The sequence below is a fragment of the Lontra canadensis genome, unplaced genomic scaffold (assembly GCF_010015895.1).
Source record: "Lontra canadensis isolate GAN:19392208 unplaced genomic scaffold, GSC_riverotter_1.0 scaffold107, whole genome shotgun sequence".
Classification (NCBI taxonomy): Eukaryota; Metazoa; Chordata; class Mammalia; order Carnivora; family Mustelidae; genus Lontra; species Lontra canadensis.
The window spans coordinates 5,964,887-6,036,975 of NW_022631101.1; the positions used below are offsets into that span (position 1 = coordinate 5,964,887).

At 42.1% G+C, this 72,089-nt stretch overlaps 2 protein-coding genes across 2 annotated transcripts in view; both read left to right on the forward strand.

Moving 5' to 3' along the window:
- The first annotated feature begins 1,175 nt into the window (after positions 1-1,175).
- Positions 1,176-42,057, forward strand: LOC116855960. Its single transcript, XM_032839050.1, has 12 exons — positions 1,176-1,330; positions 2,950-3,133; positions 7,655-7,781; positions 8,953-9,048; positions 13,278-14,995; positions 18,710-18,830; positions 21,548-21,695; positions 21,820-22,055; positions 30,999-31,102; positions 39,299-39,425; positions 39,693-39,788; positions 40,104-42,057. The coding sequence occupies exons 2-12, from the start codon at positions 3,119-3,121 to the stop codon at positions 41,624-41,626; spliced, it is 4,311 nt and encodes a 1,436-aa protein (XP_032694941.1). The 5' UTR covers positions 1,176-1,330; positions 2,950-3,118; the 3' UTR covers positions 41,627-42,057.
- Positions 42,058-50,690: 8,633 nt separating this feature from the next.
- The window catches only part of LOC116855961, a 31,540-nt gene continuing 10,141 nt past the window's right edge, over positions 50,691-72,089 (forward strand). Inside the window, exons 1-7 of the mRNA XM_032839051.1 lie at positions 50,691-50,949; positions 53,775-53,901; positions 54,164-54,256; positions 58,250-60,200; positions 67,634-67,688; positions 69,146-69,361; positions 69,695-69,961. Of these exons, the coding sequence (XP_032694942.1) occupies positions 50,896-50,949; positions 53,775-53,901; positions 54,164-54,256; positions 58,250-60,200; positions 67,634-67,688; positions 69,146-69,361; positions 69,695-69,961 (2,763 nt within the window). The 5' untranslated portion in view covers positions 50,691-50,895. The remainder of the gene's footprint in view (positions 50,950-53,774; positions 53,902-54,163; positions 54,257-58,249; positions 60,201-67,633; positions 67,689-69,145; positions 69,362-69,694; positions 69,962-72,089) is intronic.

Here is a 72,089-nt window from a genome sequence, read left to right on the forward strand (position 1 = left end):
TGAAAACGAGATGGTACAGACTTAGTATCAGGTAGGAGACTAGGCCTGCATAGTAATGATGAAGAACTGACTTCATGCTTTGACCTGTGGTTACATGACTTTATCAGGTGGATTCTGAACATGATGATGGCCTATGGGGTTGAACATAGTGGGAGCAAATAGGTTAACCTGGCGTCTATGCCACAACCTGTGTTCTCGAGATCTCTGGTTCCTCAGGGGAGTGGGGCGAATATGAGCTGGAGCAGGGCTAGAAAGGCCTGCAAATGGCTGGCAAAGGCGGCTTGGTGCTGCAGACGCACAATACTGTGCTAAATCAGTTCTCTGTGGTCATTTTATTTTCTACACATGAAGATTTCCAGTTGCAATATCCAAAACACGGGAAACAGTTATGCTGTGCGAAAGAAGCGGGGGTGGGGTGGGGTGGGGAGAAGTACACCCACGGCTCATTTCACGAATACGTCGCAGACTAATCTTTAAGGACAAACGGCTGCCTAGGGTTGATAAGGGGCATGGTTGGGATGAGGCTGGCAACAGGCTCAACGACCGTGGCTTCAGCCTTCTTTGCGACCGCCGCACACCCCATATCATCTCACTTTTCCAAACCGTGCTCTCTTGAAGCACACTCGCCCAGCTCCCAGGCAGCTAGTGCTCCGCCGCCCGGACACCTAACTCCGCTCCGGGCGCAACCCTCCCCGGCCACAGCGCACTGCCTGCTTTCTTGTCACCCTGCTTAAATTCTGACTCGGCTTCTGAGCCTCTTCTCAATGAGAATCGAGACTGCGGGGCCCGGAGGTTATTTTAATTTCCCACCTTGCTGAGACGTCCGGCCGTAGGAGCCACGCCCCTTAGACGGGGTAGGGCTCCCGGCTTTTGAATACTTGGCGCCGTTCCCCGTCCCTTACCACGAGAAGCCCTGCCCCTTCAAAGATGATCCCCATGTAATGTCTGCCTTGAGTGAACTCGAGCCTCTAAACATCTCCCCATTTTCCCGTAAGAGCTGAGGGGCCAGGAAGCACGAGGGATTTGGCACGCTCACCATCCTGTCACCGCGAAAACGCGGCCGCCGAGCCTCCAGTACGTCAGGTGTGCCAAGATGGCGGCCCCCAGGGCGTCCAGGCGACGGGCACACGGCTGTATGACCTCATAAGGAAGCGCCGGAAACCCGTAATCCGTTTTCCATAGAAACGCGCCAGAAACGCCGCTGACCCCAGTCAGGTGTTCCCGGGAAAAGAGACTGGGTGAGGGGACTAGAGCGAAGGAAGTTTAGGGAAGTAAGTTGGGCCCTGAAGAGGTCGCTGCAGGCTCAGGAGAGACTCCTGCCCGCGTGTAGGTCAGTCTGTGGAGAAGGGTTGGGGAGGAGAGGGGCGGCCTAACGGCCTCTGGGTCAGTTGTTGGTCCCTTAAGTTCGTGAAGGTAGCGAGGGGCGGGTGTGTTTTTGGAGGTGAGCACGGAGGAGTCTGTACTGTATGTAATCGAGATGTCTTTGGGTCAATCGTCGGGGGCTGTGGTGGTCAGTGATGGAATGTCTGAACAGATCAACTACCGAGAATCCTGAAGTCAGGGTTTAGAGTCGTCGAGAGTCCTGAAGTCAGGGTTCAGAGTCGTCGCGGGTCACTCTCCTTGTAGGTGATTGACAGCTGGCGGGGTGATGTTTGTCAGTGAAGGCGGCGTTTGGCGCGGATCTGGAATAATTTGGAGCTCAGTGATCGGGGAACCATTAAGGGAGGTTAATGCATGTGTGTAGCTGGTCTGGGTTTGGTATTGTCTGTCTTCTGTGCAGGGTTGTGTGACAACAGGCGTGCATGTTCAGGAACACCGGCTGGTTGGTGCTTTGGGCTCATATTCGCTCCTGGAACAGAGTTGTTGAATGTTAGCATTCCTCAAAAGCTTCAAGCCCAAATCTGTCCTCCATATAATCTCTTAATTTCTTTTGGCTCCCCCACATGAGCCCATCCCTTTGAACCTGCAGAAATGAAATATTTGGGAGAGAGGAACGATTCAGATTTTAAATTAATTAGCCTTTTTTTCACCAGATTTTATTTATTTATTAGAGAGAGAGAGTACAAGCACAGCGAGCAGCAGAGGGAGAGGGAGAAGCAGGCTCCCCGCTGGGCAAATAGCCTGACGCCAGCTTGATTTATAGGACCGCAAGATTATGACCTGAGCCCAAGGCAGCCACTTAATCGACTAACGCAACCAGGCATCCCTAATTAGCCTTTTATTTAAGATTCTGTATTTATCCTTCTGTAATTTTTGTGTATTCTTTTGGATATTTCCTCTCAGGTTACCTATGTATGTAAAGACTGCTGTTTTCCCAGTATTTATATTTTTGAGGTGTTTCTTTTTTTTTTTTCTTTTTTTTTTTTTAGATTTTATTTATTTATTTGACAGATAGAGATCACAAGTAGGCAGAGAGGCAGGCAGAGAGAGAGAGAGAGAGGAGGAAGCAGGCTCCCCGCCAAGCAGAGAGCCCGATATGGGGCTCGATCCCAGGACCCCGGGATCATGACCTGAGCATGAGGCAGAGGCTTTAACCCACTGAGCCACCCAGGCGCCCCTTGAGGTGTTTCTTAAAATTTGTTCCTTCCCCCTTTTTTTGGTGTGCTCATTGTTCCTCACATTGAAGTGTATGTAGATAGGGTATGTAAAGACTTTTAAAAGAGGTAGGAGAGCAACATAGTTTAAAGGAAAAATTCGCTGTTCCTCACTGTCCATATGGCCTCATTTCTGAAATTGATCTGAAAATTACCTGCCAGGGAGGCATAGTTCTGTTGATTCTCCTTTGCCACTTTCCCCATCCTTGTTATCTCTACAGTTCAGAGTCTTATGCCTAAGGCATGAATTCTGGGGAATGAATAAAGAGACAGAAATACTGGGACCATGTGTTAAGGTGAGTGCATAGCAAGAGAGAATGCAACGCTGAAAGTAATTTTGTTCTTTGGCCCACAGATCCTGACAAGAAGTGAATGAAGAAAAAGGAGGTCCCAGGACCTAAATTGTGTCATCTCTGGGCCACTTTTGACTGGTGACTAGATTTCTAACTAGAAATTTAGAGCATATCCAGAAGACACAAAGACAGAATATTTTAGTTGCTGGCCATTTCTCAAAACAGAAGAAAATGATCAATGCCCAGGTGATTTTTGTCTTGTTTTATTCTCTCCCTTGTTCCCTAATGGATGTGTAGAGGCTTGTAAAAATCGGTTCAGTATCTACAGAGAATTAAAGTTTGACTCTAACTCCAACATTGTCACAAAGCAGAAGGAAGAATATAGGGCTCAGGGGCGCCTGGGTGGTGCCGTTGGTGAACTGTCCGGCTCTTGATCTCAGCTCAGGTCTTGATCTGAGGTCATGAGTTCAAGGCCTGGACTGGGTTCCACGCACATGGAGCCTACTTAAGAAAAAAATAAAAAAGAACATAGTGTTCATATGATTCCTAGTAAATGACGAATGTTGTAACACCACGTGTAACTGAAGGATCCTCTGGCTTACATTAGCTGTCACACTGCATCTCTTGTGTGCAAAACCAACACGAGAGAATCATGTTATGTGATATGCAGTGACCATGAGGAGAAAGCAGAATGGTTCCTCTAGCACTGAGGACTCAAGGAAAATGTTATAATCTTAGAGGTGACGGAGTGGACAGTGTTGTGAGCAGTAGCCTTCCAATAAAGGAAGCAGCAGACTTCCTACTGCTATTACAGAGTTCCTCAGAGCCTCCTGTGGGAATAGGCCAAGGAAACTCAGTGACCACGATTTTTGCAGGGGACCAATGCAAGTCTTTATGAACGGATGGCTGAACTGGCATTAAATTACAGATTCGGCGTTAGATAGTTGCAGGAAGTTTTGTCTGGTAAGAGCTTGAGTTATAAGGTTCTGGAGTGTTTGCTGTATAACTTCATGTTATCCCAGAAAATGTGTTATCCTTTTCCATTTTAAGATCTAATTTTTACATACTCTTCCTTTATTGCTTTTGTTTCTTATATTTGTACAAATGACTCATGAGTATCATTTTTTCAAAAAGATTTGTTTATTTATTTATTTATTTACTTATTTATTTTAGAGAGAGAAAACACACAAGTGGGGAGCGGGGCAGAGGGAGAGGGAGAATCCCAGCCTCCGAGAGGGTAGCCTGGAGTCTATGCAGGGTTCGATCCCACCACTCTGAGGTCACAGCCTGAGCTGAAATCAAGAGCTGGACGCCCAAGCGATGGAGCCACCCAGAAGCCCCCCATGAATACCTTTTATTATTTTTTTCTCATGAGGACCTTTTAAAGGAAAAAAATCCTCATGATGGAGTATACATGGGCAAAAAAATAAATTCCCTCTTTCTGTCCCCTTTCCTCATTGCTTCGTACCACTTCAGCAGAAACTTGGTGTGTTCTTGCTGTCACTGAACCTGTGTGTGCATCTGTATACACGTGCCCATTTAGAAATGTATTTAGGTTTATGTATATTTGTGTTTGTAAACACAACTATCACGACATTTTGTGTATCAGTGGAATCATACTCCAAAGGACATAATCTGTTGGTTTAAGATGCTATAATTCAAGCATCTGAAGGAATAATAAGCGCAACTGATTGGTGACTATTAACTACAAAATTCATTTGCCTGTAATCATACTCAGCAAAAGGAGTTAAACGATGTGAAGCATTTAATGAGTGCCTCCTAAATGGTATGTGCTTGATCCATGCCTGAGATCTTTCGGTGCTAATAGGACAGGATCAAATTGCTAAGTTTTCTCTCTTTTTTAAAGATTTTATTTATTTATTTGAGAGCGGGAGTGCACAGAGGGAGAGTGAGAGGGAGAAGCAGACTCCCCACTGAGCAGAGAGCCCAACGTGGGACTTGATCCCAGGACCGAGATCATGACCTGAGCTGAAGGCGGACACTTGACTGAGCCACCCAGGTGCCCCGAGATTGCATAATTTTCAACAATTGGATTGGTCCAATATTCTTTTGCCTTCTTTTGAGATTGGAATCCTTATTTACTTGTCGGCCGGTTGGATTTTTTCTCTTGCGAAATGCCTTTTACATTTAGAAAAACATTTTTTTCTTACCAGTTAATGAGAATTAACCACTGTGTATTGGTCCTTTATTTTGTTTATAAAAAAACATCTCCCAGCTTGTCACTTTTCTTTTCACTCTGTTCATGATATCTTTTTCAACACAGATGTTTTAATTCTTTCCTTTCACAAAATTTATTATTTTTCTATGGATTTTGGATTGTAACATGAACATCATAGGTTCCTTTGTTTTATGGTTAACTTGAAACAGGGAAAAGGTATTTTCAAGTGTGATATTAGGTAGGAACCTAAATTTTCGTTTTTCCAAATGGGTCTCCATGTCACGTAAAATAATCAGAATGTGATAATATCAGCAGTGTTAAGAATATGCAGGCTCTACCAACTCTGTTCTCTTCTCTCTGTAATCTCTCAATGATGTGGGGATAGATTTCCATCAGTTTTTCCCTGATGTGGCAGGTCCATTGACAAGCAGGTCTCAGTTCATTCCCTGGTAGCATTCAGGCATAAGCTTTATGACCACAGGGCAGGACATTGAAGACATTCCACACTCTTGATCTGTTTTTTTATTCACAGAAGTTCTGACACAAAATGTGTCTATTTTACTCAGACCTACTAATTCTACAACTCTGTTGGGTGTCCTACCCACCCAGCTGAGTGTCCTACAATTCAACTTAATTCTGACACTCACTACCTGGGGTTCACATCAGATCCCACAGGCCAAGGGCTTGGTTTTGTGAGACTGCCCCCACTCTAGGTGCCAGCCCAAAGTCCCAGATTGTTACCTATATTTGTGGTGACCAGCTGTAAATTTGACGGTTCCCACAACCCCCCTTTCAGGGTTGGTAATACGCTAGAACAATTCACAGAACTCAGGAAAGCACTTTACAAACATTTACTGATTTACTGTAAAGGCTACAACTCAGGAATAGCCAAATGGAAGAGATCCACAGGGCCAGGTAAGGGAGAAGGGGTGAGGAGGTCCTCCCTCAGGGAACCACCCTGTCCCTACCTCAGTGTGTTCACCATCCTGGAAGCTCCCCACGTCTGTTGTGTAGGGGGTTTTATGATGGTTTTCTTATACAGGCACAGTTGATTAAATTGCTGGTCGTCCAGTCCGTCTTTCCTCCCTGGCTGCTGGGGGTCTTTCAGGTCCCTTATCCTGAAGCTCTGCAGCGGCCCCCCAGCCATTAGTCATCATGTCAGGATGCAGAAGACACTTAGGACTCCAGAGAGTCCAACAGTTTTAAGAAACTGTGCTGGGAACCAGGGGAAGACCAAATACAGATTTATTACGACATTTTCCCTGCTTCTATTGTTTTTATTTCACTAAATTTTATCTCTCTTTAGTTGGTAATGAGTCTTTTCTTTCTGGTTGTTTTCATAGTTTGACTTTTGCAGCTGGTGTTCTATGTGGTCAGACTGATGAGTCTAGACTCGGATTTCCTGCCGGGTTTTGCTTGCTGACTAAGTCTGTGTTGCAGGATGTTTTGTCAGTTCTGAAGTTTTCTCAGTCCTGAGATCTTCGCATTGCTTCTCCGATTCTCTGTAATTGCTCCCAAAAACTATGTATAGGCCTCACTCTATCTTCAGTCTTTATTAACTCTCCTTTATATTTTCTATCTTTTTGTGTGTCTGCTTCATTTTTTGGTTATTTTTTTAATGAATATTCCAGTTCACCGATTATCTCATAAGTGTATCTATGATGCTAACCTTTTATGAAAGAATAAAAAACATACACTCATCTCTGCCCCTAGTTCTGACACAAGGCTCCTAAAATCCTTGTAATTCCCTAAGTGAAAAGAGTACCAGAGGCATCTTTTGTTCAAATATTTGGTCTTTGACCTCATCTGTGACAGAGTTCCTAAATCCCTTGGAATTTCCTGGGTGATAGAAGCATCTCTTGTTCTAATGGCATGACTCTGGGTGGATTCCTGTGTGTGGGGAGTGTCATCAGAAAGACCAACCCATGATTAGAAGTGTGGGATTTTCAGTGATACCCCCCATCATCCAGAGAGGGGAGAGGGGCTTGAAATTGAGTTCATGACGAGCCATGCCTGTATGATGGAGCCTCCATAAAATTCCAAAGGTGTGTGAGTTGGAGCGCTCCCCATTTGGTGGACATGGGTGCTGGGACATGGGTGCTGGGTGACGCACCCCTCCCCTCATGCCTTGCCCTGTGGGCCCCTTTGATCTGGATGAAATCTGCGTCCTTTATAATATTCTCTTACAATAAACTAGTATGCAGTCAGTAAACTGAGTTCTCTGAGCCGCCCAAGCAAATTCAACCCAAGAAGGGAGTCATTGGGACCTCCAGTTTATAGCCGGTTAGTCTGAAGCACAGGTGACAACATGAACTTGGATTGGTGGTGTCTGAAGTGGGGGCAGAGGTGGCCTTGTGGAACTGACCCCATGAAATGTGACACTATCACCAGGTAGCTCATGTTAGAACTGAGTTGAATTTTAGGCTACCCAGCTGGTGTCAGGGAATTTCTTTAAAAATGTGCAGACCACAAATTATACATCAGACTTGGCCTCAGCTTTGTAGTTACTATTAGCAGAACAACTTCCTCTGTACTTATGAATCAATGAAAGAGAAACACTCATACGAAACGGGAACATGTTGTTATAGGAACCGCTGACACTGGAGGACGTGGCCGTGGACTTCACCTGGGAGGAGTGGCAGCTGCTGGCCCCCGCCCAGAAGGGCCTGTACTGGGACGTGATGTTGGAGAACTACAGCAACCTGGTGTCAGTAGGTGAGGACAGCTCCCCTGTGTCACTCAGAGAGTGCCCAGTTAGTGGCCTTTCTGTTCTCAGCTGCTTACACTCCAGAGCCACCGCTTTGCTCCATTTGGCAGATTCTCAGTGCCTCCTTGGGCACATGATACAAGGGTCTGATGTACTACGACCTGCTCTCACTACCACCACAAACGGTGCCAAACCTGTGGGGTTTTTCCACACCAAAAACCAGTTCTCCAACTCTCCAGGGACCAGCTAGGTGTCCTGCCATTCATTTCAGTTCTGCCACTACCCAGAGTTAGCCTCGGACTCCACAGGCTTAAGGACTCAGTTCCACAGGACTGCCCTCACTTCAGATGCCAGTGGCCACTGCTGGGTGCCCACTACCCAGGTTACCCATGCTTCAGTCCAGCAATAAATTGGGCATTCCTGCAACCCCCTTCAGGCCTGGCAATTTGCTAGAACAGCTCACGGAGCTGGAAGGCACTTACTTAAGATTACCATTTTTTTATAAAGGATAAAACTTGGGAACAGCCAAAAGGAAGAGTTGTATAAGGCGTGGTATGGAGAGGGAGGGGTGTGGACCTTCCATGACCACTCTAGGTCTTCCCACCCTCCCAGCCCTTCAGGTGTGTTCACCAGCCTGGAAACTCCCAACTTGGTGGTTTAGGGCTTTTTATGGAGGTTTCATTCTGTAGGCATGATTGCTTAAATCATAATTAACTCAGTCTACCAGTGGCAGGGGCAGGGGATTGGAGCTGAAGGTTCCAACCTTCTCATCCCGCCAGTGTCTTTGTGGCAACCAGCCACCACACTCAAGCTCTACAGGGGTCCCTGCCATTAGTCATTAGTTCACAGAAAGACACTCATCACTCTAGAGATTCTAGGGGTGTTAGAAGTTCTTGTGTCGGGACCCGGAATTTAGACCAAGTGCTCTAACAGAAGATGCTCCTGTCATGGCTGTCACTTAGGAAATTACAAGGGCCTTAGGAGCTCTGTGCCAGGAACCGGGTACAGAGACCAAATCCACATCATTATCTCACAGAATCACACGTGCCCTCTCCTGAGAGATAAGCTTCTGCTTTGCAGATGTGAAAACTGTCTCAGGCCCTCAAATGTAGCATTCCCCCATCTCGACACACCCCAGCCCGATTCAGTGAGTCTAAGTGTTCTCTTTCCCACGAGCAGGGTATGAAGCCAGCAAGCCAGATGCTCTCTCCAGGCGGGAACGAGGGGAGGAACCGTGGGCGAAACAGGAGGAAGTCCACGGTGGAACTCGGCCGGGTGAGTGAGAACCGGGACCCGGGTAACTGGAAGTTGCCCTCGTCATCATCATCGAGAGAAGGCTGGCAGCGGTGCTCCTTGTATCTCTCTCCCATAGCAGAACTTTCCCTTTAGGTCTTTAGAGGGAAGTTGAACTCTTTTTTTCTCTTCTGATATCTGATCCTTGCTTTTTTTCATTTTACATCTTGATTTTTGTTGGTTTGCCTAGTTTTCTTCCATGGAGTCTGTGGCTTACCCTTTCTTTGTACCCTGTCAGAGTGTGTGTCCCTATTCCTTCCGCCACCCTGGCTGTGAAATCCGCAGCCCCCAGTCCCCAGGCCTTACTCCAAAGAGAGCCGTGTGAATTCACACCGTTTCTGACTATAGGTACCTTCCTGCCCAGCTCTTGGGAAATGCGAGTTGCCCTCCCTACGGCCAGCTCCAGCCTGTGTTGTACCATCACAGTAACCTGGTCTCTTACGGGGCATCAGTCCTTTCTAGCTTTCCCCTCCACTCGAGATTCTTCCAACTCTTTTCCATTTTCTCTGCTGAATTCCTGATACTTGAGGCTTTCCTTCTGGCTCATGAATTAAGCTCTTTCTGTTGTCTGGAAGAGACTCCAAATTGGTGTCTCCTACATACTGTGTAGCATTGTGGGTATTTTACCTGCCCAAGATTTCTGAGTCCCTGCATGAGGAGAAGTAATCCCCTTCCCTCCACCAACAATCCCCTTCCATCTCGTCTGAGCGTCAGATTTGCCTTTTGTACTGTGCACCTTACCCCGTCCACACTGCTCTCAGCTATAGCATTCTTGTCTTTAAGGTCTCTGCTCTTTCTGTTCAGTGTTTCACTAGAAAAGATGGTTTTACATCCTACATCACTTCTACCCAAAATCAGCTTATGCCTGCCTTGATGGCTTCCTTCGTATGGTTAATATTTCCGATATTCCCTTGGTTTGTCCAAGGTCTTCCCATTTCTCTAAATCATTTGTTTTCCCCATTTTTAAAAGCAGCTTTGAAATAATTTGCATAACCTATAATTTGCCAACTTAGCACATACAATTCAGTGCATTGTAGTACATTGACAGGGTTATGTAACCATCCCCTTAGCAATTTTGGAAGATTTTCGTCACTTTGAAAAGAATCATTTCCAGGGCGCCTGGCTGACTCACTCAGTAGAGCATGTGACTCTTGATCTGGGGGTTGTAGAAATTACTTAAAAATAAAATAAAAAAAAAATAAAGTAAAAATTAAAAAGAAACTTTTCTTTCCAGGCCCCAAGCTCTGGGCAGCCACTGATCGACTTTCTGCCTCTAGAGACGTGACTGTTTTGGATATTTTATATAATCATAAAATATTTGGTCTTTTGTGTCTGGCTTCTTGCATTTAGCCTAAATTTTCTAAAGTTCTTTCATGCTTTAACATGTGTTAGTACTTCATTCCTTTTTATTGCCAAATACTATCCCCACAATTTATTTACTCATTCATCTGTTGATGGACATTGGGTTTTTCCAATTTTTGGCTTTTAGAATTATGCTATGAACATTCATTTTCTTAGGTATACACCCAGCAGTGGAATTCTAGAAGCACATAGTGCTTCTAGACTCGTGGCCAGCATTACCTCCTCCCAGCCACGGTGTGTGAGAATATGCAAAGAGTACTGCCAACCAGGGGAGCTCACTTGAACCTTTGGCGTCCAGTGGTTTTACTGGGGCTCACTCACACATTGCCTACATGGCTGAACTTTAGTTTTTAGCCCCACCAGAAATCACACTAATTCTCCAGTTCCTCTGAGGGTCCAGAGGTTGAAACTGATATGGCATGGCCCAAAGTCTCCTTCATAAACCACACTGTTAGAGTATCCAGTGTCCAAAAGCCCCAGGCAAACAAAGGCACTCCTATCAGGTAGGACATTGTGAGGCCCTAGAGATCACTTCCCTGGAGCCAATGGCAAGGGCCAGACCTCTCTTTGGTTGAAATTAAATCTTAACTGAAGGTAACTATGAAAAAAAACAATAAAGGGACTAATTTAGAAATAAAAAGGAAATAGAGTTTATGGTTGTATCGTCAGAATCAAACGACAGCATGATATATACAAAGGATAGCTACATTTTGAATTAGGAAGATGCCACTGGGAATTAGGAATGAAGGCATGAAATAGGAAACTGCAAGGCATGGTATTAACTACTCAGAATGGCTTGAAGTTGGCTGGATGAAAGCAGCATTAGAAGGTGTCGACGGGAGAATCAGTGGAGTGGACACATGGATAAATGGGAGTATTCACGAGGGTGTGCACTTTTATCTCCAGAATGACTGGATTTGATATGTGAGTACTTGAGGTAGCATGGTGGGGGGCTGTGGTTGGTTTTGCATTTTTTAAAAGATTTTATTTATTTATTTGACAGACAGAGATCACAAGTAGGCAGAGAGGCAGGCAGAGAGAGAGAGAGGATGAAACAGGCTGCTTGCGGAGCAGAGAGCCCGATGCGGGGCTCGATCCCAGGACCCCGGGATCATGACCTGAGCCGAAGGCAGAGGCTTTAACCCACTGAGCCACCCAGGTGCCCCGGTTTTGTATTTTTTGTAGCTCTAGGTTCTATGACCTTTCACCTGGACAGTGGTAGTGGAGTAACAATAAGGAACAGCTAGATGTTCTAAGAAAAACTGAAGCTAAAGCTGAACTTTTAGAGGAGGAAGTTGCTCCTCTCGTACAACCTGTTGCCAGCCAAGACACAAACGTAGAGCTACTGAACTAGATGCTGCTGCCGGCAAGTGCGGGAACAGCATATCGGGGACTCTGAAATGGGAAAAGCTTGGGTACGATTTCCGTATTGATGCAGAATGTCATCAGCTTGACAGTTTCTATATCCTGTGCAGGAGCATGTCAGCTTCTGAAAATGGCTACCCGGTACACTGTCCGGCTGCCAGATTTCCTACCGTCATGGTCCGCCTATTCAGTGTAGATGGAACGTAGGATAACATGAGAGCCAGGCTAAGGGTGCAGTTCACTAAATCTGACTGATGTCTGTGGAAAGTTAGTCTGGTGGTGGTCTACAGAAAGGCCAGTTGAGGAACAGGATTACTATGCAAGAGTCTGTCTCAGGTCACTTTCAATTCTGAAGACCTTACTTGATCACTTGCTAGGTAACAAATGCATTTATTCATACACCTCCATTTGCATGGTTCCCCAGTGTCCCTAGTCAGATTTTGGGTTCTCTAGGTGAACTTAAAGAATCCCCAGCCTAAGTGTTGAAATGTCTAAAACCTTCTGTGCCTTCAACCATCTTTCATTACCTGTATTCTTACAACTTTTCACCCAGTCTTCTTTCCTTAATGACAGGTATGTTATCATTTCAACACTGCTATCTCCGTCTACACCTCCAACCAGACCTCGATGTCTGTACTACATTGTCCACTAATCCTCACAAAGTTTACGTTCTACAACACAGATTTTTTCCTATACGTTCTGAATTTCAGCAATATTCCTCATCTCCATTTGACATGCCTTCACCTACCGAGTGGTAGGTACCCAAGCCGTATGGTTAGCAGGGAAATCCTAGATTCCTCACTGTCATTAACCACTCTCCCCTGAACTCATCATTCAACTGTCTTGTCTTTATGAGGTATATCCTGATTCCCTCCACTTTCCAGTCTCCATTGCTCCTTCAATCACATTTCACAATATCCAACTCCCCTTCGTTTTTCTTTTCTTCATCATTTGGTTTTCCCTAACTTGATGTATGATCAGTGAAAGTGAGGCATATTTTATATATTCCAAACACCAGCATAGTGCCTTGTACACAGGAGCCATTCAGGAAACAGTTTGGAGTGGACAAATGCAACCCTCACAGTTCTGGATAGTGGTCTCTTCTCCCTTTGTGATCTGGTGTTTTTCCAAGTTCTGTGGAATGGTGTTCCTCCAACCCTGTCGTTTGCTGCCAACAATGACTTGCTTCTGTTTTTACTATTTCTGCATGTTTTGTGAGATCCTAGTTAGAAAGCAGCAAATCTACATACATTGTCAGATGCATAACCTTATTTATACTTACTGCTTTTCCCTTTGGGTTTGTTTGTATTACTGTGTTTTTACCAATGTATAAGAGATAAGGAACATTTATATATGGCATTTCTTTTATACCGTTATCATAGGGTTGTCAGTAACATGCCATTTTTTAAGAAACATGAAAGAATTTTTTGAAGTTATATGCAAAACAAGATTATGAAAGGATTCATTGTTCTCTTCTCTTCTAGAACCTAGCAAAGTTCATAACCACATGCAAGGTCACTGGGAAAGTCCAAGAATGCTGAAAGGTATGGAACAAAACCACAAAAGTGATGCATTTGGAAGTACTGTTCCTCAAAGCAAAAATCATTTTCCTTCCAGGCAAAATCACATGCTTGAGTTCTATATAAAAACTTTGAAATCAAATTTAAGTTTAGTCAACCAGAGCAAAAGCTATGAAATTAAAAACTCTACTAAATTCAGTGGAGATGTGAGGTTATTTCTGCATGATAAGCATGAAGATTTTCATTCAGCTGTTAAACTCCCTATAAGTGCAAAACCTATTAGCAGTAAGTCCCAAGTCATTAAGCATCAGAGAACTCATGAAATAGAAAAACCCCATATATGCAGTGAATGTGGAAAAGCCTTCATTAAGAAGTCTCAGCTCACAGATCATCACAGAGTTCATACAGGAGAGAAACCTTATGGATGCAATATTTGTGCAAAAGTGTTCTCCAGAAAGTCCAGGCTCAATGAACATCAGAGAATTCATAAAAGAGAGAAATCCTTTCTATGCAATGATTGTGGAAAAGTCTTCACCATGAAGAGTCGTCTAATTGAACACCAGCGAACTCACACTGGAGAGAAACCCTATGTATGCAGTGAATGTGGAAAAGGTTTCCCAGGGAAGCGGAATCTCATTGTGCATCAGCGAAATCATACTGGAGAGAAATGCTACGTGTGCAGCGAATGTGGAAAAGGCTTCACCGGGAAGAGCATGCTTATCATACACCAGCGAACTCATACTGGAGAGAAGCCCTACATCTGCAGTGAATGTGGGAAAGGCTTCACCACGAAGCACTATGTCATCGTACATCAACGAAATCACACAGGAGAGAAACCCTATATATGCAACGAATGTGGGAAAGCTTTCACGATGAAGAGTAGACTAATTGAACATCAGCGAACCCACACAGGTGAGAAACCCTATGTATGCGATGAATGTGGCAAAGGCTTTCCCAGGAAGAGTAATCTCATCGTGCATCAGAGAAATCATACAGTAGAGAAATCCTATGTATGCAGTGAATGTGGAAAAGGTTTCACCGTGAAGAGCATGCTTATCATACACCAGCGAACTCATACTGGAGAGAAACCCTACATCTGCGGTGAATGTGGGAAAGGCTTCCCCCTGAAGAGTCGGCTGGTCGTCCATCAGCGAACACATACTGGCGAGAAACCTTACAGATGCAGTGAATGTGGGAAAGGTTTCATTGTGAATAGTGGACTGATGTTACATCAGCGAACTCACACTGGAGAGAAACCCTATATATGCAATAAATGTGGAAAAGGTTTTGCATTTAAGAGCAATCTTGTGGTACATCAGCGAACTCATACTGGAGAGAAACCCTTCACGTGCAGTGAATGTGGAAAAGGCTTCACCATGAAACGCTATCTCATTGTACATCAACAAATCCATACAGGAGAGAAATCCTACATATGCAGCGAATGTGGGAAAGGCTTTGCTACGGAAACTGAGCTCATTTTACATCAGCAAATTCATACTGGAGAGAAACCTTATGCATGCAATGAATGTGGTAAAGGCTTCACTGTGAAAAGCCGACTAATCGTTCATCAGCGAACTCATACAGGAGAGAAACCCTTTATATGTAGTGACTGTGGAAAAGGCTTCTCCTCAAAGAGAAATCTTATGGTACATCAGAGAACTCATAATGGAAACAAACCCCAGTGACACAGTGAATATGGTCACACCCTCAGGAGGAAAATACGCCTCGTGCAACATCAGAGATTTCACGCAGAATTAACTTCCTTTATGTGTACTGACTGTGGTAATCCCATTCCCAGGGAATTTATGCAGCAAACTATGTAGACTGTTAATGGGAGAAAGCCTTCAATACCAAGTCAGCAGCCATCGTACATCAAAGAATTCATAGAAAGACTCTTTGGATTTCACAACACCTTTCATTTGTTAAGCCTTGTCAATACACACAAGAAATGTGTAAGTCAAGGTACATAAGCCTTTGCAGAGAATCTGAAGTCCTTACCTACAAGTGAACTCTCGCAGGGGGTAAACCGTGATAGTTCAGTGACCTCATTAAACATCAGTGTGCTCCCAGCATACCTGAATATAGTCAGTATAGATCAATTAGCCTGTTGCTAGATTTTCACCCTTGGGAAATACTGAATTTGCACAGGAGTGAAGTTCAATGAATGCAGACAATGTGCTAGTGCCTTCAGTGATCAATTACCTCAGATCCTATGTCACAACAGGAAAAAACCTGATACTTCAATGCAGAAAAGTCCTGAGGAAACATTTCTAGGTAATTACATGTCTGAAAAGTATATATTAAGATAAAGCTTATGAATGGCGAGCATAGGAAAGCCTCCTATGGGAATAAAGACCCTGTCTCATCAGTGATCATAATAGATCCTACCAGCGAGCTTACACACCGTAGCAATGATATGATTGTGCAAAAGCCTTTGCCTAGAATTAAAACCTCAATAATTGTGTGAAATTCATGTTGAAGGAAAATGGCAGTGAATATGAATTTTAGCACTACATTCTGCCTCATTTCTGATAAATTCATTACAGACAGAAAACTCATGAACACAATAAATGTGGAGTAGCTAGCAGAGAAATTTTGAAGGAAAGAAGCCTCACGAAAACGATGCATACCTGAGTTTTCCATCAGTAAGTCTAATCTTCTACATCTGATGTCCATTTTGGGGCAGGAAACCTTGAACCATATTCTCAGTGAGGCCATCATTTTAAAGTAGGCTATCCTCAACACTGATTAAATTTTAATGTACACAATGCAGGGGTGTTCTGTGCCCTATTTGCATCATTGTATCATTAGCTCTTAGATTTTTTAGGTTCTAAAGTCCTCTCTTTCAGGCAAAAGAAAAAGGAATATATTTATAAATGTAATTTAACAAATTAGGGTGTATTTATTCAAGTTTGAAAGTAGTTTACAAAAATAACCTTATATATGATTTTTCTAAGTTTTTGGAAATAATTTTAGACTCACATAAAATTATAACGTGTACAAAGTTCCTGAGTACTTGTACTTGGGTTCTTCAGTGACAGTATCTTACATAACCATAACACGTAATCAAAACCAATAGAATGACATGGGTACAATGCACTAAGTAAACTATAGGCCTTATTTGGTTTTCACTAGTGTTTGCATGCATTAATTGATGGGAAGTTTTGTTTTTTAGTGTAGCGTTATAAGAAACCTGATCACATATATAGATAGACTCCTGTAAATCTCACCACAGTCAGGATGCAGAATTGTTGTGCCTACGCAAAGAAACATCCATGTGCTGCCCCTTTATAGTGACACTCTCCCCACAACCCTGATCCATGGAGGCCACTGACCAGTACTCCATCACTCTGATCTTGTCATTTCAAGGATGCTGTTAAAATGGAATGACACAGTGTGACCTTTGGGATAGGCTCTATTTCACGCAGCAAATTGCCCTTAAGATTCATCCAATTTGTTGGGCATATAGTTTTACTTTTTGTTACTGAGTAGTATTCTTTTGCTATGAATGCACCATAGTTTACTTGTTCAATATTGGTGGACTTTGGGTTGTTTCTAGTGTTTCATTATTATGAATAAAGATACTATGAGTCCAGTTTTGTATGAACATAAGTTTTCATTTCTTTGGGGTAAATACCCATGTTAAGTTTGTGTTTTTAACTTTATAAGAAACTGACAAACTTTTCCATAGTAGCCATACTAATTTACATTCCCACCTTCAGTGTATCAATGCCCCAGTTGTATCTTGTCCTGCACTTGGCACAGTCATATTTGATCCTAGACTTCCTGTCAGGCGTGTGTAGCATATAATGGTGGTCTTTTTTTTTTTTTAAGATTTTTATTTATTTGACAGAGAGATCACAAGGAGGCAGAGAGGTAGGCAGAGGGAGAGGGGAAAGCAGGCTCCCCGCTGAGCAGAGAGCCCCATGCGGGGCTCGATCCCAGGACCCTGAGATCATGGACTGAGCCGAAGGCAGAAGCCCAACCCACTGAGCCACCCAGGCGCCCCTATAATAGTGGTCTTAACTGATCTTTCCCAAACCTGCTCATACACTGAGCAGGTAAAGTTGTCATTTTTGCTTTCAATCGTCAAACATAATTTTAAAAACTCAAAGGGGAATAGCCTATTACGTCTGATGATATATTTACCTTTTTTATTTCATTTTCTTCATTCCTGGTGTTTCATGTTTCCTTCTGTCATTCCCTTTTTGTTAGAACTTCCTTTATCAATTCTTTTTGAGCAGGTCTGCTGGTAAAAAATCTTAGTTTTCCTAGCAAAAAGCCTCTTGCTCTCCCCTTTTTTTCCTTGTTCTTCTTTATCCAGTTATTTCCTTGATATATGAACATGTGGGATGCCTGGGTGGTTCAGTCATTTAAGCCTCCGACTCTTGGTTTTGGCTCGGTCATGATCTTAGGGTTGTGGGATCAAGCCCCACATCAGGCTCTGTGCTCGGCGCGGAGTCTGCTCCAGATTCTCTCCCTCCCCCTTCCCTCCACTCACATGTGTGTATGCATACGCTCTCTCTCTCTCAAATAAATTTTTTTTAAAAAAGGATATGCAATCCAGTTTATAAATCCTACTTGTGGCACCCCCCCCCCACAGTTTGCCATACCACAGTGTTATGGCAGTGTTGAGTAACTCATTCCTTTGGAAATTTATTTTTATTTTTTAGCATTTACACTGTGCCAGGCACCATTGTCACTGAGGACATGTTAATGAACAAAACAGGCAAAGTCATGGCCTTTATGGAGCATATGGTTTAGTGAAGGTGACTGAGTAAAATAAGTACATAATAGAAGGTCAGTTAAGTGCTATGGAGAAATAAGAAGGCAAGTACATAGCTTGTAATGGAGGAGCTATTTTGTTTTTCAATTATTTACTTATTTGACAGAGAGAGAGAGCACAAGCAGGGCAGCAGCAGGCAGAGGGAGAAGCAGGCTCCAGGCTGAGCAGGAAGCCAGACAAGGGCCTCAGTCCCAGAACCCTGGGATCACGATCTGAGCCAAAGGCAGATGCTTAACTCACTGAGCCATCCAGGCACCGCTGGAGGGGCTATTTTAGTATGGGTTTTTAAGGACAGCTGTTCTGAGCAGATGTAATTTGGACTAAGACCCAAGTATACTGAGGGTAACCAGCAAGCATAATACTTGTAAGCCGGGAACACTCCAGACCTGTTTCTAAGTATTTTCTCTGGGCTTCTTGCCTCAATATTCTCTGAGAAGTTAGTAAAACATGCAAATTGTTAAGTCAAACCCCAGACCTCCTAAACCAGAACCTCTAGTCTTGGGCCCAAGACCCTATATTTGTAAAATGATCTTTGTGATCTATACTTAAATTTTAACATCTTTGCCCTAAATCCCGGATTAGTGCACCTGTTACCACCACACTGTAACAGGATGGATTCCGGGTGGACACTCTCTACAGTAAAGAATCAGATATGAGTGTTCTACCAACCAGGCCCTCGGTCCCCTCCACTTCTTACCCTTTTGCGGAGCTACACATACTGCCATGGCAAGGTGAGATCAGCTCATTCCTGAAATCGATCAGGCAGGGTCCCAGAATGGGCTGCCCAGGCTACCCTGAGCTCTCTGGACCAGAGGCCGAACTCACTTTTCGGAGCTTGACATCCCAGGTGAATGGGGTGACCCATTTAATCCCTGAAGAGAATAAAATACTCTTACAATTAAGAAATTATACAGACAATATGGGGCGCCTGGGTGGCTCAGTGGGTTAAGCCGCTGCCTTCGGCTCAGGTCATGATCTCAGAGTCCTGGGATTGAGTCCTGCATCGGGCTCTCTGCTCAGCAGGGAGCCTGCTTCCCTCTCTCTCTCTCTGCCTGCCTCTCCATCTACTTGTGATCTCTGTCAAATAAATAAATAAATAATCTTAAAAAAAAAGAAATTATACAGACAATAAATTCTTAATATATGGAAATTAGAAAACATGGGGTGCTTGGCTGGCTCAATTGGTAAAGCATACCACTCTTGATCTCAGGGTCATGAAATGGGCATGTTGGGCATGGAGCCTACTTAAAATTTTATTTTATTTTTAAATTTTTTAAAAACATTTTATTTATGACACAGAGAGATAGCAAGAGAGGGAACACAAGCACGGGGGAGCTGGAGAGGGAGAAGCAGGCTCCCCGCTGAGCAGGGAGCCAGATATGGGGCTGGATCCCAGGACACTCAGCAGAAGGCAGGCACTTAATGACTGAGCCACGCAGGTGCCCCATACTTAAAATTTTAAAGAAGTTTTTAAAAGATTTTATTTATTTATTTGACAGAGATCACAAGTAGGCAGAGAGGTAGGCAGAGAGAGGAAGGGAAGCAGGCTTCCCACTGAGCAGAGAGTCTGATGCGGTGCTTGATCCCAGAACCCTGGGATCATGACCTGAGTCGAAGGCAGAGGCTTTAACCCACTGAGCCACCCAGGCGCCCCTAAAATTTTAAAGAAGTTTTTTAAAAAATTAGAAAACATGTATAAACCATTGAAGAAATTTTAAATCACCCATAATTATACCTGAGTCTAGCATTGTTTACAACATATTCTCCCCAAATTTTCAGACATATGTAAGTATATTTCTTTCATGAAAGAAAACTGAGGCTAGTTTTTTAATATTTATAATGTTATGAGCATCTACATCAATAAATACTCTAAAACTTCTAAAATTGACATTTTTATAATAAAGTACGGAATTATGACACAAAGATATGTAAACAATGGAGAATTGCAAAAATTGGGAATGTGAAAACTTCTGACATACACTTAAGTACAAAGCCAGAAGTAATCCAAACTAAATGTTTACTTAACCACAAATAAACAGGCAAATGCTTACAATTTGTTCCTGTAATGGGGGTCATAAGATTTATATTATTCTGAAGATGTGTTTTTTTCTTCTTGAGAATACAGTTATCTTTCCTTATTTATACTGACAGTTTTAGTATATTCTTTCCAGTTGCTATGTACTGTTTGGCTCAGGGCAGTTCCATAATTTACCAAAGTAATTGTCTATCATCGTACATTTAGATTTTTTCCTTTTTTTTTTTTTTTTAAGATTTTATTTATTTGACAGAGAGAGAGGTCACAAGTAGCAGAGAGGCAGGCAGAGAGAGAGGAGGGGAAGCAGGCTCCCTGCCAAGCAGAGAGCCCGATGCAGGGCTGGATCCCAGGACTCTGGGATCATGACCTGAGCGGAAAGCAGAGGCTTAACCCACTGAGCCACCCAGGTGCCCTAGATTTTTTTCCTTTTTAATTGCAAAAGCCAACGTCGTTAATATTAAGAAAATGGGGGGGGGGGCACCTGCGTCGCGTCGGGTAAGTGTCTGCCTGCCGCTCCTGGTCATGATCCCAGCATCTTGGGATCCAGGACCCCAGTCAGGCTCCCTGCTCAGTGGAGATCCTGCTTCTCCCTCTCCCTCTGCCTGCCGCTCTGCCTGCCGCTTTGCCTGCTTCTGCTCGTCAAATGAATGAATGAATGAATGAATGAATGAATGAATGAATAAGAATCCTTAGGGGTGCCTGGGTGGTTCAGTGGGTTAAGTCTCTGCCTTCGGCTCAGGTCATGATCTAAGAGTCCTTTGGATTGAGCCGCTCTCTGCTCAGCGGGGAGCCTGCTTCCCCTTCTCTCTGCCTACTTGTGATCTCTCTGTCAAATAAATAAATACAATCTTAAAAAAAAAAAAAACTTAAAAAAAATTTTTTTACTAAGTAAACTGTTGCAATTAATATTTCTAGGTCAGAGAATGAAAAATGTAAATTGATTCAGGTTGCCTTCTAAAAAGGGAGTAACTAAATCCCCTACGATTAAACCTCCCACGCCTAAATAATAATAAAAAGCTTAAAGCGCGTGCTCTTAAAAATCTGGGCACTATGCAAAGTATAATAATTACATTATTTCGTAATTTCATATTCACCAATACCCCGGCGTCATCTTCATTTATTTTTGTAAGGCAAACAAACATTTGCACCTTCACTTCATCCCTTTCCTTACTGGAGGTAGTAGCTGTGTATCCACTCCCACGGGGGATTAGCATTTCTTTAGGAAGCCCACCCGCTTAGCTTCGCCGGTCAAAAGCGGTCTTCCTTCTAAACGACTAGGGCCTTACCCACCCAGTCTATACACAACCGCCCTCTCCCTAAACCTAAGACGTTAAGCGACCACTGGTTTTATCAACTCCATGACCGATGCCTCTTCAGCGACGTTGCAGCTTCTTCAAACTTTATTTCCCCAAGTCGGCCTCGGTCTGAGCCCATCCCAGCCGTACGGACACCTGCCTTCCTCTAAGATGGCCGCGTCCACGGTGCTCCCGCCTAACGACTGCGCTCGGCAGTGCGCAGAGGGCGCCGCCATCTTTCTTCCCTCGGCGGATAAACGTGCCTGGTGGCTTTGGGTAGACACCGACCTCTGAGTCTTACCCGGTTAGCACAACTCTGTTGACCATCCCTCCCAACGAGGAGGTAAAAACACTGAGGTGGCCCGTAATGATTTCGATCTCCCCGCACAGCCGCTATGCCCCCTCCCATCAGACGCGCCGGGGTGGGCGTGGCCGTTACATCATAGAGCCGGGCCAGTCCTTGGAGGTCCGAAGTCCCGTAGCGCTCCCAGGTCCTCGCGGGAGTCGCCGGCCGGGGAGGACCCGAGTCCCTAGGTACCGCGAGGAAGGGCACACGGAGAGGGGTGGCTTTGGAAGTGAGTGGCCTTTCGTCGCTGCCAGCAGCGTCTGTAGCGGTTCGGGTTCAGGTGAGTCGGGTTCTGGGCTTAGCTCTCGGCCTGTGGGGTCCGTGAAACGGGAGCGTGTGTGAAGAACCGCGGCTGGGATTTTACTGGGATTCAGTCCCTGAGGAATGAGGGGAGTGATGGGGCCTTTGGGAAGTCGGTGCGTAAGAGTCTGAAGATGTCTCGGCGGAAGCGGCCGACTGTGTTAGGGTTTGAGGTCCACGTGGATCTCTCTGTCTGTGGGACTCGGTGGTTGAGAAGTGGGGTGCGGAGTATGTCCGTGAACGCTTGTCTCGTCCGGCTTCCGCGTCGGAGAAGCCTGGGTTGGAGATGTCCCTATTGGCTCCTTGGGCTTGCTTGTGGGTTAGTAGGGCCTTTGATACAGGACCCCCTCCTGGAGACGCCCGGTGGGGCTGTCAGTGTTTGAGGAGGCCCAGGGCCCCCAGAGAATCGGAAGGTTCAGGATCAAACCATCAATGCCGGAGACAGACCTGAAACGTGCATTTTCTCCAGTTAATCCGAACCCAGCTCGCTACTTCAGTCCGTCCTCGTGGACCTTACTGAAAAGTTCGTCTCCCAACATCACCGCTCTTCTCACTTTCCCACAAGATTAAATGGGTTCGGAGTGAGCTCGTGATATATTGACTATTCAAGATGTAGCTTTTGTTTTTCTTGCCTTCAAGTTCACGGCACTTTTGGATATTTCCTTTTAGAGTCATTCTAAGTAAAAGCGTCTCTTTTACCCTCTCTTCTGTTCCGTAGTGAAAACCTTATTTTTCCCTCCTACATTTAGGATCATCTGTATAAACACAAAGAAAAATTAATTGTATCATGTAATTGCTCATCCTCAACATATTTGCATAGGAGATGATATTTATACATTCTTAAATCACTGCAGTGAGTATCAACAGGGTTGGTGAGCCAATGCCATGGTGTCTGAGTGAAACATTAATATAATAACTATATTCAAAAGTATTCAATTATAATTTTAGTAGTTTTACTGAGGTTTAATTTACATACCATAAAATTCACCAGGCGTAAGTATTTACATTTTGGTGATTTTTTTTTTTTTGAGGATTTTATTTATTTATTTGTCAGTACAATCAGGGGTAGCTGCAGGCACAGGGAGAAGCAGGCTCCCCTCTGAGCAGGGAGCCCTATGTGGGACTCAATCCCAGGACCCCAGCATCAAGACCTGAGCCAAAGGCAGACGCTTAATCCACTGAGCCACCCAGGCACCCCTACATTTCAGTGATTTTAACTGAGTTTCTAGAGTTGTGCAACCATGAGTACAATCCAGTTTCAAGACAATCCAACTTTAAAACATTTCTGTCACCCAAAAAAGTTTTCTTAGTCCTCTATACACTCCGTCTCCACTCCTACCCTCAGCCACACACCACCGATTACCTTCTAGAGTCTATTAATTTGCAGTTTCTAGGCATTTCATAGAAACAATCATATATGTAGTCTTTTGTTGTTGCCTTTTTTTCATTAGCATTATATTTTGGTCTACATTATAATTATCACTGGCTTTTCCCCTTTTTCAAAGTGATTTGTTGAGGTAAAATTGACATACAATAAGCTACAGGTCAGTAATTGGTAAATTTGACATATATACTCATGAAAGTGTCGCCACCATGAAAATCATGAACATACCCCTCACCACCGAATTTTCTTTGTGCCCCCCCCCTTTTAAAAGATTTTATTTATTTGACAGACAGAGATCACAAGTAGGCAGAGAGGCAGGCAGAGAGAGGAGGAAGCAGGCTCTGCTGAGCAGAGAGCCTGATAACGGGGCTCGATCCCAGGACACTGGGATCATGACCTGAGCTGAAGGCAGAGGCTTTAACCCACTGAGCCACCCAGGCCCCCCTTTGTGCCCCTTTTTAATCCATCCCTCTCATCTTTCCCCAAGCAACCACTGATCTATTTCTCATCACTACAGGCTAGTTTATATTTTCTTAAGTTTCATTGAAATGGACTCCTACAGGATGTACTCATTTTTTTTTTTTTTTCCTAGCAAAGTATTTTATTTTAATTTTATTTATTTATTTATTTGACAGAGGGAGAGATAGTGAGAGAGGGAATACAAGCAGGGGGAGTGGGAGAGGGAGAAGCAGGCTTCCCTCTGAGCCGGGAGCACAGATGCCAGGCTCAATCCCATGACTTGAGCCAAGGGCAGCTACTTAACGACTGAGCCATCCAGGTACCCCACAAATTTTTTTTTTTTTTTTTATAAACATATATTTATTTTTTCCCCAGGGGTACAGGTCTGTGAATCTCCAGGTTTACACACTTCACAGCACCCACCATAGCACATACCTTCCCCAATGTCCATAACCCCACCCCCCCTCTCCCAACCCCCCTCCCCCCAGCAACCCTCAGTTTGTTTTGTGAGATTAAGAGTCACTTATGGTTTGTCTCCCTCCCAATCCCAACTTGTTTCATTTACTCTTCTCCTACCCCATTAACCCCCCATGTTGCATCTCCTCTCCCTCATATCAGGGAGATCATATGATAGTTGTCTTTCTCTGATTGACTTATTTCGCTAAGCATGATACCCTCTAGTTCCATCCACGTCGTCGCAAATGGCAAGATTTCATTTCTTTTGATGGCTGCATAGTATTCCATTGTGTATATATACCACATCTTCTTTATCCATTCGTCTGTTGATGGACATCTAGGTTCTTTCCATAGTTTGGCTATTGTAGACATTGCTGCTATAAACATTCGGGTGCATGTGCCCCTTCGGATCACTACATTTGTATCTTTAGGGTAAATACCCAGCAGTGCAATTGCTGGGTCATAGGGTAGTTCTATTTTCAACATTTTGAGGAACCTCCATGCTGTTTTCCAGAGTGGTTGCACCAGCTTGCATTCCCACCAACAGTGTAGGAGGGTTCCCTTTTCTCCGCATCCTCGCCAGCATCTGTCATTTCCGGACTTGTTAATTTTAGCCATTCTGACTGGTGTGAGGTGGTATCTCATTGTGGTTTTGATTTGTATTTCCCTGATGCCGAGTGATATGGAGCACTTTTTCATGTGTCTGTTGGCCATCTGGATGTCTTCTTTGCAGAAATGTCTATTCATGTCTTCTGCCCATTTCTTGATTGGATTATTTGTTCTTTGGGTGTTGAGTTTGCTAAGTTCTTTATAGATTCTGGACACCAACCCTTTATCTGATATGTCATTTGCAAATATCTTCTCCCATTCTGTCAGTTGTCTTTTGGTTTTGTTAACTGTTTCCTTTGCTGTGCAAAAGCTTTTGATCTTGATAAAATCCCAATAGTTCATTTTTGCCCTTGCTTCCCTTGCCTTTGGCGATGTTCCTACGAAGATGTTGCTGCGGCTGAGGTCAAAGAGGTTGCTGCCTGTGTTCTCCTCAAGGATTTTGATGGATTCCTTTCTCACATTGAGGTCCTTCATCCATTTTGAGTCTATTTTCGTATGTGGTGTAAGGAAATGATCCAATTTCATTTTTCTGCATGTGGCTATCCAATTTTCCCAACACCATTTATTGAAGAGGCTGTCTTTTTTCCATTGGACATTCTTTCCTGCTTTGTCGAAGATTAGTTGACCATAGAGTTGAGGGTCTATTTCTGGGCTCTCTATTCTGTTCCATTGGTCTATGTGTCTGTTTTTGTGCCAGTACCATGCTGTCTTGATGATGACAGCTTTGTAATAGAGCTTGAAGTCCGGAATTGTGATGCCACCAACTTTGGCTTTCTTTTTCAATATTCCTTTGGCTATTCGCGGTCTTTTCTGGTTCCATATAAATTTTAGGATTATTTGTTCCATTTCTTTGAAAAAAATGGATGGTACTTTGATAGGAATTGCATTAAATGTGTAGATTGCTTTAGGTAGCATAGACATTTTCACAATATTTATTCTTCCAATCCAGGAGCATGGAACATTTTTCCATTTCTTTGTGTCTTCCTCAATTTCTTTCATGAGTACTTTATAGTTTTCTGTGTATAGATTCTTAGTCTCTTTGGTTAGGTTTATTCCCAGGTATCTTATAGTTTTGGGTGCAATTGTAAATGGGATGGACTCCTTAATTTCTCTTTCTTCTGTCTTGTTGTTGGTGTAGAGAAATGCGACTGATTTCTGTGCATTGATTTTATATCCTGAAACTTTACTGAATTCCTGTACAAGTTCTAGCAGTTTTGGAGTGGAGTCTTTTGGGTTTTCCACATAGAGTATCATATCATCTGCGAAGAGTGATAGTTTGACTTCTTCTTTGCCGATTTGGATGCCTTTAATTTCCTTTTGTTGTCTGATTGCTGAGGCTAGGACTTCTAGTACTATGTTGAATAGCAGTGGTGATAACGGACATCCCTGCCGTGTTCCTGACCTTAGCGGAAAAGCTTTCAGTTTTTCTCCATTGAGAATGATATTTGCGGTGGGTTTTTCATAGATGGCTTTGATAATATTGAGGTATGTGCCCTCTATCCCTACACTTTGAAGAGTTTTGATCAGGAAGGGATGCTGTACTTTGTCAAATGCTTTTTCAGCATCTATTGAGAGTATCATATGGTTCCTGTTCTTTCTTTTATTAATGTGTTTTATCACATTGATTGATTTGCGGATGTTGAACCAACCTTGCAGCCCTGGAATAAATCCCACTTGGTCATGGTGAATAATCCTTTTAATGTACTGTTGAATCCTATTGGCTAGTATTTTGGTGAGAATTTTTGCATCTGTGTTCATCAAGGATATTGGTCTGTAGTTCTCTTTTTTGATGGGATCCTTTTCTGGTTTGGGGATCAAGGTGATGCTGGCCTCATAAAATGAGTTTGGAAGTTTTCCTTCCATTTCTATTTTTTGGAACAGTCTCAGGAGAATAGGAATTAGTTCTTCTTTAAATGTTTGGTAGAATTCCCCTGGGAAGCCATCTGGCCCTGGGCTTTTGTTTGTTTGGAGATTTTTGATGACTGTTTCAATCTCCTTACTGGTTATGGGTCTGTTCAGGCTTTCTGTTTCTTCCTGGTTCAGTTGTGGTAGTTTATTTGTCTCTAGGAATGCATCCATTTCTTCCAGATTGTCAAATTTGTTGGCATAGAGTTGCTCATAATATGTTCTTATAATTGTCTGTATTTCTTTGGTGTTAGTTGTGATCTCTCCTCTTTCATTCATGATTTTATTTATTTGGGTCCTTTCTCTTTTCTTTTTGATAAGTCTGGCCAGGGGTTTATCAATCTTATTAATTCTTTCAAAGAACCAGCTCCTAGTTTCGTTGATTTTTTCTATTGTTTTTTTGGTTTCTATTTCATTGATTTCTGCTCTGATCTTTATGATTTCTCTTCTCCTGCTGGGTTTAGGGTTTCTTTCTTGTTCTTTCTCCAGCTCCTTTAGGTGTAGGGTTAGGTTGTGTACCTGAGACCTTTCTTGTTTCTTGAGAAAGGCTTGTACCGCTATATATTTTCCTCTCAGGACTGCCTTTGTTGTGTCCCACAGATTTTGAACTGCTGTATTTTCATTATCATTTGTTTCCATGAATTTTTTCAATTCTTCTTTAATTTCCTGGTTGACCCATTCATTCTTTAGAAGGATGCTGTTTAGTCGCCATGTATTTGGGTTCTTTCCAAATTTCCTCTTGTGATTGAGTTCTAGCTTCAGGGCATTGTGGTCTGAAAATATGCAGGGAATGATCCCAATCTTTTGATACCGGTTGAGACCTGATTTAGAACCAAGGATGTGATCTATTCTGGAGAATGTTCCATGTGCACTAGAGAAGAATGTGTATTCTGTTGCTTTGGGATGAAATGTTCTGAATATATCTGTGATGTCCATCTGGTCCAGTGTGTCATTTAAGGCCTTTATTTCCTTGTTGATCTTTTGCTTGGATGATCTGTCCATTTCAGTGAGGGGAGTGTTAAAGTCCCCTACTATTATTGTATGATTGTCGATGTGTTTCTTTGATTTTGTTATTAATTGGTTTATATAGTTGGCTGCTCCCACGTTAGGGGCATAGATATTTACAATTGTTAGATCTTCTTGTTGGACAGATCCTTTGAGTATAATATAGTGTCCTTCTTCATCTCTTATTATAGTCTTTGGTTTAAAATCTAAGTGATCTGATATAAGGATTGCCACTCCTGCTTTCTTCTGATGTCCATTAGCATGGTAAATTCTTTTCCACCCCCTCACTTTAAATCTGGAGGTGTCTACGGGTTTAAAATGAGTTTCTTGTAGGCAACATATAGATGGGTTTTGTTTTTTTATCCATTCTGATACCCTGTGTCTTTTGATTGGGGCATTTAGCCCATTAACATTCAGGGTAACTATTGAGAGATATGAATTTAGTGCCATTGTATTGCCTGTAAGGTGACTGTTATTGTATATTGTTTCTGTTCCTTTCTGATCTACTACTTTTAGGCTCTCTCTTTGCTTAGAGGACCCCTTTCAATATTTCCTGTAGAGCTGGTTTGGTGTTTGCAAATTCTTTCAGTTTTTGTTTGTCCTGGAAGCTTTTAATCTCTCCTTCTATTTTCAATGATAGCCTAGCTGGATATAGTATTCTTGGCTGCATGTTTTTCTCGTTTAGTACTCTGAATATATCATGCCAGCTCTTTCTGGCCTGCCAGGTCTCTGTGGATAAGTCTGCTGCCAATCTAATATTTTTACCATTGTATGTTACAGACTTCTTCTCCCGGGCTGCTTTCAGGATTTTCTCTTTGTCACTAAGACTTGTAAATTTGACTATTAGGTGACGGGGTGTGGACCTATTCTTATTGATTTTGAGGGGGGTTCTCTGAACCTCCTGGATTTTGATGCTTGTTCCCTTTGCCATATTGGGGAAATTCTCTCCAATAATTCTCTCCAATATACCTTCTGCTCCCCTCTCTCTTTCTTCTTCTTCTGGAATCCCAATTATTCTAATGTTGTTTCGTCTTATGGTGTCACTTATCTCTCGAATTCTGCCCTCGTGGTCCAGTAGCTGTTTGTCCCTCTTTTGTTCAGCTTCTTTATTCTCTGTCATTTGGTCTTCTATATCGCTAATTCTTTCTTCTGCCTCATTTATCCTAGCAGTGAGAGCCTCCATTTTTGATTGCACCTCATTAATAGCTTTTTTGATTTCAACTTGATTAGATTTTAGTTCTTTTATTTCTCCAGAAAGGGCTTTTATATCTCCCGAGAGTGTTTCTCTAATATCTTCCATGCCTTTTTCGAGCCCAGCTAGGACCTTGAGAATCGTCATTCTGAACTCTAGATCTGACATATTACCAATGTCTGTATTGATTAGGTCCCTAGCCTTTGGTACTGCCTCTTGTTCTTTTTTTTGTGGTGAATTTTTCCGCCTTGTCATTTTGTCCAGATAAGAGTATATGAAGGAGTAAATAAAATACTGAAAGGGTGGCAACAACCCCAGGAAACTATGCTTTAGCCAAATCAGAAGAGATCCCAAATCTTGAGGGGGCGGGGGAAGGGGATAAAAAGAGGTTCAGAAAGGAAAAAAAAAAAAGAAAAGAAAAAAAAAGAAACAAATAAAAAAAGAAAACCAATAATGAAAAAAATATAAAAAGGAAAAATATATATATATATTAGATAAACTAGTTAAAAAACTTTAAAAAAGAAAAGGGTAAAAGTTAAAAAAAAATTAGCAGAAGAAGAGAAAAAAAATTGAAAAAAAAAAATTAAATTAACTGCAAGACTAAAGAATCATGGGGAGAAAGCCATGAGTTCCGTGCTTTGCTTTCTCCTCCTCTGGAATTCCGCGGCTCTCCTTGGTATTGAAACTGTACTCCTCGTAAGTGAACTTGGTCCTGGCTGGGTTTCTTGTTGATCTTCTGGGGGAGGGGCCTGTTGTAGTGACTCTCGAGTGTCTTTGCCCCAGGCGGAGTTGCACCTCCCTTACCAGGGGCCGGGCTGAGTAATCCGCTCGGGTTTGCTTTCGGGAGCTTTTGTTCCCTGAGCGCTTCCCGTAGAGTCCGGAGGACGGGAATAAAGATGGCGGCCGCCCAGTCTCCGGCCCAGAGGAGCCGAGAGCCCGGGGCCCCACTCCTCAGTGCGCCCTCAGAGAACAGCGCCCAATTACTCCCGTCTGCCTGGGCTCCGGCCGCGCTCCGAGCCAACCGAGCCTGCGACCGGTTCAAGGTAAGCCCGAGCTCTGAGCTCACTCCTCGGCTCCGTCTCTGTAGCCGGCTTCCCCGTTCTAATACCTGCAAGCTCTGCGACACTCAGACACCCCGATCCTTTCTGTGACCCTGCGGGACCTGAGGCCACACTGGCCCCGCGTGGGCTTCACCCCAGTTAAGCCTCTGGAGCAATGTCCCTCAGTGGAACAGACTTTTAAAAGTCCTGATTTTGTGCTCTGTTCCTCCACCGCTTGTCGGGAGCCGGCCCCTCCCCCCGCGGTCTATCTTCCCGTCGCTTTGGATTTACTTCTCCGCCGGTCCTACCTTTCAGAAAGTGGTTGATTTTCTGTTTCTTGAATTGCTGTTCTTCTTCTCTTCGGTCTCCTGTTGGATTTGTAGGTGTTTGCAATCTTTAGGTAAGCTATCTAGCTGATCTCCCGCAACCTGAAGTAGTCTCAGCTGCTACTTCTCCGCCATTTTGACTCCTCCGGATGTACTCATTTTTATTATGATTTGATTCACTCAGCATTCGTATTTTCAAGATAACATTCTTTTTTTTTTTAAGATTTTATTTATTTATTTGACAGATAGAGATCGCAAGTAGGCAGAGAGGCAGGCAGAGAGAGAGAGAGGAAGAAGCAGGCTCCCCGCTGAGCAGAGAGCCCGATGCGGGGCTTGATCCCAGCACCCTGGGACCATGACCCAAGCCAAAGGCAGAGGCCTCAACCCACTGAGCCACCCAGGCGCCCCTCAAGATAACATTCTTGTGTGCATCAGTAGTTCCTTTCTTTTCCTTTTTGTTGCTTTGTGTTCCATGTTGCTTTATCCGTTCATTCTGTATAGTTTATTAATTCACCTGTTAATGGGCGATTGTTTTTCCAATTTTTAGCTCTTACAAATAAAGCTTCTATGAACACTCATGTTCAAGTCTATGTTTATATCTTTTTCTTTCTCTTGGGTAAATCTCTAGGAGTTGAATGGCTAAATCATAGGGTAAGTGTATGTTTAACTTCTTTAGAAATGGCTAAACTGTTTCCCCAGATGGCTGTACTTTGTATTCCCAAGAGAAGTGGATAATTGTTCTGTCTCCTTGTTTTTGCTGACACTTTCATTTGGCATTCTTTTTGATTTTAGGTATTCTGATGGGTGTGGAGCAGTACCTTTTTTTTTTTTTTAATTTTTATTATTTTATTTTTTAATTTTTATTTTTATTGTTATTTTATTTATTTTTATTATTATTATTTTTTACCTTGTGGTTTTCATTTGTATTTACCTAATAATGACTAATGATGGTAGTTAAACATCTTTTCATATGCTTATTTGGCATCCATATATCTTCCTTGGTGACGTACTTGTTCAAGTCTTTTACACTTCTGTGTTGTCTTTTCTTGTTAATTTTTGAGAATTCATTCTATATTCTGGATACAAGACTTTCCTTTACCAGTTATATGCTTTGCAAAGATTTTCTCCTAGTCTTTGACTTGCCTTCCAACATTCTCTTAACAGTATGTTTTGGAGAGCAGAAGGATTTAGTTTTTATGAAGTCCAACACATGAACTTTTCTTAATGAATTATTCTTTTGATGTTGTGCCTAAGAAATCTGCTTTACTGCAAGAGCAGAGGATTTTCTCCAATTTTTTCTTCTCAAAGGTTTAGGGTGTTCTGGGTTTTGTTTTGTTTTTTTTTTTAGGTTTTTCACTTAACGTTTGTTTTTTATTTTGAGCAAGATATATGATCCAGGGGCGCCTGGATGGCTCAGTGAGTTAAAGCCTCTGCCTTCGGCTCAGGTCATGATCCCAGGGTCCTGGGATCGAGCCCCGCATCGGGCTCTCTGCTCAGCGGGGAGCCTGCTTCTTTCTCTCTCTCTCTGCCTGCCTCTCTGCCTACTTGTGGTCTCTGCCTGTCAAATAAATAAATAAAATCTTTAAAAAAAAAAGATATATGATCCAATGTATGGATCCAAGTTCTTTTTTTTTTTTTTGGTATAGCGTATCTACTTGTTCCATCAACATTTGTTGAAAGGTTGTCCTTTCTCCACTGTATTGCCTTTACAAAACCTTTGTAAAATGTCAGTTGACTGTATATGTGTGGGTCTTATTCTGTACTCTATTCTATTCATTCATCTGTTCTGACATGAATATTACCCTGTCTTGATTACTGTAGTTTTGATAAAAATTTTTGTAGTCAGGTGGTGCAGACTCACCAATAAAGTCTTATTTATTTTAGAGAGTAGGGGGAGGGGCAAAGGGAGAGGGAGTGCGCGTATCTGAAGCAGACTCCAAGCTGAGTGTGGAGCACGACACCGGACGTGATCCTAGGACTCAGAGTTCACAATCTGAGCTGGAACCAAGAATTGGTAAACCAACTGAGCCACCCATGCACCCAGTCCTGTTCTTTTTTTACAGTTGTTTTAGCTATTCTAGACCTTTTGCATTTGTATGTGAATTTTAAGAATCAGGTTGTCAGTTTATATAGAAAAGCCTCATGGGATTATGATTGAGATTTGTGACTCTAGGCCAATTCTGGAGAATGGTCTGTTTGGTTCATTTAAAAAAAAATGGACCATTTTCTGACATGGACAAAGTGTATCTTTCCATTTATTTAAGTTGTCACAATTTCTCTGATACAGTTTTCTTTTCTTTTTCTTTTAAAGATCTTATTTATTTATCTGACAGACAGAGATCACAAGTAGTCAGAGAGGCAGGCAGAGAGAAAAGGGGAAGCAGGCTCCCTGCTGAGCAGAGAGCCCGATGCGGGGCCTCGATCCCAGGGATCATGACCTGAGCTGAAGGCAGAGGCTTTAACCCACTGAGCCACCCAGGCTCCCCCTCTGATACAGTTTTCAAAAGGTGTTTTAAATTTTTGGTAATCTTTTTCCCTGAGTATTTCACATTTTTAAAATCATTTTTACCTTTTTTAAAAAATCATCATTTTATTTGCTTATTTATCTTCTTTGTTTCAAGTTTTTATTTAGATTCTGGTTTAGTTAACATATAGTATAATATTGGTTTCAGGGGTAGAATTTAGTGATTCATCACTTACATATTAACATCTAGTGCTCATTACAACAAGTGCCCTCCTTAATGCCTGTCACTCATTGAGCCCATCTCCCACTCCCCCCATCAACCCTCAGTTTGTTCTCTATAGTTAAAAGCGTCTCTTATGGTTTGTCTCCCTCTCTTCCCCCCCTTCCCCTATGTTAATTTTTGTTTGTTTCTTAAATTACACGTGAGTGAAACCCTATGGCATTTGTCTTTCTTTGACTTGTTTCACTTAGCATAATATACTCTAGCTCCATCCATGTCATTGCAAAAGGCAAGATTTCATTTCTTTTTGATGGCTGAGTAAGACTCCATTGTATATACGTATATATATATACCACACTTTTATCCACTCATCAGTTGATGGACATTTGGGCTTTTCCCATTATTTGGCTATTTTTGATACCACTGCTATTAACATTGGGGTGCATGTGTCCCTTCGAATCAGTATTTTTGTATCCTTTGGGTAAATACCTAGTAGTGCCATTGCTAGGTTGTAGGGTGGTTCTGTTTTTAACTTTTTGAGGGACCTCCAAACTATTTTCCCGAGGGGCTACACCAGCTTGCATTCCCACAACAGTGTAAGAGAGTTCCCTTTTCTCTGCTTCCTTGCCAACATGTGTGGTTACCTGTGTTGTTAATTTTTGTCCTTCTAACAGTTGTGAGGTAATATGTCATTGTGCTTTTGATTTGTATTTCCCTGACGATGAGTGCTTTTGAGCATCTTTTCATGTGTCTGTTAGTCATTTGTAGGTCTTCTTTGGAAAAATGTCTACTTGTGTCTTCTGCCCATTTCTTAACTGGATTATTTGGTTGGGTTTTTTTGTTTGTTTGTTTGTTTGTTTTGTTTTGTTTTATTTTGTTTTTTTTGGTGTTGAGTTTGGTAAGTTCTTTATAGATTTTTGGACACTAACCCTTTATCAGATATGTCATTTGCAAATATCTTCTCCCATTTCATAGGTTGCTTTTTAGTTTTTGTTGATTGTTTCCTTTGCTGGGTAGAAGCTTTTTATCTTGATGAAGTCCCAAGTTCATTTTTGCTTTTGTTTCCCTTGCCTCTAGAGACATGTCTAGTAAGAAGTTGCTATGGCCAATGTTAGAGGTTGTTGCCTATGTTCTCCTCTAGGATTTTGATGTGAGACAGGGATCAGTTATCTTTCTTTCCTGATTGTATTTGAGTCCTCTCTCTTTCTTCGTCAGTCTAACTAAAAGTTTGTCAGTTTTTTATCTTTCCAAGAAAGGCAGCTTGTATTTTCATTGATCTTTTGTCTTTTTAGTCTCCATTGGATTTATTTCCACATTCCATTTTGTTATTTCCTTATATTTACTGATTTGGGGCTTTGCTTGTCCCCCCCCCACACACACTTATTTCCCATGTAAAATTAGGTTGTTTATTAGAGAGCTTTCAGGTGGATTGACAAGGATTGACAAGGACCTGAATTTCTATGAACTTCTCCCCTAGAGCCACTTTTGCTCCATCCCACAACTTTTCATTTGTCTCAAGGTACTTTGAAAATTTCTTTTGATTTCTTCTTTGGCCCTTGGTTGTTTACTAGCATGTTAAATCTCCGCATATTTTTGACTGTCCCACTTTCTTTTTGTGACGAATTTCTACTTTCATACCATTGTGGTTGGACAAGATTTGGACCAGAGGGTGAAGGGAGCATTCAGATTAAAGGTTAGTTTCCTGGGGTATTTTCTGAGGGCAGACCACAAGTTCCATGGGGACAGAGGAAGGTTTTGTGAGTCTGGTGGGGATGGTCAACCCGTGTTAGAATTACTGACTACTACCATGCAGGCTGTGTACCACCATTCACACTGTAGTCCTGATGGACTTGTACTCCATTCAGAACATTTTCTAGGAGGTGCAGGGTTGGCCTTCTCTAACAGAAAGTTGCCATGTGGGTTCATCACATGGCTTGAGGTCAGCAACCAGGATGTATGGTAAATTGGGGATTCAGAATCTGACTTTCTGTTGGAAGTGATAGAAATGGGACATGAGGAGTTTCATGATAGTAGCCGAGGTCCCGAGTGACCCACTGGGTGTTGGTGGTAGTTTGGGTAGTGGGGCTGAATAAATAAATAAAATCTTAAAAAAAAAAAAAAAAAAAAAAAAGCTGCCAAACTATTTTCTAAAGTGGTTGTATCATTTTGCATTCCCAACAGCAATAAATGAGAGTTCCTTTTGCTCCATATCCTTGCCAGCATTTGGTGTTATTGGTGTTTTGAATTTTGGCTGTTCTAACAGGTGTGTAATGGTATCTCAGAGTTGTTTTAATTTGTAATTCTCTAATTATATATGATGTTGAGCAGCCTTTCATATGCTTATTTGCTATCTGTGTATCTTCCTTGGTAAGATGTCTCTTTGGGGCTTTTGCCCATTTTTTAAAAATTGGGTTGTCTTTTCTTATTGTTGAGTTTTAGGAGTTCTTTGTATATTTCAGATAACAGTCCTTTATCAGATATGTCTTTTGCAAATATTTTATCTAGTCTGTAGCTTATCTTCTCATTCTCTTGAGATAGTTTATATTTCTAGCTGTTACATTGAAATTTATCATCTCTCTTTTTTTTTTTAATATTTTATTTATTTATTTGACAGAGATCACAAGTAGACAGAGAGGCAGGCAGAGAGAGAGAGAGAGGGAAGCAGGCTCCCCGCCGAGCAGAGAGCCCGATGCGGGACTCGGTCCCAGGACCCTGAGATCATGACCTGAGCCGAAGGCAGCGGCTTAACCCACTGAGCCACCCAGGCGCCCCTCATCTATCTTTTTTTTGAGACACAGAGGGCACTTAAGTATGTGAGGGGTGGGAGGAGGACAAAGGGAGAGGGAGAGAGAGTCTTAAGTGGGCTCCACACTCAGCCTGGAGCCCCATGCAGGACTTCATCTCTTGACTCTGAGATCACAGCCTGAGCTGAAATTAATTGTTGGACGCTTAACTGACTGAGCTACCCAGCCAACCAAACTGGCATTCCTGGGCTAAGTCCCGCTTAGTCACTGTCTGTAACCTAGGGGTTATATTATTATAACCTAGGTTTATATTATCCTAGATTTTTTTGCTAATATGTGTTTCTTCCCTTTAAATTCTTGTTTATTGACATACAGTTCAATATGGGTTTTGGGAGTAGAGTTCAACGATTCATCCTTTACATATACACCAGTGCTCATCATAACAAGTGCCCTCCTTGATACCATCACGTGTCTATCCCATCCCCCACCCACCTTCCTCCATCAACTCTGTTTTTTCTCTGTAGTTAAGAGGCTCTCATGATTTGTTTCCCTCTGTTCTCCCCCCGCCCATGTGTTCATCCATTTTGTTTTCTTAGATTCCACATATGAAAGAAATCATACTTTATTTGTCTTTCTCTTATTTCGCTTATTGTTTTGGTAATATGTTAATGATTTTTCACGTATTTCATGAAAGAGATTGGTCTGTAATTTTCCTCTCCTGTGTTGCCTTTGTCTGGCTTTGGTATTTTGGTAATAGTGACACCATAGAAGGAATACATCTGGGCATAAGCATTAATTTGTGAGGTAGTTTTTTTTAAGTAGCCTCCGCGCCCAGCATGGAGCCCAAAGTAGGGCTTGATCCCTGAAATCAAGTACTGATCAGAGATCAAGGGTTGATTGCTAAACCAACTGAGCCATGCAGGTGCCCCAGGAGACAGTTTTAATTACTAATTCAATTTCTTGTTTTATGTCTGTTTGGCTTTTTTAGAACTGTTCTTCTGTCAATTCTGTTATTTGTCTCTTTCCAGGCATTTGTCCATTTCATCTAATTATTATTTAATTCATGATTACTCAGAAGTATACTAGTTAATTTCCAAATGTTTGTGTATTTCTGAATTTCATTCTGAAGCACATATCTAATTCAGTTCTGTTGTGGTTGGAAAATATATTATAAATTTATTGATATTTGTTTTAGATCTTAAATTATGGTCTTTCCTGGATAATGTTTCGTGTACCTTTGAACATAATGTATATTTTGTTGCCATTGAGTATGGCATCAAATAATTGTCAGTTGATTATATTGTTCAAGTCTTAAATATCTCTGCTGGTTTTCTGGGTTTTTTTTAAGGCTATTTATTTGAGATTGAGAGTAAGACAAGAGTGAAAGTGAGAGAAAGAGAGCACAGAGGGAGAGAGAGAGAAGCAGATTCCCCACGGAGTAGGAAGCCCGAGGTGGGGCTCGATCCCAGGACCCTGAGATCTTGATCTGAGCCAAAGGCAGATAATTAACCCACTGAGCCACCCAGGCGCCTCTGGTTTTCTGTTTGTTTGTTTGTTTGTTTGTTTAATTATTGACAGTGGAGTTTTGAAACTTTCAACTATTATTAATTAAATTTCCTATTTCTCTCTTTAATTTTGTCAGTTTTTATTTGTATTTTGTGATTCTGCCATTAGGTGTATATAGTTTAATAATTTATAGCTTCCTCGTTTACCTTTTCTATCATTATTGCCCACCAGAGAAAACTCACACAAGCTTTGGCATCAGAGTTTCTATTGGAGTTAATGAGCACTTATGACTGACTGCTTGTGTGGCTGACCTTAGTCTCCTCCAGCCCCTCCAGAGGCCCGGCTGATAGCACATGGTCCAAGGCCCTTCCCCATAAATCATTTTATTAGAATAGACTGCCCTGCATGGCCCAAGCCTCCCAGGTCAGCAGAGACACTCTTATCATTCAGGATATCCCATGGACTTAGAAGTTTCCTCCTAGAAACTAAGGGCAAAAGCCAAGCCTCTCTTGGGCAAGGTTAATCATTTAGTGCACAAAGTGGGGTAAGACAGGCTGTGATTTGCTTGGTACACCAGTCTTCATACTGAAGTGTGTATACCCATGGGGCATATAAAGACTTTCAAAGCAGGGCATGAGCATGCATGCTTTTTAAAGACACAATGTCCAGATCTTCGGAAACTTCCATATGTTCTAAATGGTTGTTACTGATAATTCACCCGCCTCTGAGGCATCATGCTTTATTGCTATTGCTTTCCCATCTCCCCTTTAATAGCCATGCGGCTTCTACTTGACAGAGGAGAGGCGCACCTCTCACTCATTTAGGACCCTGCTTTACTGCCCTAGAGTGTGAAAGCCTCGGGGGCACCAAATAGAGGCACGGTTGGAAATATCGAGGTCCTCTAAGGTAAGTGTGTAGCAGCAGTGATCACACGTAGGCCCAGAGGAAATGGACATTCAAAGTCAGTTTGCTCTTGAGCCACAGGTCCCAGGTCCCCAAGAGCAAGAGTGATCAAGTGAAGGAATGAAGGAAGAAAGAAGAGGTGCTTGGACTTGGATATCATTGCTCCTAGGGACAACTTCAAGCAGACACCGAGCTTTCTGACTCTAAGAACTTCGTGGCAGGTGCAGGAGAGATGAAAGACAGAAGAATCCATGTTACTGTTCTGTGAGCACAGAAGAAAATGACGAAGGCCCAGGTGATTTTCGTTTGTTACATTTTTCCTATGTTTTTCACAGGTTTCTGGTGACCTGAGAAAAATTAGTTCAACCTTTTAGTATAAATTGGGATAATTGGATTCTGGGGAGAAATTAACTTAGACTCTAAATTCAAAGGCAGGGCAAAGTGAAATCAGGAATATATTACTCACAGGGGTCATTCTGAAGGACTACTGTTAGAACACGGGTGTGACTGGTGGATCCTGTGGGTTACGGTAGCTGTCACTTTGAGTCTGATATCTCTAAGAGACATCATAACCAGAGAGACATGAAAAGCTGCATGATGTGCACTGACTCTGTGGGGAAGGCAGGCCAGTTTCTTGGGGGATTCAGGAGTTTATGCCACTTGGGTCTCCTGAAATTTCTTTTCTTTTCTTTTCTTTTTTTTTTTTTTAAGATTTTATTTATTTATTTGACAGAGAGAGAGATCACAAGTAAGCAGAGAGATAGGCAGGCGGGGGGGGAAGCAGGCTCCCTGCTGAGCAGTGAGCCCGATGTGGGACTCAATCCCAGGACCCTGAGATCATGACCTTAGCCGAAGGCAGCAGCTTAACCCACTGAGCCACCCAGGCGCCCTAAAAAGAAAAAAACTATATATAGTTGAGGCTGTACGGTGATTAGAATAGCCTCCCTCATGCTTCTTCCATGTTAACAAAAGTAATTCACATCATATTAAACAGGAGCGTGTTATTACAGGAATCACTGACACTGGAGGACGTGGCCGTGGACTTCACCTGGGAGGAGTGGCAGCTCCTGGGCCCCGCCCAGAAGGACCTGTACCGGGACGTGATGTTGGAGAACTACAGCAACCTGGTGTCAGTGGGTGAGGACAGCTTTCTGTGTCATTTAGATGTGCTCAGTCACTGGCCTTTCCTCTGTCCCTCAAAGACAGCTTTGCAGTCATTATGGTCTTCAGAAGAGTCCCCTCTCTTGACCCTAAACAGAGGAGTATAATCTTTTCTGTCCTGAAAGAGAGCTTTTACTTTGCATATGAGAAATTGTTTTGTCTCTAAAATGTCATGTTTTCCCGTCTCAACCTACTTTACCCCAAGTCACTGCATCTAAGTCTTTTGTCATTTCTCATGAACAGGGGGTCAGGCTACCAAACCAGATGCATTGTCCAAGCTGGAAACCAGAGGTGAACCATCGATAACAGGGGATGAAATCTGGGATAGAACCCATCTGGGTGAGTGAGTACCGTGAAGGGGAGTGGTGAAGTGATCTTCTAGTCTTTAACACAAGGTGTCACAGGTGTCTGAGGATACCTAATCAGCTCCCCCACATATTCCTTTTCCCAGATGAGAACTCTTTATCTTTTGTGGGCATTTAGCTCTAAATATGCTCCTTATCTCTTCTTGGATCTGATATTTATTTCATCTTAATCTTTATAATTTTCTTTTAAAATTGTCAACAATAAAGAGCCACCCCCACCACAATATCTTTAAAACACTTTTATTCCATACTGTCCTCGTGAGAATTTGTTACTGTCTTGTGTTCCTAGGATTCGGGGAGTTTGATAGTCACCTGCAAGAGCTCTCTCAAAACCGGAGGTTTCTGAAGAGCGCACAACAGTACGGGGAGCAGAGTGCGTTTAGACATACTGTTCATCCGAGCAAAATACATTTTGCCATAACGCAAAATCACGTGTTTGACTTATGTAGAAAAGCTTTGAACTCGAGTTTGAGTTTAGTGAACGAGAAGAGAAGATGTGAAATAAGGAAGGCTGTTGAGTTTAATGGAGAAGAGAAATCTTTTCTGCACGGTAATCATGAACATTTGTATTCTGGAATTGAATTCCCTGAAAGCACAAAACATGGCAGCACTGAAGTCCAAGACTTTAAGCATCAGAGGACTCATAGAATAGAGAAACCCCACGCGTGCATCGAAGGTGGGAAAGCCTGCATCAGGACGTCTCCGCTCATTTACCCTGAGAGCGGTCGTAGAGGAGAGAAACCCAATGGGTGTGATCCACGTGGAAAACTCGTCTTCAGAAATGTCATGTTTGCTAAACATCCGAAAACTCATACACAAGACAAAGTCTGTATCATCAGTGAATACAGAAAAGGCTCTAACGGGAAGGGCAGTCTCACTTTGCCTCAGCAAACCCAAACGGCAGAGAAATCCTACACGTGCAGTGAGTGTGGAAAAGGCTTCACCATGAAGCGCTATCTGATTGCACACCAGCGAACTCATAGTGGAGAGAAACCTTATGTGTGCAGCGAATGTGGAAAAGGCTTCACAGTGAAGAGTAACCTCATTGTGCATCAGCGAACTCATACGGGGGAGAAACCCTATATATGTACTGAATGTGGAAAAGGCTTCACCATGAAGCGCTATCTTGTTGTCCATCAGCGAACTCATACTGGAGAGAAACCCTATATATGCAATGAATGTGGAAAAGGCTTCACAGTGAAGAGTAACCTCATCGTACATCAGCGATCTCATACTGGGGAAAAATCTTACATGTGCGGCGAATGTGGAAAAGGCTTCACCACAAAGCGCACCCTCATTATACATCAGCGAACTCACACGGGAGAGAAATCTTACTTATGTAATGAATGTGGAAAAGGCTTCACCACAAAGCGCACCCTCATGATACATCAGCGGACTCACACGGGAGAGAAACCCTATGAATGCAGTGAGTGTGGGAAAGCCTTCAGCCAGAAGATATGCCTCATACAACATGAGCGGTGTCATACCGGAAAGACTCCCTTTGTGTGTACTGAGTGTGGAAAATCCTATTCTCACAAATACGGTCTCATTACCCATCAGAGAATTCACACGGGAGAGAAACCCTATGAGTGCCGTGAATGTGGAAAAGCCTTCACCACAAAGTCAGTACTTAACGTCCATCAAAGGACTCATACAGGAGAGAGACCCTATGGATGCAGCGATTGTGAGAAAGCCTTCTCCCACTTGTCAAACCTTGTTAAACATAAGAAAATGCACACAAGAGAAATGGGTAGATTCAGTCAAGTTGGAAATCCTTTTAACGCAGAATCACAGCTCATTACTTATGAGTGAATTCCTGAATCCCTATGAATGTGATGACTATGAAAATGCCTTCTTTGGCAACCAAGACTTCATTAAACATCAGTGTTTCCAGCAGATTGGAATGTAATCATGGTACTGCCGGTTTTCGGATACGTGCCCTGAGAAGGTTAAAGAACTTGTCCAGGAGGTAAATCTGGTGGCTGCGGTGAATGTGTTGTCGTGCCTTCAGTCATCCTTACCTCATATTTTCTGTCAGTGAAAACATGTTGAGAAAACTCTGATACATTCAATGTGGAGATACCTTGGGCAAAACTTTCTAGTTTCGTTATATTCTGAAAAGTATACACTCAGGCAAATTCTGTGTAGGCAGAGACTAGGAGGGCCTTCAGGGGGAAGGTAGACTTTATTATCAGGGATCATCATAAAGCATCAGTGAGCTTATTGTTCATAGAAATACGATTTTTTTAAAAAAATGTATGATGATCATGGGAAAGCTTTCACCCAGAAAGAAGACCTCACTGAGGGTCAGAGTCCCTCAGTGTCCACACTGGAGGACAGTATATATATGGCAGGATATCAGTGACACAGCTGGCCTCATTTTGTCAGGAAGTCATATAGAAATGAAAACTTCATGAACATGCTAAATGTGGAGCACCTCCAGTCAAATACCAGAACTCATGAAGGAATGACATCCTGTGAAAGTGGTAAATGTCGGAGTGCTTTTAAATGTTTTTAATGTTTTAAAAGTTAAGTCTGACCTTTTAAATGTTTTAAATGTCAAGTCTGACCTCATTATACATCAGATAATTCACCTGATGTACATTTTCAGATGATACTTTGAAACCCTTTTTTGGTAGCCTTGTCAGTAATTTCATAGTTTCAAAAAGTCGTCTGCTTTCCTCATTACTGATGAATATTTATTGTTATATACAATGCAGAGTGTCCTATGGAGTATTCTAGGACTACCCTGTATTATGTGATTTGTTTTTACCTTTCTTGGGCTCTAAACTTAATTGTAAATTTAGCATACTGAAGTAGTTTAAAAGGAAATAATGTTTTACATTATGTTTTTTATAAAACAAGTATTTGTACTTGCTTAACTAAGTTTATAAATATGACCAAATATTTTATAAAACCACCTTCCGAGTTATTTTTGTACAATGTTTAATTTGAAATCACTTTAACTTATAAGAAATTGCAAAATAGTCCAGAGAGTTCCCTAGTATCCTTTACCTCACATCTCCCAGTAAAAACATTTATGTAAGCCACGTCTTGTTATTGAATCCAGGAAAATGACTTGGTAGTATACTGTTAGCTAAGCCCTTAACCTTGCCTTGTTTGGATTTCATTAGATTTCCATGTTTTTTTTTTTTTTATGTTTTAATTCTAAGAAGCTTTATTACATATACAGATTCATGTAACTACTACCACAACCATCATGTAATACTGTAATCAACACAGATTCCCTCATTGAACCTTTTTATGCTCATACCCTTTATCCAAACCTACCTCTCACAACCACTTCTGTTTTCCATCAATATAGTTGTATAATTTTATGTTACAAAAATCATTTTTACAACTGGATTTAAAATATTTTATGTTATATTTATTGACATAATTTTATATTTTTCCATAAAAGTTATTACATTATTGACTATATACAAATTTATAATTTTTTTATTAGTAGAACATATGTAAACTTTTCATGTTTTTGTCATTTGGCAAATTGCTCTGAAGACTTACGTGAGTTAATGGATGGTTGTTTTATTTTTATTAGTGAGTAATAAACATACTAGATGACCAGTTTTTCACTTCATTCTTGGAAGAGATCTCCTGGTTTCAGCTGTTGTAAAGATCGTATGAAATCCGCATACACGGTTTTGTATGAGCGTAAATTTTCATTTCGCTACAATAAATTCAGGTGTGTGATTGTTGGGATGCAGGGTAAGTTGTGTTTAGCCTTATAAGAAACTACTCTCTTCCAGTGTGGCTGTGCTGTTTTATATTCTCACCAGCGGTGTGTGAAATACTGTTCTGTATGCTCCCCAGCACTTGGTGTTCAGTGCACTTAAGGTAACTACTAATAGCCTGTGGTTGACTGGAAGCCTTACCCATAACATGAACAGTCCATTAACGCATAGTTAGTATATGTATATAGTTTGTGTATGTGTTATATACTATGTTCTTAAAGTAAGTTAGGAAAAAGAAAATATTATAAAGAAAGTCTTCTTCTGGGGACCCAGATGGCTGTCAGTTAAGCATCTGGCTTGGTTTTGGCTCAGGTCATGATCTCATGGGTCATGGGATCAAGCCCCATTCATTTGTATAGGACACAGTTTTGATGCCATGGGTCTTGTAAATAATGCTGCAATGAGCATGGGAGAACAACTGTCTTTTTGAGATAGTGATTTCATTTCCTTTGGGTACGTTCAAGCAGAATTATTGAATCATACGGTGGTTTTATTTTTAATTTTTTGAGGAAACTCCATACTGTTTTCCATAGTGGCCGCACCAAACTCACCGTGTCCTTCATTCTTTTTATGTCTGTCTGCATGTTCATTTATGATTTATTTAACGAATCACCTACTGAGGCACATTCATATTGGTATTAGTTACTTTTGCATTACAGAATTACTTTCCTAAAACTTAATGTCTAAAGACAAACGTTTATTAATTCTTTTGTGTGGGTCTAGGGTTGGATTGTCTGGTAGAGCTGTCTGGACAGAGCCTGTATGAATGAGATGGCTTTTTTTTTTTTTTTTTTTTTTTTAAACACCTCTAAGCCTCCGATGGAATTGATTGGGTCTTTCACAGGCTCTCATGCTGCAACAGGCTAGCCTGAGCTCTATTCTAATGTGTTAGAAGAGCTCCAAGAGATAGACAGACTATACCTCGCGGACAAGTCTAGTTCTATCCTGTTTGTTATTTGTCCTATTGGAAACACTGGTCAGAGTCACTAGGAAGGAATGTTATCCAAAAGTGCATATAGAGATGGAAGAGAAGTACATTTACATAACAAATTTGTGTTTGTTATTTCCTTAAAATTGTCAGAATTGATGCCATACTTATTCTTGTACATGTTCTCAAAAAAATAAATTTCTACTGAATCCCTGAAATTAATAGCTGGCTCAAAGAAATGAAAAGTTTTAAGTTGGATAATTGCAGGATTGTACTCCAGAAACATTTTACTGGTTGATATGCTCTAGTCTGAATCCTGACTAAACACATCAAATACCTAATACTAAATGTGTGCATTTTAAACTTCCAACTATGATAAGCAAGATAGTAACATCTCAGTTCACTCAAAGCCATAGGTGGTGGACAATTTACCTATGCAGATGAGAAAAATAAGACTTAGCACAAGAGTGTCTTTATTGCATGGCCTCGCCACTCTGAATGTTATTCATCGTTCAGCCTTTATGAATATTAAGGCTTAACATATTTTTGCTTCCTGTTCACTTTGCACTTATTTGAATATTAGATGCACTTTAAAAAATCAGATACTTGCAATTTTAAAAAATAAGTGGCTTATTATTGAGCTATTTAAAAAATTAGTTGATCTTTTTCCTATACCTCTTATAATAGGACGTGGAGAGTGGCTCTCATACATGGATGGTGGAATGGGTTGATACACTAACTGGAAAATAGTTGGCAATTTCACATGCACAGATAGGCCTTCCCCTCTAATCTTCCCTATTTCTGGCCTTTGGTCAAAGCCTGTCTTCCTCTCTGGACCCACGGAAAGATCCGCCTGCGCCGAGTCAGCTTTCGCCCTGGGCACTGACCTTTTATGACTTGCCGTGGCCTTTTCCCCCCATTCCTTGCCCCCAAGCCTAACTGGCTCGTTCTGACGCTTTTATTTCCCAGTCAATGACCACCATCCCTGTGCCCCCAGAGCTTCTGCTTTGTCCAAAAGTCTCTTCAAACCCATTTTTGCTAGAAACTCGGTGGAGGAGGCTTCCGTAGGTGGGTTCGCCTTTCCCCAAGCGAGTTCTGTGCTGGACAGATACCTCCACTTTCTTTTAACGGGGTAGTGCCAACGGAGCCATCTAAGTTTAATTTTCCAGTCGGCTCACTGAAAGGGATTCCCGCCGCGCCGTTTTTGGCCGGTTTAAGCATCAGCTTGGAGACACCTGTGCGCTTCCGCCGGGACCCACCCGCCCTTCCACTTTCCCAACGATCCCTGCTCGAGGGCACGGAAGGGGCCCCTCAGCGGCCCGTACGACCTTGATCTAAGATGGCCGCCCCGTGGGGCACGGCCCGGGCGCGGCCATGTTGCCGCAGCGGAAAAGCCGTGATCCCGTTGCCTTTTCTCTACAAATGCCTCAGACCCCTGTTGGACACCGTCCGGCGGTGCCGAGCCACGCGGGCGAAGTTCGGCGAAGTAAGTTCAGGCGCCGACCGGTCGTGGTGGTGTGTGGCGAAAATCAGGTCAGTGTCTGAGGCTGTTCGTGGGCGGTGGCTGAGGAGTGGCGGTCGGCGTCCGCCTGGGGTGACGCGGCGGGGATTCCAGCGGGAGGAGGGCGTGGGTGGGTGTTGCGCCGTGTGGCGTGTGCGCCCCAGTCCGGAGTCGCTCTCGCGGCTCGTGGTTGAAGATCTCTGGGGAACAGCGACCTGGGGCCGAGGGCACATCTGGGGGCCGTTTACTCTCGGGGGCTCGGAGATGGCTAGCCGGAGGTGGTGGCTGTCAGGGACGGCTGCATAGGGTGCGCATTTGGTTCGGGGCTCGAAGATGAGGCGCTGTTTCGGGGTTCACGTGCAGGGGTCTGTGGGGCTCACGGGATTCGGGGGGGCTGCCCCGAGCGTCCGCGCCGCGGCTGGAGTGTGGGCTGCGCCTGGAGGCCCGGGGCTTGGCTGCTGCCGCCGACGCGAGGTGCCTTTGCCTTCCCCTTCTGCCCCGTAGCCCCAGGTCTTCCGCTCTAGTTTTTAAACCCTCTTTGGCCCCCAACATGACCCCTTACTGTCGAACTTCAAAGTTTCTGGCGAGATGAATGATGCCGCGTACCTCATAGCGGTTTCCTGTTTAAGATGCAGCCTTTTCTCCTTTGTCCTGCGAGATAGCTGCACGTTCCTCTGGGATGTTTCTTTTCAGACTCCGTCCGACACAAGCAAAATAACATCTCTTGTCATTAAGTTCTATTCCCAAGGGATAACCCTTGTCTAAATTTTAGTACATTCCAGTTTGAGGCTTTCATGTTATGTGCTTAATATTGATAATCCCGATAAATTGTGTAAATGGTACAATGATTTTCTCTGTTCCCCTATTTCATGTAATAGACATTTACAAATGATTTTAATGTATCGACCTGTGGTATTGTGAGTGGATTCGTAGTCAGTGTTTGCGTATGTTTGTATAAAGGTGCAATGTTTGAAATGTTTAGGTATCATTTTGGGGATATTTCATGATTATGCATTTACTCATGGATTTGTTCCTCTGCCTTTATCTCCAATGTGGACTTTTTTTTTTTTTTTAATCGCAGTTGTAAGCGTGTTATTCCTTTCTGACACCCTTTTCCTTATAATTTTCTAGAATATAAAACAATCAATTAACTTCAAATATCTACTTGCTACTTGGCCACGTTACTAAATTCTTATTTCAGTATCTTTCTCTCCACCTAACATTTTAGCATGGAAGATTTTCAAACATACAGAAATATCATAAGAATGTTAAAGTTTCCGTCCATACACCTACCACCTAGATTCTACCATTAATGTCCTACTAGACTAGCTCTACCAGTTATCTAATCCTCTGTCCATCCTTTGTTCACGAAGCAGTCTTTTTTGTTACGGGCAGGGAGAGGTGGAGGGAGAGACAGAGAATTCCAAGCAGGCACCATGCCCAGCACAGAGCCCGAGACTGGTTCCGTCTCACAACCCTGAGATCATGACCTGAGCCAAAATCTAGAGTTAGAAGCCTAACCGCTGAGCCACCCAGACACATCATGAGTCAGTCTTCTGTTGGTTTTGGTTCATTCTAAAGACAGCTGGGGTCCTGTAAGGTTACTCTAAATGCCTCTGGAATTACATGGCTAATAGAGTTCTAATAGCTTTTTACTTGTTTCCGTTGTTTACTTAATGAACAGATTTCTTATTTACAAATAGTCTTGGCCTGCTGTGAAGTGGAATGAAAGTGAATTTTGGAATGAATTGAATCTTGTTTTTATTGATTTTTAAAAGATTTTATTTATTTATTTGAGAGAGAAGATGAGAGCACAAGCTGGAAGTGGGGACAAAAAGAGAGGGAGAAGCAGACTCCCCACTGAGCCGGGAGCCTAACAAGGGGCTCAGTCCCAGAACTCCAGGATCATAACCTGAGCCGAAGACAGACACTTAACTGACTGAGCCACCCAGGCATCCCTGAAATGAATCTGATTTTTCAATCCACTGTGTGATTGATGTGACCTGTATCTGTTTCCCTGATAGCAAAAAGAAGTCAAAATCTCCCTCATGGGTTGTTTTGAAGATCCAGTGAAGTAAAATACCTAAAATGGTGATCTGTGATGGCAGGAACTTAGTATATTTGAATAAGAAGGCTGATGATTTCCCCATATTTATGGTTTTGTGCTTTGTAAAATATGTATTTATAACTCATTTGCTCTATCCCTGCCTCCCCCTTGTTTCTGTTTTCATAAAGTATGAAAACTTTTTTTCCTTGTCATTTTATTTATTTATTTATTATTTTTTGTATTTTCTTTTTAAAGATTTTATTTATTTATTTGCGAGAGAGAGAGAGAGAGAGCGAGCACAGGCCGGCCGAGTGGCAGCAGAGGCAGAGGGAGAAGCAGGCTCCCTGCCGAGCAAGGAGCCCGATGTGGGACTCGATCCCAGGATGCTGGGATCATGACCTGAGCCGAAGGCAGCTGCTTAACCAACTGAGCCACCCAGGCGTCCCTATTTTTTTGTATTAATATATAATGTATTATTTGCCCCAGGGGTACAGGAAGTATAAACACTTTTAAAGTTATGAACTTACATTAATGATCCAGCAACACAGTTTTAATTATAGAATGCTGATAATTTTCTGATTTAAAACGTAAGTGCTCTTATGGAAACTATAATGAAGAAACTAAACGTCCTATCAAATACTACACTGTTGCCAGTGTTTCCTTTTCAGAAATTCTTAGAAGTAGATTTTTAGTTTACTAGCAATACTTTCAATGTTAAATTGAATGTTAAATTATTCCCATGAAATGTCCTGTTCTTTAACACTGACCTTGACCTCTGTGTGCTTTATGATGGTATAGGGACAGCTGGGTGGCTTAGTTGGTTAAGCGTCTGCGTTCAGCTCAGGTCATGATCCCAGTGTCCTGGGATCAAGTCCAGCATCAGGCTCCTTGCTCAGCAAAGAGCCTGCTTCTCCCTCTGATTGCTGCCTGCTGCTCCCCCTGCTTGTGCTGGCTTTCTCTCTCTGATAAATAAATAAATAAAATCCTTAAAAAAAAAAAAAAGATGATATAGACTTTTTCTATTTAAATGTTGTAACCAGCCACCTGACTAAAGAGGTATATAGACATGTTAGGTGAATATTCATAATTGGCCTTTTTAAAAAAGATTTTATTTATTTATTTGTCAGAGAGACAGAGATAGATAGAGCGAAAGCAGGGGGAGTGGCAGGCAGAGGGAGAAGCAGGCTTCCTGCTGAACAAGGAACCCGCCCCCCACTGCAGGACTTGATCCTGGGATCAAGACCTGAGTCAATAGCAGTCACTTAACCGACTGAGCCACCCAGGCATCCCCATGTGCTACTAAGTTAGACTTAAATTCTTACCGGTTTTGTTTCTCTTGACTCCTTGCTCCTCTGCTTATGTTGGTGTATCCTTTCCTTTTGCTTGAAGAACATTCATGTTTGCTGTGATACAGGTTTTCTGATGAAGAATTCTCTCTGCTTTTGCCTGAAAATGTCTTTATTTCAGTTCTATTTCTTTTTTTTTTTTTTTTTTTTAAAGATTTTATCCATTTATTTGACAGAGAGAGATCACAAGCAGGCAGAGAGGCAGGCAGAGAGAGAGGAGGAAGCAGGCTCCCTGCTGAGCAGAGAGCCCGATGCGGGGCTCGATCCCAGGACTCTGAGATCACGACCTGAGCCGAAGGCAGTGGCTTAACCCACTGAGCCACCCAGGCGCCCCTCAGTTCTATTTCTAAAGAATATTTCTGCTGACTATCCTATATAGGTTTATACTTATAATTCTCTACAGAGTATCAAGAAATGGCTGGTAATGAGAAATTAAATAAGACCCCGCTTAATATTTGCTTAGCACGATGTTCTCAAAATCAAAATGTATGGAGCCTAGGATGTAAGAAGACTTTTGAAGAGGGGGATGGACATGCATGGTTTGAAAGATAATGGGGCGCCTGGGTGGCTCAGTCGGTTAAGCATCCAACTCTTGGTTTTGGCTCAGGTCGTGATCTCAGGGTCATGAGATTGAGGCCTCTGTTGGGCTCGGTGCTGTGCGTGGATCCTGCTTGGGATTCTCTCTCTCCCTCTCCCTCTGCCCCTCTCCTGCTCACAGTTGCTCCCTCTTTTTCTATAAGTAAATAAGTAAATTAATTTAAAAAATTAAAATATGTACATCTTAACTGTCTGCATGTCCTTGTTCCTAAAATGAATCCACCTAAGGAGTTCTCTGCCACTGGGTATCACGCTTTTCTGTGTCTCTGTCCCACATTCCCTTTGATAGTCACACTGCTTCCACTCTACAGAAGAAAGGTGCTTCCCAAACATTCTGAATTTTATGTTTTCTTGGCCCAGAGTACTTAATAAAAAGACAGATCTTTGGGGGCCTTGGTATAAGGTGAATGCACAGCAACAGTGACAACATCTGGGCCTAAAGAGAATGTGCCACTCAGAGTAATTTGTTTTTCAGCCTGTAGGTGCTGGCTCTCCAGGAACTAGACAGATCAAGGGAAAAGGGAGGAGAAGACTCCAAGACTTAGATGACGTCATTTCTGGGGAAACCATTGACTGGAGACTGAGATTTTTTAACAGAAATTTAGAGCTGATCCAGAAGAGCTAAAGACAGAGCATCCAAGTTAGCAGCCATTTCCCCAAATCAAAAGAAGATGATCCAGGCCCAGGTGACTTTTGGGCTCTTTTATTCTTTCCTTTATTTCCCAATGGATTTGTAGAAATCAACTAAAAAAAAGATCAGTGCAATTAAAAAGAAAAGTTTAAATTGAGAATAGCAGTATCTGGAGAAATCTGGGCAAAGTAGGATCAGGAACCCATTTTTCATAGGATTCATACTTTGTGATTCATGTTAGAATGAATATATATGACTGTGTAAGACCCTGTAGGTCACATGAGCTGTCAGTTTGCTGCAAATATCTCTGACAATCATCACAAGAGAATCTTGGTAGGTTACATGGTAGGCATTACTGTGATATGTCTACTGCCAACACTTCTGACACCAAACGTGAGTTTTTGTGCACAAATGACCAGTTCTCCAACTCTCCAGATATCACCTGTCTATAATTTGATTCAATCTTAACACTGACTACATGGATTTACTATCATACTCCATAAGTTGTTTTTTTTTGTTTTTCAAATTTTTTATTTAAAAAAAAAAATTTTATTACACCAAATGTTTCTGAAACAGCAATGATCATAGGAAGCCCCAAAATGAACTACTTTCATTATCTGGAATTGTGTTCCCTTTCATGAGGATACCTTGAAAGGAAGAAACCAGGGAAATGTCTGGGTTCATGAGACACCTTTAAATTATTTCATTTTCCTGCATAGGCCATGTTTAAACTATTTTAGTGGGCATATTATAAAAATATTAACATTACATCTTAAATCTTCCCATTTTTTTAAAATTTTTTAATTTATTTTCAGCGTAACAGTATTCATTGTTTTTTGCACCACACCCAGTGCTCCATGCAATACGTGTCCTCTCCAATACCCACCACCTGGTTCCCCCAACCTCCTACCCCCCGCCCCTTCAGAACCCTCAGATTGTTTTTCTGAGTCCATAGTCTCTCATGGTTCACCTCCCCTTCCAATTTCCCTCAACTCTCTTCTCCTCTCTAATTCCCCTTGTCCTCCATGCTATTTGTTATGCTCCACAAATAAGTGAAACCATATGATAATTGACTTTCTCTGCTTAACTAATTTCACTCAGCATAATCTCTTCCAGTCCCGTCCACGTTGCTACAAAAGTTAGGTAGTCATCCTTTCTGATGGAGGCATAATACTCCATAGTGTATATGGACCACATCTTCCTTACCCATTCGTCCGTTGAAGGGCGACCACAGTTTGGCGACCGTGGCCATTGCTGCTATAAACATTGGGGTACACATGGCCCTTCTTTTCACTCCATCTGTATCTTTGGGGTAAATACCCAGTAGTGCAATTGCAAGGTCATAGGGAAGCTCTATTTTTAATTTCTTGAGGAATCTCCACAGTTCTCCAAAGTGGCTGCACCAACTTACATTCCCACCAACAGTGTAAGAGCGTTCCCCTTTCTCCACATCCCCTCCAACACATACTCCACAAGTTTGCCCTCATGTCAGATGCCAAGTATTGGGTGCCCAGAGTACTCATAATTCTGACTTGACTACAAATAGACAGTTCTCACAATCCCTTTGTTGGTTTTGATAATTCACTACAGTGACTCACGTAACTCAGGAAAACACTTTACTTCACATTTACCAATTTATTATAAAGAATAGAAGGTGGAAACAAGCAAATGGAAGAGAAGCCCAGAGCAAGGAAGGAGCAAGGACCTTCCAAGCCTTCTCGAGATAAGCCACCCTCCCAGCACCTTGATATGCTCACCAACCTGAACTTCTCTGAGCCCTATAGTGTAGTGTGAGTCAGTTTTGTCGTTGTTGTTGTTTTAATATTTTATTTATCTATTTGAGAGAGAGAGAGAGTGAGAGAACATGTGCATATGTGCACAAAGTAGGGTGTACAGAGGGAGAGGGACAAGCAGACTCTCCACTGAGCGTGGAGCCCGATGCGGGGCTCATGCCAGGACCCTGAGATCATGATCTGAGCCAAAGTCAGACACTTAGCCCACTGAGCCACCCAAGTGTCCCCTGGAGTGTTGTGTTTTTTATGGAGGTCTCATCATGTAGGGGCAGTTGATTAAATCACTGGCCATTAGTGATTATCTCAATCTCCAGTCCCTCTCCTTCCCCTGGACAGCTTGGGTGGGGCTGAAAGTTCCAGCCCTGTAATCAATAGATTGGTTTCCCTAGCAACAAGCCATATCCTTAGGGTATCTAGGGTCCCTCTAGTGTTACCTCGTTAATATATAGTCAGGTATGGTTGAAAGGAGCTTATTACAAATAATGCAAGATATCCCTCCCATCCCAACCACTTAGGAAATTCCAGGGCTTTAGGAGCTCTTGTGCAAGGAACCAGAGATGAATACAAAATACAAACTTCTTCTTATATCACAATATCACAGGCATCAAGTGTAAGGAGAAAACAGACTGGTTCCTTGAGGGATGTTAATGTTTCATGGCACATAGGTATGCAGTTCACATGGTCTTTCAGAGAGGTATTGTGGTTAGTGAGGTCCTTAACTGCCCCTACTACTTATAAATGTAAAAATGTTTTTCCTACAGCTGTTTCTTCATTGTATCTATTACAGTTTTAACCCTGCCTAATGATATGCACACATACATATATGTTTGTCTTTTTACGTATATGTGTCCATAAATATGTTCTTTATAGTTTTTTTTTTAATTTGCTTAGTCATCTGTTAATCCTTTTGCTTTATTCATGTTTATACAGCTTCTTTTGTTTACTTTATTAACCACTGAAATAAGTACATACTGTCTTATCTGCAGTCTCTTCATTACTGGTTTTGATATTAGCTCGAATGCTCATGGTGAATTTAGGAATCTGTATTATTTGTCTGCTTATAAGTGTTATGTAGTTCAGTATTGGCAAAGAGATTCTCAAATATATATAGATTATAGATTCCTACACTAGCAAGAGGATTTTGTGACACATATTACAGAAATTTCCTTAAATTTTCAAGGTCGTTGAATGAATAGAAGATTGCACATGACATAATATTATACAAGATTTTTTCTATCACACTGTATTAAAGAATAAAAACCACCATTTCCTCTGTAGTGAAATGAGCAGAATAACTTCCTTTATCTGTTTTTTCCATGTCACCACAAGAATATCACTTCATTAAACATAACTGTGTTATAACAGGAATCCCTGACATTTGATGATGTGGCCGTGGACTTCACCTGGGAGGAGTGGCAGCTCCTGGCCCCTGCTCAGAAGGGCCTGTACCGGGACGTGATGTTGGAAAATTATAGGAACCTGGTGTCAGTGGGTGAGGACAGCTCCCCTGTGTCACTCACAGGGCGCTCTGCCAGTGGCTTTCTTTCTTTCTCAGCTACTTAACTCTTTAATACTCTGAAATGGTAGATCCTCAGATCCTTCTCTTGCCTTAGACAAGAGGGTATAATGTCCCATCTTCTGAGAGAAAAGCCTTGATGTTACAGATATGAAACCTGTTTAGTTCCTAAAATGTAACATTATCCCTTCTTGATGTACCCCAGTCCGCTGAGTCTTCCGTCTTTTCTCACGAACAGGGTATCAAGCCGGCAAACCAGATGCACTGTCCAGGTTGGAGCGAGGAGAACTTTGGACGAGAGAAGATGAAATGCACAGTCAGATCTGCCCAGGTGAGTGAGAACTGGCAAGGTGGGCGGCTCAGTGGTATTAGGTCATTCAGAGAAGGCATCAAGGACTGTGACCGTGTCTGAGGAAACATCAACAGCCCGTCCCTGTATCTCTCTTCTCATATGAGAATTCTTTTTCTTTGTTGAAGTTTAGAGGAAATATGCTCCTTTTTTTTCTTTTGAGATTGGATCCCTGTTTATTTATTTATTTTTTAAAAAGATTTTGTTTATTTATTTGACAGAGAGAGAGAGATCATGTGTAGACAGAGAGGCAGGAAGAGAGAGAGGGGGAAGCAGGCTCCCTGCCGAGCAGAGAGCCCAATGCAGGGCTCGATCCCAGGACCCTGAGATCATGACCCGAGCCAAAGGCAGATTCTTAACCCACTGAGCTACCCAAGTGCCCCTCTTATTATTTTTTAGAAAGTTTTATTTCTTTATTTTTAGAGAGGAAGTATGCATGAGCAGGAAGGACAGCGGGAGAGACAGAGAGAGAATTGTCAAGCAGACTCCCCACTGAGCATGGAGTCTTGACGCAGGTCTCGATCCCACAACCTAAGATCATGACCTGAGCCAAAATCAAGAGTCGGATGCTCAACCTACTGATCCACCCAGGCTCTTTTTTTAAGGATTTTTGTTTTTAAATATCCAACATGGGTATTTTAAACGCCCAACATGTGCCTCGAACTTACAACCCTGAGATCAAGAGTCACATGCTCCAGTGACTGAGCCAGCCAGGCTCTCCCTCCTAGGATTTTCTAATCTTCCTCATCTTCATCTGCTGTCACAGTGTTTTTGCCTGTGTTACCACCTCTCCTGCAATGAAATTCCACTTTCCAGGCCTCTCTGGAAAAAAAACAACTTTAAGTTCATCACTTTCTTCTTACTACTTTCCTTACCTGCCTTACTAGGAAATTATGATTTCCTTCCATAATATCTTACCCCACCTTGGATGCTTTGTCTCCATGCTAACCTGGTTTTTCTGTGCATTTATGTTGTTCCTTGGCTCCCCTCCCCTACTTTCCCACCAGAACCCTGGAGGTTCTCTCTCCATACTTCTGTTTTCATTTTCTTCTCAGTTCTCATAACTCTGAAAAGCTTCCTTTATTCCCATGAATTAATCTCTTTCCCTTCTCTCATACATCCTAATTGGCTTCTCTCTTAATACAGTCTGCTTTCTTTCGATGTATTTTATCCTTCTTCATGGTAGCAGCCTATGACTTCACATTTTGTGTGTGAGAACGGGAATCATCTTCTCTCCATCTTTTTTTAACATTTAGGTTCTTTTTCAGCTCAACACAACTACACATTTTAAAATTTCTCCCTATCCTGGCATGTTTTCTACTTGCTGAGGTTTCTTCTTTTTTTGGGGGGAGGGGGGTAGAGAGAGAATTTTAAGTAGGCTCCACAGCCTGACACAAGGCTTAATATCACAACCTGAGATCATGACCTGAGCAAACATCAAGAGTTGGATGGTTAACTGACTGAGCCATCCAGGTGCCCCTGAGCTCCCTTCTTAAAGGTCATTTGATTAACAAGAAAATATCTTTTTTAACATGCTACATGATTTCCAACCCAAACCAGGTCATAACTTAAGTCTGCTTCAAGTAATTTCCTTCATGGTTTTGCTAATTCATATTTTTCTTTAGTTACTAGATACTATCACTGCATTTATTTTCCTAAAGCTTTTGTTTTCACTTTTTTTTTTGTTTGTTTTGGTAATCCAGTCAATCATGCCCTGACACTGGCTGTGGCCATTTATTATTACTTTCCAGTTTCTAAAATGATGGCAAAATGGAATTTCCCCTAATTTTTTAAGACCTTGACTCTGATTCTTTTTTTTTTTTTTCTATTGAAGTATAATTAACATACAGTGTTATGTTCATTTTGGGTACACAATATAGTGATTCAATAATTCTATATATTTCTCTGCTCATCAAGATAAGTTGCTCTTAACTCCCTTATCTATTTAACCCATCCTCCTGTCCACCTTCTTTCTGGCAATTATCAGTTTCTTTTCTGTATTTAAGAGTCTGCTTTTTTATTTGTCTCTATTGCTTTGTTCACTTGTTTTTTTCCTTAAATTCCACATATGGGTAAAATCATAAGGTGTTTGTCTTTCTCTGGCTGACATATTTCACTTAGTATTATATCCTCTAAATCCATTCATTTTGTTGCAAATAGCAAGATTTCCTTTTTTATGGTTTAGTAATATTCCATTGTATGCATATACCATATCTTCTTTATCTCTTTTTTCCCAAATTTTTATTTAAATTCTAGTTAGTTAACATAGTTTAATATTGGTTTCAGGAGTAGAATTTAGTGATTCATCACTTACATACAACACCCAGTGCTCATCACAAGTGCCCTCCTTAGTACCCATCCCATTTAGGCCATCCCCCACCTCCCTCCCTCCAGCAACCCTCAGTTTGTTCTCTGTAGTTAAGAAGCTCATGGTTTGCTTCTCTCTCTCTTTTTTTTTTTTCCTTCCTATATGTTCCATGTGTCTTCCTGTATGTTCATTTGTTTCTTAAATTCCACATATGAGTGAAATTTTATGATATTTGTTTTTTCTGACTGACTTATTTCACTTAGCATAATATACTCTAGCTTCATCCATTTCATTGCAAAAGGCAAGATTTCATTCTTTTTGTTGGCTGAGTAGTACTCCATTGTGTGTATGTCTATATATCACATCTTCTCTATCCATTCATCAGTTGGTGGACATGTGGGCTCTTTCTATATGTTAGCTGTTGTTAATAATGCTGCTGTAAACATTGGGGTGCATGTGCCCCTTCAAATCTGTATTTTTATATCCTTTGGGTAAATACCTAGTAGTTCAATTGTTGTATCATAGGGTAGTTCTATTTTTTTTTTTTTTTAAGATTTTATTTATTTGAGAAAGCATGTGAGAGAGCACAAGTGGTGGAGAGGGAGAAGCAGGCTGCCCATCAAGCAGGGAGCCTGATGCAGGGCTCGATCCCAGGATCCTGGGATCATGATCTGAGCCGAAAGCGGCCACTTAACCGACTGAGCCACCCAGGTGCCCTAGGGTAGTTCTATTTTTAACATTTATTTTTAAAAAAGATTTTATTTGAGAGAGTATGCTTGAATGAGGGAGGATCAGAGGAAGAGAGATAAACAGACTACCCGCTGAGTGCGGAGCCCAAAGTGGGGCTCAATCCCAGGACCCTGAGATCATGACCTGAGCCGAAGGCAGACACTTAATGGACTGAGCCACCCAGGCACCCCTAGGTGAAGGCATTTTTATTTATTTTTTTATTTTTTAATTTTTTTAAAAAGATTTTATTTATTTATTTGACAGTCAGAGATCATAAGTAGGCAGAGAGGCAGGCAGAGACAGAGGGAAGCAGGCTTCCCACTGAGCAGAGAGCCCAATGCGGGGCTCGATCCCAGGACCCTGAGATCATGACCCAAGTGGAAGGCAGAGGCTTTAACCCACTGAGCCACCCAGGCGCCCAATGTGAAGGCATTTTTTTTTTTTTTAAGATTTTATTTATTTATTTGACAGACAGAGATCACAAGTAGGCAGAGAGGCAGGCAGAGAGAGAGGGGGGGAAGCAGGCTCCCCGCTGAGCCAAAAGCCTGATGCGGGGCTCGATCCCAGGACCTGGAATCATGACCCGAGCCAAAGGCAGAGGCTTTAACCCACTGAGCCACCCAGGCGCCCCTGTGAAGGCATTTTTGAAACAGTTTTATTCCAGGGCACCTGGGTGGCTCAGTGGGTTAAGCCACTGCCTTCGGCTCAGGTCATGATCTCAGGGTCCTGGGATCGAGTCCCGCATCGGGCTCTCTGCTCAGCAGGGAGCCTACTTCCCTCTCTCTCTCTCTCTCTCTCTCTGCCTGCCTCTCCGTCTACTTGTGATCTCTCTCTGTCAAATAAATAAATAAAATCTTTAAAAAATAATAAAAATAGTTTTATTCCAAGCTAAGATTATGAGAAATTACAGAGTGATTCATTGTTCTTTTCTCTCTTAGAAATCAGGAACGATGATTCTCTGCAATGTCACTTGGAAAATCGAAGCAATCAGAAGAGTGTGGAACAATGGTGTGAACATAATACATTTGCAAATATTCTTAATCAGAGTGAAAGTCATTTCCTGTTAAAGCAAAATGATGATATATTTGACTTATGTGAAAAACCTTTAAAATCCAATTTACGTTTTGAAAACAGGGGTATAAACTATAACTCAAAGAACTCTGAGTTTAATGAAGATGCAAAATCCCTTCTTCATACTAACCATGAACAATTTTATAGTGTAATAAAATTTCCTCTAAGTGTAAAACCCATCAACAATAATTCGCAGGTCATTAAACAGCAGAGAACTCACAACATGCAGAAAGCCCATGTATGTGGTGACTGTGGGAAAGCCTTTGTCAAGGTGTCTCAGCTCATTGATCATCACAGAGTTCATACTCGAGAGAAACCTCATGGATGCAGTCTGTGTGGGAAGGCATTCTCTAGAAAATCCAGTCTAACTGAACACCAGAGAACTCATACAGGACTGAAACACGAATGTACTGAACGTGACAAAACGTTCCTCAAGAAATCACAGTTCAGTTTACACCAGAAAACTCATATGGGACAGAAGCCTTATACATGTAACGAATGTGGGAAAGCGTTCATCAAGAAGTGTCGGCTTCTTTATCATCAGCGAACTCATACAGGAGAGAAGCCCCATGCATGCAGTCTATGTGAGAAAGCCTTCTCTACAAAGTTCAGTCTCGCTACACATCAGAAAACTCATACAGGAGAAAAACCTTATATATGCAGTGGCTGTGGAAAAGGCTTCATCGAGAAAAGGCGTCTTGTTGCACATCAGCGAACTCATACCGGTGAGAAACCTTTTATATGCAATGAATGTGGGAAAGGTTTCACCTTGAAGAACAGTCTTATCACACATCAGCAAACTCATACAGAACAGAAATTGTATACGTGCAGTGAGTGTGGCAAAGGCTTCTCAGGGAAGCACTGTCTCATCGTACATCAGCGATCTCATACAGGAGAGAAACCCTACACATGTAGTGAGTGTGGAAAAGGCTTCACCTTGAAGAGTCCTCTCATCAGACATCAGCGAACGCATACAGGAGAGAAGCCCTATGTGTGCAGTGTATGTGGAAAAGGCTTTACCATGAAGAGTGATCTCATTGTACACCAGCGAACTCATACTGCAGAGAAGCCATATCTATGCAATGATTGTGGGAAAGGCTTCGCTGTGAAGAACCGTCTGATTGTACATCAACGCACTCACACAGGAGAGAAACCTTATATATGCAGCGAATGTGGCAAAGGCTTTCCAGCAAAGATACGGCTGATTGGACATCAACGAACTCATACAGGGGAGAAGCCCTATATATGCAACGAATGTGGCAAAGGCTTCACAGAGAAGAGTCATCTCAATGTGCACAGGCGCACTCATACAGGAGAGAAACCCTATATATGTAACGAATGTGGCAAAGGCTTAACTGGGAAAAGCATGCTCATTGCCCATTTGCGAACTCATACTGGGGAGAAACCGTATATATGCAATGAATGTGGGAAAGGTTTCACCATGAAGAGTACTCTGGGTATACATCAGCAAACTCACACTGGGGAGAAACCATACAAATGCAATGAATGCGATAAAGCTTTCAGGAAGAAAACCTGCCTCATACAACATCAGAGATGTCACACAGGAAAAACTTCCTTTGCGTGTCCTGAATGTGGAAAATTTTCTTTGCGTAAAAATGACCTCATTACCCATCAGAGAATTCACACAGGAGAGAAACCATATGAATGCAGTGAATGTGGGAAAGCCTTCACTACAAAGTCAGGGCTCAATGTTCATCAAAGAAAACATACAGGAGAGAGGCCCTATGGATGCAGTGATTGTGGGAAAGCTTTTGCCCACTTGTCAATCCTTGTTAAACATAAGAGAATTCATAGATAGTCACTTTGGGATAACCTGTTGCCAGTTGTAGGCCCTCAAGATAATAGTATGTAATGAAAATAACAGTGCAAAGAATGGTATCATCTTGAGTAATCAATTGTGTCATATTTTATGTTGAGGAAAAAATTGACAAAACAACTCACAATCATCCTTGATGAAAATGTTTTAGGACATTATACATCTAAAAAGTGTACACTGAAATAGATTCTATGAATGTGAAAGACGAGGAAAGCCTTCAGTGGGAAGTAGACCCTATCATGTGATCATCACAGATAATGAGTATTTCCAGTTGGCAGAAATGGAATTGTGGGAAAACCTTTGCCCGGAAGTAAGACCTCAATAAATGTCAGTTCGCACGAGACAAGTACTTCCTATGGCAATGAATACAGTAGGGCTTGAAGTAATATTTTGCCAGGAAATCCATACAGAAATAACTTAGGAACACATTGGATGTGGTGGACTTCAGCAAAATATCAGACAACTTAGAGGAAAGAAGCCTTGAAGCCTTGGGGAAATGATGAATGAGAGCATTCTGTCACATCTAAACATAACGGATAAAACGCCTCACAAGCATCCAGAACAGGACACTTAAGCTATATTTGATTGCCTTGTCATTGATTTTATAAATTTTAAATAGTGGTCGTTACTCTCACCATGAATTAAATTTTTTTTAAAAGATTTTATTTATTGATTTGACAGAGATCACAAGTAGACAGAGAGGCAGGCAGAGAGAGAGAGGGAAGCAGGCTCCCTGCTGAGCAGAGAGCCCGATGCGGGACTCGATTCCAGGACCCTGAGATCATGACCTGAGCCGAAGGCAGCGGCCTTAACCCACTGAGCCACCCAGGTGCCCCTCACCATGAATTAAATTTTAATATGTACAGTGCGGGAGTGTTCTATGCCTGTGTCATTATATAATTAACTTTAGAATTTCTTTAGTTCCAAGTTTGTTATTACAGAATACTTGACGTATTTAAAAATGAAGCAATATGTTAATTTCATAGTATAACAATATATTTGGATGTGTTTAACCAAGTTATAAGTACCATCAGTTTTGAATTTGAAATAAGTTTAGAATCACAAACACTGGACTATTTCAGAAATTTCCTAAATGTCCTTCAGCCAGCTATTTCCAAAGGTAACATTTTACATAACCAGAGTTCATTATCAAAGAGAGGAAAGTGAAATTATAATGCTTTTAACCACAGGATTTACTTGGGTCTGACCAGTTGGTTTTTGTTTTTTTTTTTAAGATTTTGTTTATTTATTTGAGAGAGACAGCACAAGCAGGAAGGAAGGTAGAGGGAGAAGCAGACTGCCCACTGAGCAGGGAGCCTGATGCGGGACTTGATCCCTGGGATCTTGACCTGAGCTGAAGGCAGACTCTTAATCGATTGAGCCACCCAGGTGCCCAGACCTCACCAGTTGTAACATGTACTCATTTTTCTTTCTTTCTTTTTTTTTTTTTATATAGTTTTAAGAAACTTTATCACATGCGTAGGTTTGTGTAACCAATACCGCAGAATGTTTTGTCAACACAAACCCCTTCATGCTACTCCTTCATAGTCAAATTTTCTGTGACCCTGACGCCTGGCATCAGAGATTCTGTAAGTTTGTCATTTATAGACTATGAGGAAAGTAGAATCATTTAGCACTTACTCTTTGGCCTTGTGAGATAATAGGAAATATATACATTGGTCTCTACCCCTGGTTCCTGGCACACATTCCTAAAATCCTTGTAAATTACTAAGTGAGGAGTGCACTAGGGGCTTTTTTTTTTTTTTTTAAAGATTTTATTTAGTGATTTGACAGAGATCACAAGTAGGCAGAGAGGCAGGCAGAGAGAGAGAGAGGAAAGCAGGCTCCCTGCTGAGCGTAGAGTCCGAAGGGGCATTTTTCATTCTAATGAGGCAGCACTGGGTGGGCTCCTGTATGGCTTCTGGATTGGGACAGGTCCCCAGAGAGAGAGACGAAGCCATAGTCAGAAGCTTAGAACTTCCAGCCTTGTCTCCTCTCCCCTTCCCTCCCCACCCCCAGTCCTTCAGAAAAGAGAGAGGTAAATTAAATTAATAACTGATCAATTCTACCCAAGGATGCCTCCATAAAACCCCAATGGCAGGTGAATTTCCAGGTAGGTGAACACAGCCCTCCACGTCCCCAGCGCTGGTGAAGAGTGCGTGGAGAGCACGGAGAGCACCGCACTTGGTCGTGGTCACCCTCCGGGGAGCCCTCACAGGCTGTGGGTCTGGTGCATCTGACTGGGTGTGGGTCCCGAGTGAGGGGCCTAGCCAGTGAAGCAGGAACGCGTGTGGGGGACATTTGCCATATTTGGGGTTTTATTTGGGGCCAGTCACCAAGGAATGCCAGCTTGAGTTAAGGCGTAGTCTTCAGAGACTGATGATGAAAGGACGATGGTCAGGGGCCTGGGGCCTGTGTGTTAACTCAGGCTCAGTGACTGAAAACTAGGTGGCAGGTGCGGACCCATGATCACTGCCCCTAGGCTACCTTAGGGATGTCACCCAGGGGTCCTGACAGGGAGCAGCCTGCCGCCGTAGGGGCGGGAGTTTCCATGGACCAGAGCTCCTGCAGTGAACTTGAGGTTGAATTTGAGGTTAATGTGTTTGGGGAGTGCAGGGTTTGTCCGTGTTTAGGAGCATTGGAGTCTGGGAGTTTTGAGACCCATAGCCCTGGGCTAGTGGGTCTTTTGAGGCCCAACCTTCAGATGGAAACATTTCCTTTTAGTCTTTCGAGTCGCTTCTCAAGGTTCTTACAAAAATGTGAAGAAAAATTTGTCTCCTACATCCACTCTTCCCACTGTCCCCACAGAAATGGGAGTAGTACACCATGATCAAGTGGTGTGTCCATGACTAAAGAGAGGATTTTTAACTTACGACCAAATTTACTCTGATATTTCCTCTCAGGTTTGACACAAGTAAAAGCAACCATTGTCCTAAATGCTCCTCCTCAGTGAGAGCTATTTTGTTAAAAGAGATTTTTTTAGATCACGTTTCAAAAAATTGGGGTCATCTACATTCAAGACTCTGCCTAGCTTCTAACACTCCTGTGTGCTTTTGTATTGTTTTTAGAAAATATCAAAAATTCCTGTTTCGGGGCACCTGGGTGGCTCAGTGGGTTAAATCCTCTGCCTTTGGCTCAGGTCGTGATCCCAGGATCTTGGGATCGAGCCCCGCATCGGGCTCTCTGCTCAGCGGGGAGCCTGCTTCCTCCTCTCTCTCTCTGCCTGCCTCTCTGCCTACTTGTGATCTCTGTCTGCCAAATAAATAAATAAAATCTTTAAAAAAAAAATTCCTGTTTCTCCCCCTTATCAGCAGCATTTTCTACTCAAAATTTTTTGGATTTTGTCGATTCCAATATCTGAGTCCTTGTATCACACAGCGGTTTTAATTTGTAATTTCCTAATACTGAATGACGTTGATCATCTTTTCATATGCTTGTTTGCCATCTGTTTGTCTTTGATCGAGAACCTGTTCAAGGTCTTTGCCCATTTTTAACAGAGTTTTCTTATACATTTTATATGAGAAAATCAAGGAAACATGATTTCTGAATGCATTATTGTATTCTTGGACAGAAAAAAGATAGTAGTGGAAAAACTTGTGAAATATGAATAAAATCTGTAATATAGTTGAGTATTACACAATTTTTAAAATTAACATATAATGTATTATTTGTTTCAGGGGTACAGGTCTGTGAATCATCAGTCTTACACAATTCACAGCACTCACCATAGCACATACCCTGCCCAGTGTCCATCACCCGGCCACCCCATTCCTCCCACCCCCCTCCACTCCAGCAACCCTCACTTTGTTTCCTGAGATTAAGAGTCTCTTATGGTTTGTCCCTCTCTGGTTTTGTCTTGTTTCATTTTTCCCTCCCTTCCCCTATGATCCTCTGTCTTGTTTCTCAAATCCCTCATATCAGTGAGATCACATGATAATTGTCTTTCTCTTACCGACTTATTTCACTTAGCATAATACCCTCTAGTTCTATCCACATCATTGCAAATGCCAAGATTTCATTTTTGATGGCTCCATAACATTCCACTTATACAATGTTGTTTTCTTAATTTGACAAATGTACCGTAATTATATAGAGTGGTCACATGAGAGGAAGCTGAATAAAGCATATTAATTTTGTGACTTTTATGTAAATCTAAGCTTTTCTGAAAACAAAAAGTTTATTAAAAATAGATATAACCTATGTCCATTATATCAGTACAACTGGGAAAAATAGGTGTAACCTAATTTTATCATAATATCTCATTGAAAACGTAGTTCCATATTATAAAATGTTTATGCATATCTATATATGATATTATTAAACAGCTGTAATAATATAGGTGAATTTGTAGGATGGTAACTAGAGTCTCATAAGATGTATGCATTAAAATAAGATATACTTGAACAAATTCTTCAATTATGTTCAGTTTCTATTTTTATCCTCTTTATTCAAATTCTCACATTCTTTTTCTTTAAATTTTATTTATTTATTTGATAGAGAGAAAGATCACAAGTAGACAGAGAGGCAGGCAGAGAGAGAGGGGGAAGCAGGGTCCCAGAGAGCCTGATGTAGGGCTTGATCCCAGGACCCTGGGATCATGACCTGAGCCAAAGGCAGAGGCCCAACCCACTGAGCCACCCAGGCGCCCTTCAAATTCTCACATTCTTTTTTTTTTTTTTTAAGATTATTTATTTATTTATTTGAAAGAGAGAGAGATCACAAGTAGATGGAGAGGCAGGCAGAGAGAGAGAGAGGGAAGCAGGCTCCCTGCTGAGTGGAGAACCGGATACGGGACTTGATCCCAGGACTCTGAGATCATGACCTGAGCCGAAGGTAGCGGCTTAACCCACTGAGCCACTCAGGCGCCCCAAATTCTCACATTCTTACTGCAAGATTTGTTGTAACTTTTTTCTTATATGTTCCAGATATCTCCATTTACTTTTATGCCTCAGTAGTTTATATATTTCAATTCTATGTGGTGTTTTTAAAAAAAATCATACCCTATACATTTTGTAGTATGGTACAGCAATTCATTTCAACAGGCTTATTGTCAAAATGTACATATAATATTTACCATTAGTGAGTGTACAACTCAATGACATTTACTAAGTTTAGAGACTTGTGCCACCAGCACCACAATCCAATTTTTAGAAATTTTCATGATCACCAAAAGTAACTGGATGGTTATTTTGTTATTGTCATTACTGTTATTTGTCAAAAATTTTGACAATTTTTAAATTTTTTTTTATTTTCAGCATAACAGTATTCCTTGTTTTTGCACCACACCCAGTGCTCCATGCAATCCGTGCCCTCTAATACCCACCACCTGGTTCCCCCAACCTCCCACCCTCCACCGCTTCAAACCCTTCAGATTGTTTTTCAGAGTCCATAGTGTCTCATGGTTCACCTCCCCTTCCAATTTCCCCCAACTCCCTTCTCCTCTCTAACTCCCCTTGTTCTCCATGCTATTTGTTATGCTCCACAAATAAGTGAAACCATATGATAATTGACTCTCTTTGCTTGACTTATTTCACTCAGCATAATCTCTTCCAGTCCCGTCCACGTTGCTACAAAAGTTGGGTATTCATCCTTTCTGATGGAAGCATAACGCTCCATAGTGTATATGGACCACATCTTCCTTATCCATATGACAATTTTTAAAAAAAAATATTTTATTTGTCAGACAGAGAGTGCACAAGCAGGGGTAATGGCAGGTAGAGCGAGAAGCAGGCTCCTCACTGAGCAAGGAACCTGATGCCGGACTCAATCCCAGGACCCTGAGATCACAGCCTGAGCTGAAGGCAGAGGCTTAACCTACTGAGCCACCCAGACATCCTGACACTTCTTTATATATTCTGAATACAAGTCCTTTATGAGATGTATAATGTGGAAATATTTTCTCCTAATATCTGGCTCTACTTTTCACTTCTTAAATACAGTGCTTAGAAAGTGCAAATGTTTAAAAGAAAAAAAATACAGATATTTTAATTTTTATTTATATTTATTTATTTATAATTTTTATTTATTTATTATTTTTTAAAGATTTTTATTTATTTATTTGACGGACAGATCACAAGTAGTCAGAGAGGCAGGCAGAGAGAGAGAGGAGGAAGCAGGCTCCCCACTGAACAGAGAGCCTGATGCGGAGCTCGATCCCAGGACCCTGAGTCCATGACCTGAGCCGAAGGCAGAGGCTTTAACCCACTGAGCCACCAAGGCGCCCCTATTATTATTTTTTAAGTAGGCTCCATGCCCAGTGTAGGGCCTGAACTCCTGACTGCGAGATCAAGAGAGTCACATGCTCTACAGACTGAGCCAGCCAGATATCCGAAATACAAATTTTTTTTGTATTTTATTTGTATTTATTTTGTATTATATATGTATGTATATATATAAATATATATAGTATTTTAACTATGTCAAACTTAATACTTTTTCTTTTATGGCTCATCCATTACTGTCTTGTGTCAGAACTTATGGCTAACTTATTTGATTTATGAACATTATCTCCAGTTTGCCTTTCTAAATTTCATACTGTTAACCCTTACATTTAGGTCTGGGAAATATCTTTAGTTAATTTTTGTATATGGTTAGAGTTAAAGGTTCTAATTTATTTTTCTGCAAATAGAAATACAATTATCCCAGCATTGTTTGTTGAAAAAACTAATCCTTTTGAATCATCTTGGTACTTTGGGAGAAAAGCTATTGACCTTAATATTTTTGGACTGTCAGTTGTGGTTGTACCTTTCTCATTGGATCCGGACCCTTGTTCGCCTCACTTTAGTGGCCTTTCCCTGAGGCCCCAATCCCAGCCCCAGTGTAGGTTCCTCTCAGGTGCTCTTTCCTTTAGTTGGTGATGGCCAGTCTCATACCCACGAGGGAAAGAAGCACAAAATCATTCACTGCAACTGCCCCTCAGAACAATGTATTACTTAAAATATAACCCCCGGGAAATTTTACTAGTTACCAAGCACATTTAGATGCAGCCTTAAGAAAAACAGATACTGCAACAGGCCTCTGCAGGAGAGGATGATATATGGCCTTGAAGCCGAGCAGCTGGGGATGCCCGCCTCGCTCAGGGCGGAACACCGCCTGCTTCATTTTCCTGTTATCTCTCCTTTCCCTCCGGAGAGCACCTGTGGCTACTTAGATAAGTCCTTTGAATGTGCTTGTTCAACTATAAACTTTATACTGCTTGTTCAGACATATTTTGCCCTGCTTCTTGTTTATCTACAAGGCATATGACTAACGTTTGACCTTCATCAACTCTTCTGTTGGTTACTGTTTCTACCTAATAAAAGCAAGACTGTGGAGTTGCTTGGGGCAGTAGTCTTTTCGACTGTTGTCCCCTGCTCCCAATCTCTTGCAGCTGACTTGTTTGTGCCTAATTCTTCTCTTGTTCGCCCACTGGAAGCGGCAATTCACCTGTAACCCAGAAGGCTGACCCCCACCGTTTCAATAAGAATCAAGTATGGGGGTGCCTGGGTGGCTCAGTGGGTTAAAGCCTCTGCCTTCTGCTGGGGTTGTGGTCCCAGGGTCCCAGGATCCCAGGGTCCTGGGATCGAGTCCCACATCGGGCTCTCTACTCCACGGGAGCCTGCTTCGCCCTCTCTCAGCCTGCCTCTCAGCCTACTTGTGATCTCTGTCTGTCAAATAAATAAATAAAATCTTAAAAAAAAAAAACAAATATGTGCTGGTTGCTACATTCTTACAGGGCCTCATGACTGCCTGTAAATCTCACCCATAGTTAATATCAAACTGAAAGACAAACCAGCGAAATCTTGCAAATGTAGTTTTAGGAGTAGAAATTTTTTTTTTAATATATATATATTTTAAAGATTTTATTTATTGATTTGACAGAGAGAGATCACAAGTAGACAGAGAGGCAGGCAGAGAGAGAGAGAGAGAGAGAGAGAGAGAAGGCAGGCTCCCCGCTGAGAGAGAAGGCAGGCTCCCCGCTGAGCAGAGAACCCGATGTGGGATTTGATCCCAGGACCGTGAGATCATGACCTGAGCCGAAGGCAGCGGCTTAACCCACTGGGCCACCCAGGTGCCCCTAGGAGTAGAAATTTAAAGAAAACATTAGTGATCTAACACTCCTGGCATGTCCCCTCGTCCTTGAGCACTAAGCATATAACCAATAGTCTCTTACAGCAAAAGTGCACTTCTTCCCGCGGAGGGGTCCAGTCCCCGAGCTACTTAAATAAACTTACTAAGTTGCACCACAGAACCTCTCAAGAATTCTTTCCTGACTGCTGTGATCAACAGTCCCGCAACGACACCGTTCTAGTTGCCCAAAATCTTTCTGTTCTTAAAAACCGCTTCCTGCAAGCAATTTTTCACCAAAAGCTTTCTGCGGGTGTCCGTTTACCGGATGTATTACCTTTTTTTCCTTTTTTTTTTTTTTAAGATTTTATTTATTTATTTGACAGACAGAGATCACAAGTAATCAGAGAGGCAGGCAGAGAGAGGAGGAAGCGGGCTCCATGCTGAGCAGAGAGCCTGATGCGGGGCTTGATCCCAGGACCCAGGGACCATGACCCCAGCCGAAGCCAGTGGCTCCAACCCACTGAGCCACCCAGGCACCCCCGGATGTATTACTTTTTCTCTCCAGAAGGTCCTTCTCTGCTGCGGTATCCACACCTGAAGTTCCACTGACTGTTTTGAAACTTCCTTTTTTTTTTTTTTTAACTTCCTTTTTAAAAAATACAAAGTGGATAATATACACCCAGACCTTGTTACTTCCTGTCCAGCCCGCGAACACGATTTAGCCCACACCATTTTTGCCTCCAAGAGCTTGAGTCTCTAGGAATCTACCCATTTCCCGCACCAGCCAAAGTTGAGGACGAGGTATGAATGGCTTTTCAGGACCTCGCCAAGCCCGGCTTGTGGCCGCAAACCCGTCCCTTTGACTGGTGTACTTCAGGCGTCCCAACATGGCCGCCCCCACAGCCACAACGAGCGGGCGCAGACATATTGGCTTCCTGGAACTAAAGCCAAGCAGTTGTTCGCCGTTCTTCAAAGGCTTCAGGTCCTCCTCGGCCGCCATAGGCTGACAAGCGTTTGGACGACGTTCCCAGGAGTAGAAGCAGTTCGCGGAAGTGTTACGTTTAGACTCTCTTTTTGTTCCGGAGAAAATCAGGTCAGTGTGTGTTTTTATTCCTTGAAGATTCCCTGGTCTTTGTTTTCTATTTTTGTCCCGTTAGGAGGTTTGTTTCTCACAGAATGACGTGACGTCCCCAGGGTAGAAGTGGAGTAGGGGGAGCCCGTGGAATTATTGGCGGGGATCGATTGGGCCGAGCACGAAAGTGGAGGCATTTGAGAGGAACGAGCTGGGAGTCTGTGACTCACCTGTCCGTGGTTAGGGTACTTTTGGGGTCAGTAAGTCGGCTCAGGGTCTGTAGAGCTCAACCTCTGTGTCCGGGCTGTCGAGAGGTTGGGGTTCTGCAGATCCGTCCGCTTGTCGGTGGTGCAGGCGATGCGGATCATTTACGGTGATCGCAGTGTCTGGTTCCAGTTGGTGTTTGATTTGGGGCTCAGTAATGTTGGGGCCCGGGTGGATGCTCGTAACATCGGGGTGTCTGGCCTGGGTTTCGGATTAGTAAGCGGGTGTGTAATGAGTGTCTGGTACACAGAGATGCATGTGAGGACCGCGGCTTTGGACGCCAAGGCCCCGGAGCTGGAGTTTCGATTGAGGTTCCAACCTCGGCTGCTGGAACAGAAGGCTGCAGAGCTCAGAAGAGTAGTTCGAAACCCTCTGTTTTTTATTCGTTTTTAAAAGTCTTTTGTTCAGAGGTTGACTAACTTCAGACCGAGGGATTCACCCACCACCCCTCTCCTCTGTCTGTTAGGAGCCGTCAGTGGCTGCTTTCCCGCGGAAAAGGAAGAATTGAGTCCTTGTGCCAGGGATCTTAAAGTTGAAAATGTGTAATATCCATCCCTTTGCAGAAAATGTTTGTCAACGCCTGCACTCACCTCTTAATACCTAACAGCGGCGAACACTGTTGCTGCCTTTCCCGACATACATTCACTACTTTACTCTTTGCTGAAAGAATGTCCACTTTGTTTAGTATGTCCTTCTTGCAAGGTGACCCACATCTCGGTTTATTACTAAGTACTGGTTGGTCTTATTCAGTCATGGTGCTTCCAGTTGCCATTGCTAATGACTGGATTTCTGTGACATGAGCTTAGTATATTATATAGTGCATTTCTAGCCAAATATGTGAAAATCTGTTTAGTGGTTTCTGGGGGAGCCGTTTCTCTTTTATATAAGCAATTCCATGAATCTCTTTTTCCATGTCCACGATGATATTGTCTGAGTATAACCTTAATTTTCATTCCAGTTAACAATGTTTATAATTTATTCTTATCTCAGTGTATTGGGTCTACCCAGCAATCAGGTGGTAGTGGACATACCTATGTGTCCAGTTGCTTACCCATAAAATTCATCTGCTGTATTGTCTGGAGTTAACATGTTCCCAGGAGGGTTAGACAATAAAATTTTTGAATTTATCCAGGATTTCAAACTTACGACCGAAAAATGTTCATAGTATTTTTCAAGACAAAAATAAAAAAAATAGTCTATTTTACCTGAGTTATCCGTTTCATTACAAACGGGTATGTTTTATTGGTATTTTTAAAGAACAGGCTTTTGGTGTTGTTGAGTACTTCTGTTTATTTGTTTAAAAGATCTACCAGTTGATCTGTATAAAAGTAATGTATATTTATATAAAGCCATCACTGCCCATGTCAAGAAACAGAATGCTGCCAGCATCCAGTGGTGCGCTATGAGTCTCCTCCTAACTATATTGCATTCTCGCACCCAAAGGGAATTACCATCCTGCTGTCAGTATCAAGCCCTTTAAGGCTTTTCTTTATGTAGTTTTTTTTTTAAAGATTTTATTTTTTTATTTGACAGAGAGAGATCACAAGTAGGCAGAGAGGCAGGCAGAGAGAGAGAGGAGGAAGCAGGCTCCATGCCAAGCAGAGAGCCCGATGCGGGGCTCGATCCCAGGACCCTGAGATCATGACCTGAGCTGAAGGCAGAGGCTTAACCCACTGAGCCACCTAGGTGCCCCGTATAGTTTTATCATATTAAAAAGTCATTCCTAATCATATTTTATTTAGTTGTATCTTTCTGTGTCAGTGTAATTATACTTCATGCATCTTTAAATGTGAGGCTGCTTTTGCTCAATACTTTTAAGAACGATTCATGTTTTTGCAAATAGATGTATCTGTGTTTGCTCTGCAACAAGAATCAGGCATATTCTGTGAATATACAATAAATATTTTAGGAGTTGCTACCGTAAGAAGTTTGTCACATACGCTTCTTTGTTTTTGTAGTACAGTCTTTAAAAACATGGAAATGATGTGGGGACAATCATTCTTAGCTTCAAATTGTGTAGTAGTTGTAGTTTCTACACAGCATTACATATTTTGAGTATATGGCAGGTTTTCCTACTATTAATTAAATGTATTGTTTGCAGTTTGGATTGTTAGGAAGAATGCTGCTCTGAAAATTGTCTGTTTTCTGGTTCACGTGTGCCCTTATTTCGGTGTGAAGGGTGGTGTAGCTTAGATGTGTATCTCAGAGTGAAATTGCTGTGTCTCAGGGTGTGTTTAACTTCAACCAAAACAGGCAATGCCAGAATGTTTTACAGAGCAGTTGTACCATTTATAGTTCTTCCAGTAGAATATCATTTGCTTTATACTATAGTTTATGTAGCTTCTTTAAATATCTTTCCATACCCTAATATTGTTGAGAGATTTTCCTATATTCTTAAAAATATATTGATTTGAGGGGCACCTGGGTGGCTCAGTCGTTAAGCGTCTACCTTTGGCTCAGGTCATGATACCAGGGTCCTGGGCTC

Coding starts and splice junctions, on each gene's coding strand:
- LOC116855960 (XM_032839050.1), top strand. Junction 31,103..39,298: donor TTGAATGGCTAAATCATAGG/GTAAGTGTATGT, acceptor GTGTTATTACAG/GAATCACTGACACTGGAGGA. Junction 39,789..40,103: donor CTGGGATAGAACCCATCTGG/GTGAGTGAGTAC, acceptor TTGTGTTCCTAG/GATTCGGGGAGTTTGATAGT.